The sequence below is a fragment of the Nuphar pumila genome, chromosome 15 (assembly GCF_984573655.1).
Source record: "Nuphar pumila chromosome 15, dmNupPumi1.hap1.1, whole genome shotgun sequence".
NCBI classification, from domain to species: Eukaryota; Viridiplantae; Streptophyta; class Magnoliopsida; order Nymphaeales; family Nymphaeaceae; genus Nuphar; species Nuphar pumila.
This window is the reverse complement of record NC_143263.1, coordinates 19,447,058-19,519,146: the sequence shown is the minus strand read 5'-3', so window position 1 is coordinate 19,519,146 and position 72,089 is coordinate 19,447,058. Positions and strand designations below refer to the sequence as shown.

Here is a 72,089-nt window from a genome sequence, read left to right as displayed (position 1 = left end):
CAAGCATCCGACTTACCCGCCTAATTCTTGGGATGGTGTCCACCAGCTTGTTAAGGACACAATGTGTGACTATTTACATGAAGCAATTTTCGACGTTGTTCGTAATGAGTTGTGCAGCTTTTTTCGGGACAAAAGAACTTCATTTGCAGGTGCCTCTGAGGTATGAAAGTTTCATGTGATTTGTTTCATGTCGTTAGATTTCAAGCTAGTATATGCATGATTAGAACACATATTTACATGATTGAATCATTATGAATTTTTTATGTCAGCCTTAGAACACATCTAAATTCTGTTAATATCCTTCACTTTATTGCTAGCTAGATTATGTGTAATTCATTCATGTTACTTTGATTGTCTTAACTTAGGTGCATTGCATATAATTTATTTCATTATATTTTGTTTATCAATACTAACCTTTTTTTTTCTCTTGTAGGATGCTGGAGATAATCAGCGTAGAGGAGCTGAAGGGGCAAATCGAGATAATGAAGAAGACGACGCACAAAAATCTTGGCGATGATTAGATTTATGTGTTGAATTTGTTGTACCTTCTTATTGTTTCAAAAGAAAATCTTTGTAAATGTTCACTTGTAAATAATTAGAACTTGGCGAGGATTATAGTGGATCGATAAATTGTTTTAGTTGCTTTTTATATGTATTTTTTATGTGTACTTTATTTTTTATACACAAGAAATATAAATTATACAGGAAATATAATTTGTATCACAAGAATTTTTTCTCGATATTTATTTTTTAAACAAAATATTTTTATTGTTTGCGACGAATATTATCTGTCGCTATTTAGTATCAGCGTCTAATTTAACGATGAATTTCGTCATAAAAGTGAATCAGCCAATGTTTTTGCGATGAATTTTAATTCATCGCTAATGTCGTCCCTATAATAGCGACAAATTAAAATCTGTTGCCAAACCAAATCTCTACATATTAACGATGGCTTTACGACGAATCATGGCATTCACTAATTCATTGCAAATTAGCAATGGAACTTGCAACAAATAGTTTTCGTTGCTAATTAGCGACTAAAATTTTACGATGAAAGTTATTTGTCGCTAATCCATCGTTAAACTGTTCAGCGACGGATTGGCGACGGATTGAGGTTGTCGCTAATCCATAAATTTCTTGTAGTGCTTTCATATAATGTTACACAGTTCTTCAGGAACCTACAACCACAGTGAGGCACTCTATGTAAAGAGCATTTTCCTACAAATGTCTAGGTGATCAGCAAGAATTTAGGCCCTAATCTAGAACTTTTGGCTTGAGTCAACTACTAGCAACAATTAGTCTAAACACTGAGAATAGATGGACAAAGACCTAGTGGCTCAAATAAACCAGGCCCACAATGTGAATGCGGCTAGTTTTAAAAAAAGTTATACCCACATAAGAATTCTCTCTATGTCCATTATGACCAGCAAAAACTTGAGTCATAAGAGCGTGTTTGATAGCGTGATCTGTGCATCTATGGAACTGTGTTTCACCGTTACATCCTCCCCCTTAAACACTGAGAATAGGGATAGGGTTACACTAAAAAAAATTATCAGGCAGAGAGGTAATACCCCTAACGCCCTTCATTTTGTTTTCCCTTGTTGGGATTATGTCTAAAAACTACTTAAGTTTTCTACCCTAATTCCTTCATTTGCCTAAGTTATGGGTTTACGAGTTTTCAACAAAAAGTTTAGTCACATATTCAAAGTTATAGGAACTTTCATTGTTCTTATATAGAGGGGCGGTGCCTTAGAGGGCATGTTCTTTAAGAGCATTAGATTTTGGGTTTGAAAAAACCTTGGATCTTGGATCAGAAATAATATACATTTAGATTTAAGTTTGTATTTGGGTTTGCAAACCTAACTCGGCTCGACTCGGCAAGGTTTGGTCTTTAACTTTCTTTTTAATACTTTGGATGGTTTTAATTTTCAAGTATATTTTTGACCTTTGACCAGCCATTAAATTGGTTTTGACTTTGCATTAAAACCTCTTCGGATTTCTCTGAATGTGACCCAGATCTGTTTGGACCTTGCCCTAATACTTTTCATGGGTTTTAATAGTCTAAATGGTCCATAGCCATCTAGCCTCGTTGACCAATGACATTTGACTCTATCAAGGTCAATCTTGGATTTTTCAGGATCATTTCTGCCCAGTTTTGGTGTCCTTCTTAGGGTAGTTGTTTAGCCAGTTATGGCCCATAATGGCTAGACATTTTGGCGTCTTAAAGACTCATTATGGCCTTAATGGGTGGACTAGGACTGAGGTTTAGATAGGCCCCCACCCTCTCCCATTTTTCTTGTCCCTCACTACTTGCCTCTTCTATCTCACGTTTGCACGAATGCTCTATGCGCTCACCATGAGCTTTGCTTTCTCTATCTACTTCTGGTTCTCCCAGTTTGAAGTTCAGATCTAGGTCCAGTGGCTATCCTGATTTGGTTAACTCAGATCCAATTAGCACAAACTTCTTTGGCCCCAATTTGGTTAGATCAGATCCAGTTAGGATTTATATCCAAGTTGAGATCTAGATTTGTACTCATATCCATACCCAAAATCCATACCTTATTCAACTCTAGTCAAGAGGTTGTTCATGGAGGTTTGTATCATGGTTGTTGGGCTCACCCAGTGCAAGGTGTGATTCGATCATTTGCGAAAAGGCGAAAGCTCGGTTGTATCCTAAGAACATAATTGCACGAGTACCCATTGCACCGAGAACTTGATCCTAAGTGAGGCAACTATCGCTTGAAAGACAATGCATTTATGCACGCTTCCGAGCTCACTAGTTTAATATCATTTGTATGACCCACTAAGTAAGGTAAATTTTTCAATAATTTTCAAGTGATAATTCTGCAAAATGGTGACTATTATGGTTGAAAACCAAGAGCTTCCCAATTTGTCCCAATTTAATTGCACCAATTTCAAATAATGGCAACACAAGGTGTTCAACTTCCTCACAATTACAAAAGTTGTGTACGTGCTCACAGAGACTATCCAGAAGAACAGGAGGATAAAACCATTGCTGAAAACTGCAAGTGACTAAAGTGGAAGCAAGATGATTTTGTATGTCATGAACACATATTAAATGTACTCTTCAACACCTTGTTTGACCTCTACTCAGAAGTCAGTACTATAAAGAAGTTGTGGGAAGCCCTTGAGTAAGTACAAAATAGAGGATACAAAAAATCATAAGTTTTTATTTAACAAGTATATAGATTTCAAATTCTTCGATGATAAGCCACTACTACCTTAAGTTCATGAGATGCAGATATTGGCTAATCATATCAAGTCTGAAGATATGAACCTTAATGAATCATTCTAAGTGGTTGCAATCATTGGTAGATTGCTTACATCTTGGAAAGATTATAGAAATGAATTGAAACATAAGAATGAAAAGTTTACCTTAGAACTACTTCTTCAACATCTTAGAATCAAGGAGAAAGCTCGATCTAGAGATAAGAAAGATAAAGTAAAGGAAGTTTGTGGCAAACTTAAGAATAAGAACAAGGAATCCAAGTTAATTGCTAAGAAAAAAAATAATGTTTTTGCTATACTTGTGAAAAATTGGGTCACTACATTGAGAAAATATTGAAAAAATATAATAATTAACACTGGAAGAAGCATGTCCTAATTAGAGTATACAAGTATTATTGGCAGTCTCATATATACTATGAATAGAAATAGACTAGACATAGCTTTTAGCATGAACAAGTTGATCCAATATACTAGTAACCCAGAACAAGAGTCTTGAAGTACTTAAGAGGAACTCTAAAATATGAAATATTTTATGAAAAAGAACATGTTGCACTTGAAAAGTACAGTGATGCAAACTGAAATTCTAATTCCAATGAGTCATTATCTACAAGTGGTTGGATATTTATCCTTGGATCTGAAGCAATTGCTTAGGGATCGAAGAAGCAAACGGTGATAACCATTTTACAATAGAAGCAGGTTGATAGTACTAGCATCAACTAATATGAAAGCTAAGTAGCTAAAGAATCTCTTAATAGAGATGCCATTAAGAGACAAGTCAGTACCCTCGATAAATATGTGTTGTGATAATCAAGCAGTTATATACAAAGCGAGAAGTAATATTTATGGTCTGAAGCACAATTATGTGAATAGTTTACTCAAGAAAGGAGTAATCTTGGTTGAATATGTAAAATCTTGTCAAAACAATGGATCCATTGATAAAGAGACTTTCTCGAGATATCATCTTTAAGACATCAAGGGTAGTGGGGTTAAAGTATATAAAAGTAACCACCATTGATAGAAACCCAACCATATGATAAAGTGAAACCATGTCGAGTGGTTCAATGGGAAGAACAAGTCTCTGAGTGATTGGAGTGAGCACTTGATAATTTTTTCATTTATGATGTCGAGTGGTCAAAATTTGTGTACGGAGGTTGAGTTCGAATTGAACTTATAATAAGATCCATAGGCCTTAAGGCTAGGGTATTTCAAACTAGTTTATACCCTTAATGAACTTACCTATATGAGTGTGAAGGTGGGGGTTTGTCTTCTACGAGACTTGGACTTTGTTTCTAGAGCACTCATGAAACTGCAAAACAATACAAGACCCTTAATGTGTGACTTTTATATTTGGCAAACACACTATGACCACCTGAAGTAAAAGTATGTGTTACAGTGTCTGAAAGGTCAATTAGGATTCTCAATTCAAAGTTAACGCTATTAAGATTCCAGACTAAGTAACACTAATGTGGGGGTTCAAACTCAAAGGGTACCTTCACTTATGTACTGAATTTTCGTGAATAACCTCTTGAGACCTCTTCTTATAGTTTTGATCCATGTGGGGGATTGTAAGGATTATGTCTCAAAACTAAGTTTCCTACCCTAATTCCTTCATTTGCCTAAGTTATGGGTTTTTGAGTTTCGTATAAAAAGTTTAGTCTCATATTGAAAGTTGTAGGAACTTTCATTATCCTTATATAGAGGGGTGGTGCCTTAGAGGGCATGGCCCTCAAGGGCATTAGATTTTGAGCTTGAACAAACCTTGGATCACAAACAATTTAGATTTAGATTTGGATTTGAGTTTGCAGATTATGGACTACGGATTACGAACCCAGACCTGACCCTACTCAGCTTGGCTTGGTTCGATTTAGTTTGGTTTGGTTTGCTTTGGTTTGCTTTGGTTTGGGCTTTGACTTTCTTTTTAGTACTTAGGATGGTTTTAATCCTCAAGTATATTTTTGACCTTTGACCATCCATTAAATCATTTTTTGCATTGCATTAAAACATGTTCGAATCTTTCTAGATATGACCCAAATTTGTTTGGACCTTGCCCTAACATTTTGCATGGGGTTTTAATAGTCTAAACAATCCATAGCCATCCAACCTCATTGACCATTGATTTTTTACTCTGTCAAGGTTGATCTTGAACCTTTCAGGGTCATTTTTGTTTAGTTTTAGCACCCTTCTTCGGCTAGTCGTTTGAACATTCATGGCTAGCCATTTAGCCAGCCATGGCCCATAATGACTTGACATTTTGGCCTCTTAAAGACCCATTATGGCCTTAATGGGTGGCATGGAGCGGGGGGCTATATAAACCCCAACCCTCTCTTATTTCTTAAATCCCTCATTGCTCTCCTATCTCTCTCTCTCACGAGTGCTCTCTACTCTCTCCATGAGCTCTGTTTTCTGTCTCTTCTGGTTTTCCAAGTTTGAAGTCTGAATCCAGTTACTATTCGTATCCAGATCCCATTGTTATCCTGATTCAGTTAACCCAGATCTAGTTATCCCAAACTCATTTGGTCCTGATCCGGTTAACCCATATCCAGTTAGCCCAAACTCGTTTGGTATCGATTTGGTTAGCCTAGATCCCGTTAGGATCCATATCTAAGTTGAGATCCAAATTCATACTTGTATCCATACCTGATTCAATTCTAGTCAAGAGGCTATTCAAGGTGGTTCATGTCAAGGTTGTTGGGCTCACCCAGTGCAGGGTGTGGTCCAATTATTTGCGAGAAGGCAAAAACTCAGTTGTATCCTGGGAGCGTAGTTGCATGAGTACTCATTGCACCAATAACTTGATCTTAAGTGGAGCAACTATTACTTGAAAGACAATGGCGTTTATGTGTGCATCTGAGCTCACTGGTTCAATCTCAATTGCATGACCCACTAAGGTAAAATTTCTAACATCCCCCTCACTTCTCTGTGAGCCTCCACCCCCCCCCCCCAAACACCGACCCTCGTGTGACCTTCTCTCTCTCTCTAGCCCGATTTGGAAAGGCTAGGTTGTAGGATTCATTTTCCTTAAATATTAGTGTTAGGATTCGGGGCTCATGTGTCCAATAGAATCATCCAATAAACCAAATTGATTGCGCTTGTGTTTGGTTCAATTCTGTAAAAATATTACTCTCAAGTGAAGTTGTGAAATACTTCAAACATATCTAGTCCATCAGTTAATAGAGAAAAGAGAATAAGGGCTACATAGAGAAGTCAAGCTTCACACCGAGATAGTAATACGATCATTAATAGCATTCTACGAGATTCAATGCCCAGTTTTGGTGGCTTCAATTATGCATAGATTGAGTCTACTCTGTGAGTACAACAATAACATATCTTTTCAATTAGAACAAAGGCAACTTAGCTGATATTGCATGCCCCCCATAGAATCATGCTAGTGCTTATAGCCGCTGCTAACAAAGGTTTTAAATTAAAGTAGGTGATTAAGTAATTCAAATTTTAGAAATCAAAGATTTATTATTGTAGCTCGAGATTCATTTAGGTAAGTCAAAGTTGATCTTTTTTATTTTGTAAAAGATTGTTTCAATTGAAACTGGGCATGTTTAAATTGATTTTTGGTTTTTTAAATCTTATCTTGATCCAATAACAAGTTATGGTTTTCTACTTTTCATGCTTCTTCGTATTTAACCGTAAATGCATTGTTTTATGTGCCTAATAGGCTTAGAAAGAACTCTAAATTGATATAAACTCAGTTTATTACTTTCTTTGCTTTAGGTTTTATTCAAGTTTCATAGCTTTTGAAGATGAAAGCAGTCCATCACAATCAAATAGAACAAAGGCAGCTTCACCAATGACTAACACAGTACCTTGCACCAAGTCATCCTTTTCTAGTTGGTCAGTTAGTGACACCATAAATAGAGCATAACACCTTATTATGGTCGTTCTGTTGTCACTGTTGTTGCTATTGGGGTTGAACTCCCTCAGTTGTCTACTTTTGATCATCTATTGCCTTCGTGTGACACTCCTTAGCATAGTGGCCCATCTTTTTATGTAGTAACAAGCACCTGTATCACAAGGGCACCACTTTCCACTATGGACATGGTCGTACTTTGGGAACACCTAACTCGGTCTATGTTGTAGTTTGGTTTCTTCGAGTTGCTTTTACTTTTTAGCAGGCAGTGCAAACTTCATTGTTTGTTTCTCTTCAGTCGTGTATACGTTTAAACAATAGCATTTTAGACTACTAAACTTTACAATGTATTCAGTCAAGGTTAGTCCTCCTTGTTGCAGGTCTAGAAGCTCCTACATTTTTTTACTCCTCTCGTGCTATGGAGAGTAGGCCAGATAAAACACCTCGACAAACTGAGCCTAGGCCCTGGGTCAATTCTGGAACCTGACATTGTGGATGGTCTCCTATCATTTTTTAGTGTGCTCCTTCAGTCGATAGGTTTCAAAGTTGACCTTGCAGTCCTCTGAAACCCCAAGCACACAAAGGATTTGCTCGGTCTCCCATATCCAGTTCTTCGTTGCCTCAAGATTTGCCTTACCCATAAATGTAGGTGGATCCATATCCATGAACCTTTTGTAGGTGATCACACCACCTACGACCCGTCTATCCTGGGCAACTTGTTGTAAGTTGTTTTCCATTATCTGCATTTCAGCTACCTGCTGCATCACAACCCCGACTAGGTTGTTCAGCATGTTCATGATGTCAATGCACTTGTTTGTGCATGCCATCTATGCAAAAAAAATATGTATAAGTTTATAGACCATATGGTCAAGCCTGTTCTGTGATGTCCCTAACATTCATTTCTAGGTTCTCGATTTCACACAAAAATTTCATAAAACAATAACACAAAAATATAACAAAATAAAAAAACTAAGTTGAAACGTAATTACTTGGTGATGCCAGATTAGTAGATGGGACATGAACCAATTTCTTATCCTAAGCTCTGATAGCGTATATGTAATGCCCCAAAATTTATAACCCGAAAATACGAGAATTTGTTTTTATGCAATGCCTTATCTATCATATTTTTTCAACCGAACTAATCTCAAGGAAGTCAGCTTATGTGCAAGCGCTAGCGTTTAATAGCCTACTAGAACTTAGTTCAAGAAGAAGACAACCAAGGACAAGAACCCTTTTATCAAGAAAACAGAAAATATATGAAAAACATTTATTCTAATTTTTGGTTAAAAATCTTGAGCGGGTTACAAGTATTTAACCATGGCATGGGATAGGATCTAATTTCCATATTAGACTTAGGTCCAGGTCCAACTCATGATTCTGATCCAACTTAGGAATCTGATATCCAAAATAACACAAGACAATAGCATTTATAAATTTAATTGCATTATTTGAAAATAAAATTAAACAACAAGTCATAACCAATTCATAAAGTATTCTCAAAAGAAATCTTAGATCTAAGAATTGGTCACTGGCACCACCTGTAACATCCTGCCATCACTCCAGCTTCTTACTCATTACCTGAATATTGGTAATATAGAGTTTAGACTCATCAAGTCTCAGTAGGAACACAATAATAATGAATGCATATATAAAAATAAGCATATATAGAATCAAACATAATTTGAAACATATATATTGCAACATAATAAGCACAAGGCATCAATTGAACATGCATAGCCAATACTTTCATGCAATATGTCACAAAACAAGCACAATTTCATGAATATGCCTTTAATTTATTAGGGTTTGTTTTCACACAATTTTTTACAAAATAAATTTGATCAAGCAGTAACAGTCACTCGTGTATGTATGAGAAAGAACCCATAGACTATGGTAGATCACCCTTGGAAGATCAACTGCTTAAAGATGTCATTGTAAGTATTTTTTATGATGACAATCTTTTAGATGATTACTGCAAAAAGTTTTATACATTTGAATCATATCGAACTGCATATGGCACTTATTTTCATTAGATAGTCGATAATGTCCCATATGTCGCTCATCTGACCCTTATTCCTATCTTACTACCAACATTGATTAAGAAAGCAGAGTGACCTGAAGTGAAGAGATGGAGAATAGAACACAATGGGGTGGTGTTATACAAGTGTAGTGTATGTCATGAGCTTGTTCACAACATGCAGAAACACAATTAAGAAGTAATGTGTGAGTATTCAATGTATTTTGAAAGTAGTCTATGACATGCTTCTTTGTAGTTTACATATATTTTTTCAATATTGTGTTGCCTTTGTTCAAGTACTCATTTGGTTTAATGTTATGTTGCAAGTTAGTTTTTTTAGTATGGATTGGTCACAATATTTACATACAATTGTTGACCATTGTTGTGTTGAGCTTGCGACAATGAAAGTTGATAAAGAATCCAAGTTGGAGGATACACTTGTAGTTATGGATGAAAGTTAATAAAGGCCACTATATACTTGTAGTAATGGTTAACTTTAAGACGTTTTCCTCATTATGCAAAACTAATTCTTTGAAAAACATTCTCGATTGATTATGCTTAGATATTTGTGTTCATCTCTATTCGACTTTTATATAGAAAATAAATCTTGCATTTTATAATGTCAACTCATTTTTCTCTAAAAATGTATCATAGTCACACAAAATAGATTGCATTATGAATAATGTTTGGTACAATTTTATAGCTTTTATATAACTATGAGTTATTAGATTATTTTTATAATTGGTAGTAATTATGCTTACTTTTGGGATTGTAAAAAGTTCTTCTAAAAACTTTATATGTATTATTTTCTTAATATTACATGTTTTGTTTGTCTCATAGTAGACTTTTGTTTTTAAAAGACTTCTTTTTAAGACAATATATTATTATCTTCTCTTTAAAAATTATTAGATCTTTTGTATGTAACGTTCCCTAGTGCATCTATTCCTTGATTGATGAATTTATGACTTCATCTTTAAAAATTGATTATGTTAAGCATGATTCTTGTTTATTCAAAAGGTTGTCATGAGACATATCATTATGCATATGATTGCATTTTTTCTAAGATTGATCATCTACCGTTATTGGTTTTTTCGATTTAAAATTATCTTTTCATATCGGTTCCTTTTATGAACTCACCTATTTGAAAAATGATTTTCATGAGTATTTATTGTCTTCTTATGGCATTTGTGTTGTCCATCACAGACTTTTATATGATGCAACAATCTTCTTGACCTTATTATTGTTGAATCAGAGATGTTTGTTGGGGTGAGTTGTGTGAACCACGTTTTATGTCATTTTAGATTATCAACTTGTAGTTTGACTATAACTGATAGTTATATAATCTCTTATTGCGAGTGTATTGGATCACTCATTTATTTTTTGGCCATTGTTTTTATTATGGATGCTTTTAATTATGTGTATCCATGATGAATATCTAATTTTTTGAAACCATAATGTTTTAAAATATGGCCAAATTTGATATTTTTTAATTGCATTAGTGTTTCCATTACAAGCCTTCTTACCTCGGGTGTCTTCTTTTTTTTATGCCTCTTATCTAAGTGTCATCATATATAGACAAGAGATGTTTGTTCACACCTTCGTGTGTATTTTTTAACCTATTATTGACTTTGTGCTCTTGCTTCAGTCACTTATATATTTGATTCTTATTGTCATTATATGTAGACAAGAGTTGTTTATTTACACTTTCGTGTGTGATTTTTAGCCCTTTGTTGGCATTATGCTCTTGTTCTAGTTGTTGATACACTAGTTTTAAGTGTCATTATATGTATACAAGAGATGTTTATACACACCTTCGTGTGTGTCTTTGGCCCTTTAGTGGCATTATATCTATGCTCTTGTTCTAGTCGCTTATACACTTGATTTGTGGGTTTTTGAGGTCTAATAAGGTGATCGCTTGTAGTGGATGAACAATTGTTGAGATTTGCAAAATTCTATATTTATGAAAAATTTTAAATTTACCATCTTTCGCAAATTAGTTTTGATTTGCATATATCATTCTCTTTATCATGTGAGATTTTTTAATTTTGCAATGAATTTTTTAAATCTTTAGTACTTGTTTTTTCTTTGTATGAAAAAATATTTATTGATAAAAGTCCATGCATTTCATTGCTAATATATATATATATATATATATATATATATATATATATATATATATATATATATATATATATATATATTTGGACCTCTATAACTAAAATCACTCTAAGATGTGTGAGTTATGTTTCTAATTTATTATCGTGCCCAGATTGTGGTATGCATAAAATTAATTAACTCATCTTTTATTAATAAAATTAGTTGTCTCTTCATTATTGTTTCATGTATATTAAACATGCTTTAACTATATGATGCATATATGTGTATTAACATGAAGTTAATTAGCTTTTTTTAATCCATTTTATAAAAGTTCTCTGACTCATTCAATAAACTTGTTTTTTATTTTTCATGCCTTTGTGCATGTGTACTCCTTTAAGAGTGTTTATCTTGCCTTTGTGCACATTTTAGTCTATTGAGAATTTAGTGCCTTTGAGCACATAGCTTTAGTCTTGAAGACATTTTCACATGGTGCATGATCAATGCTTCTCAAGCATTTTTGTGATAAATACAGATTTATTTACTTTATTTGTGTTCTTCCATTTATACCCTTTTATGGGTTTTGTTTGAAGTGTCTTTAATATACACTCTTTTGAGATATTCGTATGCTTTTTGGAAGACCACCATTTCATTTAAGATATTTTTTATGCATAATTGTTTATCTCTTCTTAATGAATCATATGTCCTTTAAATAATCGAATCTTCTTATGATCAATGTTATGGTTTCTTGAAAAATAAGTTGATTATGATTTAATTTCATCTTTGAGGGATGCTCCTCTTGTCTTTCTTAATATCTAATGATTCAAAAAGTTATTATTATTTTGTTTAAACCATTTTATTCTTGCTTTACAATATATTGTTGTTAAAAATTTTGCAACTCTTGAGCTAGAATGTTTTTCTTGTGTACTTAGAGTCTTCTTTTGGTTTGTTCTTTCTATGCAGGATCTTTAAGATGTGATACCTCTGATACATCACGAAGATAACCAATGAAGGTGCTTCGGGATGATCACCAATAAAGGTGTTTTGAAGACTTATATTTGCAAGAATGTTTTGAGATGCCATAAAGATGAAGATTTCTCTTGAAGACTTGGACTTCTTCCCAATATTCTTTTTGTATTTCCAAACTTTCAGGATAACTTTTCCCATCAAGTTTGAGGGAGAGTGTTAAAAATATATATACATATGTATTTATATATATATATATATATATATATAAATTATGTAATTCATTTGTAATACCCAATAGGTGTAAAATAGTCTTTTCCCCATTTCTCGCATATTCATTTTTTTAATATGTTTTTATTTTTTAATTTTTTTTACTTTTCTTTTTCTTTTTATTTATTGTATCTTTTAGGCATTGAGGGGCCCATCATATAGACGTTGGGCCCGTCCAACAGTCATAAATATGACACGCATCATTGTTTAGTCACGCAATGATGCGTGAGTTTTAATAGATATGCACGCTCCAACAATAAAGATTTTATATTCAATGTAATTTGAGGCTGACACACAAACTCAAAATGAGATGCAGATCTACCTATTGATTCTGTACTGACCAGATTTGTCCAAAACAAAAAAATATAGTAGATCAGAACCACAGATTCTTAGATCGAATATGAAGAATCGTGTGTGAGCACGCTGCTTCAGATTTGATCTGTCGGCTCTAATGACAAAAGCACAAGTGAACAGATCAGTGTGTGCACTGGTTCAATTGCTTTATGTGGGATCAATACAACGAGTCCTCTAAATCCCCTTCAACTAAAGCTATCCTACAAGTATATGTCTATTCTAATCTAAATGCAGAAAATAAATGAAAATCAAACTACCCTACATGCACTAATTAAAAGATGGAACATTATGCATGCTAGACTCAAAACAAACATATTTAAAATGCCAAAAAGTAATGACATGGGGGAGAAGAGGTTTACCTCGATGGCTCGCCTCCGACGAACGGGTTGAGAAGAAGAGTTGTCTTTCGTAGCGATCGTGTGCCACCCTCTTCGATGATGGGGATACAAGAAACCAACAACGATGAGGGTAAGAATAAAAAGAAAGAAAAAGAAGAAAGGAAAAGAAAAGGGGAGGAAACCAGCTAGAGAAGAAAAAGAGAAAAGAGAAGAGGTAGAGGAGAGAGGGGTGGGGGGGAGGCTTGGATCTTAAGAGGGAAAAACAGCCCCCCTCTCTCTCAATGTTGTAATTTATAACTCATTATTAGGGTCAAACCTGTTTTTAGAAGAAATTTCTAAAAGAGTCCATAGAGTTTTCAAAAAAATTCAAAAGATTCCTTTTTCAAAAAGTATTTTCTAAGAACTTATTTATTTTTTCTAAAAGACTCAAAGATGACTCTAATTTGCTCAATTTATAATTCGATTGAAATCACTAAAACTTCTAGCAAGCAAGCATTTTTAAACATTTATCGCATATAATCATGCATGTAAACATATAAAAACTATGCATAAAATTATACATGATCAAATTTCTCCATGTTTATTGTTTTCTAGTCCTCGAACAAACTGACTCTGAACAAAAGCAAAAGACAAACTAAGCAAAAACCTAACTCACTTTCATAGGAATCACAGTTGCATTTAGCGTATGCAATAAGCCCTTTGAACTCCTGGGTTATCTCAGTGAACGAGTAAGGTCTCGTGAAGGTTTACATTGATGCTACCCACAAACATCTCTATCATGTATGCATAAAAATTCAACTTTAAAAAGCATTAGGCAGTTAAGGAGTTTATTTTCATAAATATTTCATGTCATAAAACATAATTAGGGTCTTTTACAGGCCACCACAGAATAAAAATCTTTGCGTTTACTTTTCTAAATATCATAATTATTTATGCTTTATTCTCAAAAAATCAAATATATATATGTTATTATTTACTTATCCTCACTCATATGTTTTCTGCACATGTTTTCTCAATACTTATTCCTAAACAGTGAACTTAATCTTTATGCTCTTGACTTTTCTTTCCTATTCTTTTTTCCAGATTTTTAATTTTTTTCACACTTTTTCTTTCTTTTGTTAAGCACTATTTCAAATTTCAAGTTTTCGTGACCCGTGTAACAAGCTTTGGGTTAGTGACTCCCAAGCCAGATGACCTTAGGGTACCAGATACAAAGTATCCCTCAGACTTACTTGCTCGAGTCATTAGACCTTCCATTTTCATAGCTTTATGTATAGCTTGCTTCTTATCATGTGCAATGTCAACATCTATTAGGTTCGCTATAAAGTTCGTGTAACGAGCTTTTGAGCCGGTGGCTCACAAACCATATGGCATTAGGACATCAGGTGTAAACACCCTTCAGGCTCTACTTGCTTGAACCAAATAGGCCACAGATATCAACTTAGATAAAGAAGTGATTTTCTTTGTTATCCTTTTCGATATGAAAATCAAACACTTCAACTTGTGTCTGAGCCCAGCTATTGGGGACTACAAAGAGATCAAACAACTAAACGTATGCTCATTTTTACTTTTTGAACTCTTATTTTCAATGTTGTTCATTTGCTTAGTTTTAAAAATAAATTATGTATATTTATACTTATGATTCAAAATAAACTCTAACATGCATCTATCACTATTTCTTTGAAATCCACATAAATAACTATATTTTTTTATATTAGTGTTAAAAAAATCATAGGGTTTAAAAATTCTCTAAAAATATTAGATTATTTAAAGCCTTCATATAAGGTCAAAGGCATTTCTTAAAAGCCCAATTTGTATGAGTTTTCATCAATATACAAATACATAGACAAAAAAAGATTTGGGTGTGCAAACTATACCCTCTTCCATGCTTAAATGACACTGTCCTCAGTGGCATTCCCTCATGCTTGCATGAAACTATATGAATGCACACGAGAAACAAAAGAACTAGGAGGAAAGTAGTAGAAGTTACATGATCTGCACTGTGGAATCTTACCTGATGTGGCATTGTATTGGCTCTATCGAGATTTCACCTATCTCAATATTTACAACTCATAAAAAAATCATAAAATGCAATGCATATATGATCTAACATTCATACTCATAAACAAAGAAAATGACAGAAAAATAACAAAACTACTAATATCACAACACTAATATGGGTTGCCGCCCATAGAGCACTAAATTTAACGTATTCAGCCAGACGAATCTCTGGTGACCCTTCATCATCCATGAGATCAATTGATGCAAAGTCATGCTCAATCGGGAGGTCTGAGGAAAATGGTTTCATCTATGACCCTGCCCACAATATTTCTTCCAACTCTACCCCTCTAGGCCCTGCAATGGTTCTCTAGCCTGCTAAGAACAAACTTAGTCTCCATGTGAAGACTATTCTCACATGATGGTGAGACATAAACCGAATTTCTATCCATACAATCATCCAATTGTGCATCAGATATACAGAGCTCACCTGCTCAATCAGGAAAATCTTCTTGAGCAACGATCTTGACTTTCTTTTCTACGTGCAAAGTTCCATAAGAAACTTTTCATAGGCGAGTACTTGTTGGATGTCATCTAGCAGGGGGAGGTTTATGTAAACATGCTTGAATATGTCAAGCATTTTGTGCATTCTAGCCCCTTGCTTGCCAAGATCATTGGATTTTTTCAAAGACTCGGGAAAAAAAGCTCTAGGAATATATAAAGGAGAAGGCGTAGGTCGTGGGCTCTACCCACTTATCTTGAGCCTAGTAAGATATATCGACTGGTCAATAGGTTTATCATTGGCCTCTCAAGTCTTCTCTTGAGCAGGGTGGAGTTTCTTCCCACTCTGAAGAGTCATAACAGAGTTGGCCTGCTCTTGATGAGACTTTGTAAGATGCAGGACGTGGTGCATGGGTTCTTTACCCCTCGGGTTGACAACAAACTGACTTGAGAGGCTTCCCTCACTTCGCCTGCTCAAGGCCCTAGCCAACTGTCTTATATGGGTTTCTAGCTTTGCTATCGACTGCGTATGGAAACTAAGGTTGGCCTTGATGTCAGAGAATGCCTCAAGAAGCTTCTCCTGAAAAGATTGACTCGATGTGGGCTCCTGAGAAGAAGGCAAGCTAAGCTAGGGAGAGGTCTGTGGGAATATGGATCGCGGGTAACCTTGTGGGGGGTTACTCGGTCTATGTTCTGTTTGGAAAGGTAGATGTGGTATGACTTGTGGATTGCTCTATGAAAAGTTGGAGTGATTTTGCCATCCCGAGTTATAAGTGGTTGCATATGGATCATGCACTAGTCTGGCAAAACCTTGGGCAACACTCACTTGCTTATGAATGAATTCATAATGGAGTGGCGCTGCCAGACAGTCTGAAATATAGTGTGCAGGGCTAGTGCATAGCTCACACACTTTTTCTACGTGATTCAATGAAGCTGGGTTGGCCAACAATTAATCAACTTTCCTGGTTAACTGGTCTACTTTGATTTACAATTCATGTTCGGACCCAACTTCATAAATTTCTCCTTTTTAAATCCACTAGGAACATATGTGGTCTTATCAAATCTAGAGGACAGGGCATGGTGCATAGCATTTTCACTCAATATTTTGAACAGAGCCCATGCCTCCTCCTCGCTCTTGAACATGAATGTGCCCCCACACGAAGAATGAACCATCTGCATGTCCTTCTCGATCAGGCCATCATAAAAGTATTGCACCAATTGCCAGCGAGGCACTTGGTGGTAAAAGCACTTCCGGAAAAGATCTTTCATCCTCTCACAAGTCTCGTGGAATTGTTTTTCCTCAACCTGAGAAAAGTTGGTGATGGCTTTTTTAAACTAGTTTGTTTTACCAATTGAGAAGTATTTCTTAAAAAAATTCTTGTTGCATGCATTCCCAAGTGGTAATTTGAACAACATCTAAGCCCTTCAGCCAGTGCTTAACTTTATCCTTGAGGAAGAACAGAAACAACGTCAACCTTAATGAGTCATCCCCAAAATTGTTAATCTACGTCATAGAGCAGATCTCAAGGAACTCATCGAGATGACGCTAGGGGTCTTCGTTGTTAAGGCCATAAAATGATGATAACATTTGGATTATACCAATCTTGATCTCGAACTGTAGTGCTCCTACAATAGGTCTAGTGATGCAGGAGGCTGGAGTATATTCATTGGGAATGAAATACTCCTTTAGAGGATGGGTCAACTGTTGATCCTCAACCATGGGACCGGATCAAAGGGGACTCGGGGTCCTAAACTGACTCAACAAGCTCGAGGTCAAGCGAGTGTCGTCGTTACATACACCTCAGGCTAGATCGGTGTAGCAACCATCCAAAAGCAGAGCTTTCTACCTACTTAACGTACAACATAATCAAACCACAACAAACCACGGCACGGGTAAAATAAAAAAAATATGAAATCAGTAAACAAACACCACACACGTGCACCCAAACAAATGTTTTACGAAAAGCAAACTATAAGCATGGTACCAATCATGCGCAGTCACCTCCTAGGGGTAACCTAATAGGTAGGCCATGCAGGAATAGTAAACTGGTCTCTACGACTCACAAGCACGTAGTTCTACTATCTTAAGTACTAAAATAACCTAACAATCCTAAGTAATAAACAAGAAAATAAACTAGCAATCCTAAATAAGTAACAAAAAGAAAACTAGCAATCCTAAGTAAAATGAGAACACACAATAGGTAATAAAGTGAATACTCGTATATTTCGCCGTTTCCTGACAACGGTGCCAAAAAATTGATGCAACTTTTTTATCAAGTATTTTTAAAAGATAATTTTCAATAAAAGTGTTTGTGTAAACCGTGAATCAAATTATAAAAATTGGCTCACACAAGTAGTGAAGTCCAGGTCAAACATAGGGAACGAGTTTAATCACTTTTGTACCCCACACAAAGACGAACTTTATTGTCTTTCAATAAAAATAAAATAAATAATTAACTAATTACAAGAGTTACCCTCTGCAGAGGGCTCAAAGAATAAAATGACCTTATTACAACCCAATTAATTAAAATGGCCCTCTGGCCCTAAAAACATGAAAAGAAAGAAAAGAAAATTTTTCAAAGCTCCTTTTCTAAGCGCTCTAGTCTTTTTCTCATAATGTGTGCTCGACCCTTTCGCTATCACGCTTTTATTTATCAATGAAAGTCCTCCTGCAAAACAAAGAAAAGAACACAAAACAAAGAACACAAGGGACAAATTTCCTATAGCAACATGGTTAGTTACGAAAGATCCCAATCAAACTCACTAAATAACATGCAACAAACTAATTACAGAATATGAATTTGACCTAATGACATAAGCAAATTCTAATTCACAACAAAAAGAATGGGATAAATTTGCCTAACTATGCTTCTTGAAGTACTTAAACAATGAAAAGGAAACACGAAAGCAACTACTATTGATTACCTAATCTGACTAACTATGACTACGAGCTAAAACTAACTTAACAAATTCATAAGCAACCTCCTATCAAGAAACTGATCAGAATCTTAAATGGTTACTAAAACGCACAACGAGGTGAACCTCGCTCTACACTGCAATACTCACATAAGTCTGAGATACAGCAGCTTCACTGCTGATCACGCTGCATTGCGTGATTGGCAGTGACAGCGCTAGACGCACAAAATATGTACGTGTGACCTGATCAAAATAATAAAAATCTAACTCCTACGTAATGAGATATTGCACTAACTCAAGAAAAGTAAAAATATGGAAAAGAGGATACACGTGTGTCAACACGCACAATAACGAGGCCTGGATCTTCAGATTCACGCGAATACTATTGAACTCCAAAAGGCAAAAACCATTGACATATACGCAGCCTGCGATCTGCAGCGCATGTATATTAAATTCTGTAGGCCTTGTCACACGCACCGTTGTTTGGTCACGCAGCGATTCGTGAGTTTTAGTAGATGAGCACGCTCCAGCAATAAAGATTCTACATTCAACGTAATTTGGGACTGACGCACAGTCTCAAAACGAGATGCAGATCTACCTATTGATTCTGGACTGACCAGATCAATCCAAAACAAAATAATATAGCAGATCAGAACCACGGATTCTCAGATCGAATCTGAAGAATCGTGCATGAGCATTTTTTTAAACCTCAAAAAGTATTTTCTAAGAACTTATTTAATTTTGCTAAAAAACCTCAAAGAGGACTCTAATTTGCTCAATTTACAATTCGATTGAAATCACTAAAACTTTTAGCAAACAAGCATTTTTAAACATTTATCGCACGTAATATAAATTCTGTTGCTTGATTGAGAATTGCATGATTGTCTGTTATTTTCATTTCCTGACACTGGTATTTTGTCATGTTCTACTAAACGACCGAACAGAAAGTTCTGAATCTTAACTTGTTGAAAAGGTAACATCCGAAATTCCAACTTTCATGTTTATCACTTGTCCTGAATCTGTTTTGTTGCTGGTCTAAAATATTTGTCAATCCTTGTTACTCAAGTGATAGTTTGGTTCTGAACATGTTACATTTCTGATAGTGTTTAGAGTTTGAAGCATATCTCTGTCATCTCTAACTGAATGATGTTCTGAAAAGATAACATCCTAAATAAGAACTTTCATGTTTTGAGTATTTGGTGAATCGATCATTTGTTATTTCAAAAAGTTACTTGTTTTCTGCATGCTTAAAATCTTGTCCATGAACTCGTATAGTTTAGAACAAAAAATACAGCAATGTAAATTGAACATAACTTTCAGGATATTAATCCAAAAATTATAAATATTGGTTTGTCAGAAAGATAACTTACCTGTTTGGAGTTTTCCCAAACTCTATCATTTGAGGTTGGAAAACCCCTCCCAAGTTGACTGACTGTATATCGACTAGACAACCAGCGATCAGTCTGTCCGGTTCAGAGAACTCATCATAAATTGGACAACACAGATCTGATTTCTATGTTCTTAGATCCGTTGAAAATGTGTGTTTGCTATGCATCTTTTTTTTGTTTACCCGAATTGCTAAAACAGAGTGCCTCTATCTCAAATCACATAACATTTAAGTCATGTTCAAACTCTCCTGTTAAAACTTTAAGCTTTCTCGCATGGAGATCCATTTGAATCTCGGATTGTGAATCAGCTTTGTCGCCGACTCAGCATCACTTAGTATTGTGTATGAGCATAAAGTCTGGTGCAGTTTGCAAATCCTCAACCCTAAATGCAAGGGCCTCAAGCCAGAGCAATCTTATGACACACCTATTCATCCTCTCAGGGATTTTCCCCATCAAATGCATCATTAACAACTAGTGGATGTACAAAAGTCATTCCTTGTCATATCCACTAGACTTCAGTTCCAAATTGAGACGTATCATGGAATTGAAGCTGCATAAACTACTTTACAATTTACACTTTTTTTATTATGCACAAGTGTGACATACCATTCTCTGATTATTTCAAAGTTGTCACCTGGGTACGGAGGGTATGACACGACAATTCATGGCTATATATATATATATATAATAATAAATTCAAAATAAACTGAATATAATCTAAATATGCATGCTCTATCTAAAATATATATTATATACAAAAAATATAATTATAAATTATAAATTAAATACAAACTTGTATGTACGGAAGATAAAATGGTGTGTCTGGTTGTCGACAGGGGTATGGAGGGCAAAATGGAGTGTCCGGGTACCATAGTTTTAAAGATGACAGATTGCATGACTTTATTCTGAAATGAATGATTATTTTCCTTTTTTTCTTTAGCCAAAGGAAAATCATAGAATAGTACTTCCAAACATATTTTTAGCAGTCTAAGATTGTTTTGAAATAAATGCTGTCAAATTGTATGGAAACATGACAAATCAAGATTCCACATGTAAAAGAAAGGAATAACATACAATAAACCATGGAAAACATACCATTACAAAAAGGCACTATTAAAGTTAGAATACCAAGCCATGCAGTTAAGCACTTTACAAGTAAAGGAAAATTACACGTTATAAACAATAAAAACAATAATGAACCAGAAAACTTGAGAAATCACTTATATTCACAAAAACCAAAAAAGATCAAGCTCCGCACAAAAGATCAGTGGACCAAATGACCTAAGTGCCTTCGGTCCTAGCATTCTTCATCAATAGGAAAGTACAGGGTGGCAATAATGAGTAAAACAAGCAAGCCAAACAACTAGGTGGAGAAAAGATGTTTGTGGGAGAACTGAACTACCAAAGGGAAAGACATTAACAGTCTCTAAAGTGACCAACATACATGCCAAATAGTGTCAAAAAGGAAAAATATCACAAACCTGAAGAACAGAAAGCACAAAGATGAAGATCCCCATGCCTCTATGTGCTGGAATATTGACCTTCAACTTCCCATACAGCAAGCCGCCAGCTACCACAGCTGCCAGGCCAATGCTAAATCCCAAAGATTGAATTACAGCATGAAGGTAATACCACATTGGGTCCCACTGTCTACAATATCGTACAGCTATGACTCCTATAGGAAGAAGCACACCCCACCCAAGTATAGCCAAAATTCCATGGCTCCTCTTTAGCTGGCTAGGGAAAGAAGATACAGATAAGGTACCTGTAGAACAATGATTTTGAGAATTAATGCATGTACAGAATAAAAGATTTCTAGGGTCAAGGACATATTGTGAGAGAGCAGAGAGAGGCTTTGATGGCTGCAGAGAAAACCCAATAAGGGTTTGCAGTTTTGCTTCTCATTAAATATCACACGTGAGGTGATTAGGGTACGAAAATACCCATTACATAATATACTAAAATCACAACACGTCATTAATGAGCATGTGTTTTAATAAACAAGATGAATTGGGTCTGGATTCAGTCGTGAATGATGTTTTTTCACCTTCCCTCAAGTTGTACATGGTTTTGAACCATAAACAACTTGCCTTTTAACATCCAAAATATGTTCTTGATATGTCCTATTGTAAACAAGTCAGCAACTTGATTAGCAGTCCGAACGTATTCTGGTTCAATTTTTTTTTCTTCGCCCTTCTGTCTTACAAAATGTTGATCAATTTCAATATGCTTGGCACGACTGTGGTAGATGGAATTGAATGACATATTGATAGCACTTTGATTGCCACGCAAGAGAACGCTTTAGAAATCGATTCTCCTACTTCCATCAATAGATATCTGATCCATGTTACTTCAATTGTACCCACTGTCATTGATTTATATTCAGCTTATGTGTTCGACCTGGCTATGGCCTTTTGTTTTCTACTGCTCCAGGAGACAAGATTTAGGCCAATAAAAATACAGTATCCTGAAACTAACCTACGTTCATCTGGATCTCCTGCTCAATCTGCATCTGTGTAAGTAAGAAGTTCATGCATGTGATGGTCATGCATACTCTTTCTGTACAGAAGACCATCTCTAATAGTTCCCTTCAAATATCGAAGAATGTGTTTAACAGCTTCCATATGCCCAATGTGTGGGTCATGCATGAACTGAGATACCTGATTGACAGAGTAAACAATATCAGACCCAGTGAAGATAAGATACTGAAGCATTCCTACTATCCTGCGATATCCTGTAGGGTCCTCATACAAATCTCCATCTTGGTAACTGAGTTTCTTATGAAGTACACTGGGTGTACTTAGAGGCTTGCAATCAGTCAAACCTGCCTTGCTGAGAACATCAATGGTATACTTATGTTGAGTAAGTGTCATGCCTTTAGCAGTCCTGTCAACTTCTACTCTAAAGTACCGCAGTTTACCAAGATCCTTCATCTTTAATCTGTGATTCAGAAGTTCTTTAACATGTTCAATATGTTAATTAGAGTTACCTGTAATGATAATGTCATCAACATATATCAATAACAGGGTAACTACATCTTTGCATTTGAATATGAAAAGAGAATGGTCAAGAAGAGACTGAATAAAGCCATATTTTTCTACTTCAAGAAAAAAATTGTCAAACCAAGATCGAGATGCTTGCTTTGGACCATATATAGCTCTCTTTAACCTGCACACGTATTCTTTAGAGTTTTCTTCTGCATACCCAGTGGGTTGCTCCATGTATACTTCGTCTTTTAGAGTTTCATGTAGCAACACATTTTTTACATCCAGTTGGCTAAGAGTCCACTGGTGCTTAACAATCAATGATAGTATGATACGAATAGTGTTCATTTTTACGATCGGACTAAAAGTCTCATCATAGTCTTGTCCTTGCTCCTGTGTGAAGCCTTTGGCAACCAGCCTAGCCTTGTATCGCTCGATAGTACCATATGGCTTATACTTTATCTTATACACCTACTTTGACCCAACCACATTTTGATCATGTGATCTAAGAACAATATCCCAAGTGTCATATTCATGAAGAGCCTTCATTTCCTCGTTCATAGCTTCAATCCATCTCTTAAAATTTATTGCTTGATAAAAAGTTGTGGGTTGGTCTTCCTTGCCCAAAGAGGCTAAGAAGGGTTGGAAATACATCATAAAATTCTCATAACCCACCTATCAATTGGATGTCGAGATTGGATAGACCTTTTGTGAACAGGTGATTGAAGAAAATAGGAGAATTATGCTCCTGATTAGAGCTAAGGGGTATCTCCTTCTCACGTCGAGAGTAAACAATGCTTGTATACCTTTCTGGGGTCAATAGTGACTCAGAAATCACACTTTCCTGAGTTCTTTGCTCAGCAGTAGATACGTTTCCCTCATCTCTTTGATGAAATTCAGATAAACAAACATCATCAATACTAGAAAAGAGATCTGAGTTCAACCAAGGGTGATAAACTTCAATTTCAGGAGGAGTGATAGCATTATGACCAAAATTTGATTAATCAAACGCAACATTTCTGGATATTTTGATGCTCTTGCTTATGGGATCATAACATCTGTAGCCTTTGCAATCATCAACGTACCCAACAAACCTGCACTTTAAAGCCTTATCCTAAAACTTATGTCGCATTGAACTCTCAACATGAACATAACATATACATCCGAATACACGCAAATCATGGTAATTTGGATGCCCACCATATAAAAAGAAATAAGGTGATTTGTTCTCCAAAATGTTCATGGGAAATCGATTTATGACATAGACTGTTGTATGAAAGGCTTCTGTCCAGAAGGTAACTGACAGATTACTATCATGCATCATGCTCATTGCACTCTCGATGGTATGATGATGCTTCCGTTCCGCAATCTCATTCTATTGAAGTGTATGAGGGAAACACACCTGCCTACTTATCTCATTTGTCTGGAGGAAACTAATAAAGTTATTTGAAGAGAATTCACCCCCTCCATCATATTGGAAACAAATGATATTCTCAGAGAATTGATTTTGAACAAAGGAATGAAAGTTTTGAAATAACTTAAAGGTTTCAGATTTACTTTTCATAAAGAAGATCCATGTATATCGAGAATAGCTATCAACAAAGATGAGATAATATCTAGTGCCGGATATGGAAGAAACTGGAGCCGGACCCCAAACATCAGAACATATAATCTCAAATGGTCTTGAAGCTCTTTTATTAATGGAATGAAAAAAGAACATGACTATTACACTGAAGACAGCTAGAACATTTTTTTTGTCTAAATTTAGACTGGACTTGGGAATAAGACTATTTGAAATAAGTTTATCAATAAAACAACTACTACAATGACCCAGACGACCATGCCAAAGTTTCGGCTAAATACATTCAAAAGATTAAAAACATTGTCAGGAGAAACTGAGGATGATGATGTGAGCTTCAATGTGGAATCAACAGACTGAACACAAGATGAATGATTCTCTTGGAACACATACATATTCCCTTGTCGTTTTCCTTCAGCGAACGTTTCTCTCATATGAAGGTCCTTAACACAAATAGAGAAAGGAGTAAACTCAAGTGAAGCATTAATGTCATCTACAAGCTTAGAGACAAAAACAATATTTTTCTTGATATTAGGAGCATGGATGACATTTGAAAGAGCAAGAGAAGAGTTGAACATAGGAATTACAGAATTTTCAATGTGCGAAATATGGTGGTGAGACCCATCTCCAGTGACTATACTATTTCTACCAACATAAGGAACAAGATTTAGGAGCTTACCAGCATCACTAGTGACATGAGTGGTTGCACCAGAATCAACATACCAAGTGTCTTGATCATTCTGTTTGATATTTAATTCAGCCAAAGCAGATAATAGCAGTTCTTTGACTTCTCCACTATTTTTCAATGTATTTGTTCTCTTTCTTGTCTCCAATTGCTTTCCTCTATTTTGCTGGTTAAACCAACAATTTGCTTTTATGTGTCCTCTATTGTTGCAGAGAAAGCAGGTAGGTATTGTCCTTTGCCTTTGCAGATTAGGAAGCATACTGAGAGTAGGTAATATTTCATGAGCTCCTTGTCCATTCCTCTCTTGATCTCCTCTTTCTCGAGATTCATACCTGCCACGTCCTCAACCATAGGTGACTCCTGTGGCAAGAACGTCGTGGGCTCCAATGGGATTGTGATTACCTTCAGAGAATCCTTTTAAAGTCATCTCATACTGTAAGAGCTTAGCACGAAGATCTTGCAAACGCAGCAAGGAAGTAATCATCATATGATAATCGGGTCCCAACCCGCTCAAGGTTTGTTGCACCATATCTTTGTCATTGACCACGCAACCCACGATGGCCAACTGATCTGTGATGATTTTCATTTTGTTTAAGTACTCCATGACAGCCATGGAGTCCTTTCTCAGCATTTGAAATTCTTTCTTTAATAATAAAACTCTAGCCTGAGAAACTTGAGAATACATCTGAACAAGACGATGTCATAACTGCATAGTTGTGCAGTCATCTGGGATTGCCACAAGCACCTCCTATGACGGGGTGGAAGTGATGTAGGCAACCAAAGCCTGATCTCGCTTCATCCAAGATATATATTTTGGATTTCTGACAAAGGTAATGGAAGTGTCACCCTTCCCAATCTTGCCATCTTATAATATGAACTCTGGAGGAACAGAAACAGAGTCATCTAGATGTCCAGAGAGATCCTGACTTCTTATGAAATGGATGATTTGTCTTTTCCAGGTGAGAAAATTGGAGTTGTTCAGTTTTTAAGATACAAGTTGGCTAAGAAAGTTAGAAGAAAGGACAAATTGAGAAGAAGAAAAAGAATCTATAGGTGATTAAAGATGGAAGCAAGACAGAATTAGAAACAATACTGGAGTGGAACAAAAGAAGTCAAAACAAATACGTAATTTTAGAGAACTTGAAACTCGGCTGCCTTTTTTTTTACAGCAGACCTAAGACAAAAAAATGAAGTTATGCAGTACACTGATCTGAATAAGGGCAATCAATGAAATGCAAAACAGAAACACGTTATTTGAATGTAACATGTTTTTCTTTTCGAAAAATGCAAAGAGCTGAATCTGATTTTTGGATGTAACATTATTCTAGAATGTATAGAAAGGGAATATGATATTTTACTCATATCAGAATCTATCCTTACTTTTCTGAAGAAAATAAGGAATAATTTATGAAATCACACAAAGGATTTGCTCTTGCATGACCATATGGAATCACGTCAAACAGTGTGAGAAGAAAAAGAAAATGCAAATAGACGTGAGATGCATACTTTAGAAAGTGCAGATTTTAGATTAAGAAGGATGACGATTAATGGTGGGTGACGATTAAATAGAAAGAGAGAGATTAGATGCAGATTTTAGAAATAGGGAAAAATAGAATACGTTAACTAGAGAGAAATATTCTGCAGATTATGTTGGCTAAGAGATTCAATAGATTCGAGAAGAATAAGAAAAGAAATACCTTGGAAGAAGACGTTGTAGAGGGGAATCTCAGCTCTGATACCATGTGAGAAAGCGACGAGAGAGGCTCTGATGGCTGCAGAGAAAACCCAATAAGGGTTTGCGGTTTTGCTTCTCATTAAATATCACACGTACAATGATTAGGGTACAAAAATACCCATTACATAATATACTAAAATTACAACATGCCATTAATGAGCATGTGTTTTAATAAACAAGATGAATTGGGTTTGGATTCTGAGATCCAGACCCAGTCGTGAATGATGTCTTTTCACATATAAATGAGACTAAGCACATAGAGTATAACATAACAAATGCAATTCAACATTTAGTCATTATAATTCATCTTTAATTATTGTTTATTTGGTATTATAGGGGACATCCTACATATATCAGAACCTTGTGTGTGTGTGTGTGTGTGATATGAGAGAGAGAGAGAGAAGCTACAGGTTCTGCTGATCAACTTGATTGCCAAATAGTCATAAAAGTTAATGATATTAGGTTATACCATTTAATTAATTTGTTACTGTTTAGTTATTACAATACCAATTCATCATACACCAATTAAAGAATAAATTTAGTGAAGAAAAGTCGAGGAAACAAGAGATAAGTGATGCTGACTATGTGTCACTGGTTACTTAGTATGATAATAGAATCCCCCCCCCCTCTCTCTCGCTCTCTCTCTCTCCACCTGTCCTAACCAGTTTGAATATGGAGCTGCATGGACTTCTTTTTCTTGCATGGACCATTTCAAAAAGTCGTAGCTGGAGGTGTTTTTTTCTTAATCCAATTCTATAGGCATGGTTGTTTTTTTCTTGTTTACTATCCAATTCTATAGGCAATTACTATTGTGTGTGTGTACACGTGTGTGTGCCTCATGAAGTTTTAGGACATTTACTGATACAATTTCTAAAGTCTAAGGGCATGTAGACATTTTCCTAATGGTAAGAAACCATTCCAAGGCATAGCTAACTTTTTTTTTATTAACTATAAGAGTTTTGTCATTTCACATAATATAATGGGCAGAGTTTTTGCCAGCAGTTTGTACTTTACACATAGACACATACATAACATCACTGAGCCTTAATTGTAGCCAATATGTACGTGAATACAAAGAATGCAAAGTGGACTTTTCAAAAAATAAGTGTGACAGAGCATTACAAGGAAGCATAAAAACAAAGATCATCATCCCAAGATTCGACACTTGGTAATGCATTAATAGAGTTCCATATACAATATCTCCATGCCTAGATGCATTTTATCAACTCATCAAGAAAAATAACTAACCTGCAGAGAAGTCCAATGCGATGGAAATTTTATCAGAATGTTGAGTTAATTGGTTTTGAATAGGAGTATCACTCCCCACAGCGAATAAGAGGTTTTTTCTTGCAACAGGAGTGGAAAAATTCAATTGAAATGTTAAATATATATGTGTTCCTTGAAAAACAGCGGCTGGTGCAATAGCAGTGAATTTTAGTTCTCCCTGACCAGCAACAACTTGTGAACTACTTTGGCCACCAAGTTAAAATTTCTGGATGTTTGCTTTACATTGTGAATCCATCCAACCGACCATTGCACTAGAACCAACCATCCTTTGATAATCCCATGCCTACCCATCCAGTTGTATATTGAGCTGATAGTACAATGCTCAAAATATTTCCTTCAACCAAAGAATACTACAACACCCACAGAAAATAGTTGGATGAGTTCTGGACTATCAACTCATACTAGAAAGATTTACCGATAACAGCACAGAAAGATTTATTGTTCATGAATGCATAAGAGCTAATTTGAAGTTTGAATCTGACAAAAGAATTAAATTATCAAGGATTCTGACAAACACATAAGCTACAACCAAATCAGTTACTTCATAGAAAGAGAAAGAGAACTAGAACAAGGTGACAAGCCCTACTGGATTCATACAGATCAAAAAGAAAAGGTATAATGTAGTGTTTAAGAAGTGGGTAAGTACTCTAGATGGACAATAAAGAATACAAATGCAGAGCAATTATATGGTTACCCAAATAAGACTAGAATGACAGGTCTCCATCATTTCATGCTGCCAGTTTACAAAATATTAACAGTAAAGATGAAGGTATTTTGGGAGAATCACGTGGGGACTTAGTTTTTGCAAACCAACAGCTGGGTCAAGAAATCATTAACCATAAATTATATGTATTGAGAAAAACTGCCATTATGAGTAATAACATTGAAGACTTCCTTGTCAAAGAAGGCAAAGACATCAAAAAAAGGTAAATTAATTGAAATGTAATAATGTTAGACTTGTGTGAAGAAGAGGGAAGAAGACGGTCAATATATGTAGAAATCAAGTCAGTTGAGGCAACAATAGAAAACCTACAAAAAAGAAACACTGATTTTGATAGCATAAACAATTCAAAGCAACCATTATGGCAATTAATGACACATACAACAACCTCAGGGCAAGTCTAAGACATCGAAAGACCTGAATCTCAAATTTGATGTCCATTTAGCATCAATTTTTAGTTAAAATTAGTTATCTTTTTCTTGGCTACGCTATAATTTTAGTTATTTCTCTCAAAGAAACAAGACAAATCATAAAAAAAGCTGTATGTATGATTAGCCTATGACCACAAAGGGATCACACTCAATCTTCAATCTGCATGTCGCATAAACCATATAGATCATAAGAAAGATAATGACCAGCCAGAGACACAAAGGCACATAAGAAAATAACAGATAAAAGGAGGCCCCAGAAGGCTGGAAGTGCCATATGCGGTTGATGCCATATTAAGTATACATGAAAACCTCGTAGCATTCTCTCAAGATGAACATCCATATATTTGACTAGGGTATGCTATTATACAGAAAAATATATAACATTGTGCTTGGCTTCACCATTGTCTCCATTTCAGAATGGATGGTGGTCATCAAAAGGGGAGTCCGTCAAAAACTAACAAGCCCATGGAAGATTGTAGAGTATCCCAGAATGTGTGCAGGTAAGGCATCAACATAAACTGTAAATGTTATATAGAAATCTAAAAAAGGATACATACGGAGGATGAGTTTGGATGTTTGATTCACCAAAGAGGAGAGTCCTGATACAAAGAAACGCATCTACCTTGAGGAAGGAGAGGAAAAGAAAAAGAAAGATACTATCTTGCTTAGATCATCCATATCTCATTCTTCTCCTCAATCATGTACAACTGCATGTATATATTACATGTGAAACATATAAAAATTACTTCAAAAAATGTGATATGTCTAATATAAATTCAGGTAGGCAAAATCGAACAGATCCTACACATATCTGCAGATGACAACCCAATCTAATGAGTCACTCAAATTCTAAAATGTGAATTTCACGCTTCATATTCCTTTTCATGCTTGCTGAATATTACAAGTAAAAATGGTTATACGATCACTTACTCCAACATCTTGATCAATGGTTTTTTGTTTTTCCTCTATTATCTCACTATTTTAACCAAACTATATCCATCTGATAAAACAGAAAGACCCTCAACCCCAAAACAGTAGAATGTGTGTGTGTGTGTGTGTGTGTGTGTGTGTGTGTGTGTGTGTGTGTGTGTGTGTGTGTGTGTGTGTGTGTGTGTGTGTGTGTGTGTGTGTGAATTTCAATACATTCATAGTTCACGTTTTCGGGTTTAGAACTTGTTAACAGATATAAAAGTAGCGGTTGAAAAAGAAAAGGCTCAATTAACAGGATAACACAAATGAAAGATTACAGTAACATAAATCCGTCAACCAATCTCGCCATCCAATAGACCAGAGAAACAAATAAATCCTTAGAAATTAGGTTTCTCCCTTGCCTATGACCATCAATTCTATCACATGATGCTGATCCTTTCTTTTTCTTTTCTTTGAGTGAAAGAAAAAATTTATTGACCAAAAGGCCTTAGCTTGTGAGAGTAGCAAAGCAAAAGGCTAACAATTAATCTTAAGCAAGGAAACTTGATGGGCAAAGCCTTCAGTTTCAAATCAAGATCTACAAAGACGCAACTGAATGAGTCACTTAGTATCGATGTTTAACATCTCTACTTCGCTTCTCCTTGGCTAACGTGCTTTCCTCGAACTCTCAGGCACAAGCTTAACAGGAGGAAGAGATGAACGTCATGAGGCTGATTCACTACAAAGGTAAAGTATTACTCACACCAAGATTGAAGGAATTCCAAACGGATCGGCAAGTCCACCCAGAGGAATTGAGCGATGGAACAATCACGTTGATATCCCAACCACAATTATTCGTCTGTGCCTCGACCACCGCCGCCGAAAACAGAACAAAACCAATAAACCCAGCATAAAAAGCAAGAGAAACACCTCCAAATCTCCTCATTTCCCCTCTGCCGGAACCCAATTTCACCTTGAACCAACCAACCAAGGGCTCCCGTCACCTAACAGCCCCCCGGAAAACCAACAATTCCAGCGCCGGAAAACCAGAAATTCTGGGTTTTGGGAGACTGCAAGAAAATTGAAAGCACAAGAACCAGAAAATCGGGGTGAAATTAGCAATTTCTCCTCATTGGGAGGGAGAAAGAGAGCAGATTACAAATTGGGATGTCCAGAAAAGTTGGGTTTCTGGCTCCGGTTGGTGGCTCTATCGATCTCTTCAATATGAAGCGTTTCCGAGATGATGGTGATGACGATGACGAAATCTTCAACTACCACCATCCTCATCACCACCACCAACCCACAACTCTCTCTCACGGAAGCCCCAGACTAGCGAAAACGGCGAGTTGACATCTCCCCCATTTCTATATTCTTTCATATTTGGTGGGAGAGACAAGGAAGCAGTCGTCCACACTCACTTTCTCTCTCTCTCTCTCCGTTATTTTCAATTTCTGGTATGATTAAGTGCAGTTTTGGTGGGAAGAGGCAGTTGCTGATGCAGCAACAGAGATAAAATTACTATTAAAACCTCCCAAGCTTTATTTCTCAAGAAGTTTGGTTCCCGATGCGGGATTTCGCGAGCTTTATGAGAAACTTGGCTCGCTTATAAAAAAAATGGCAACTTTCCCACGTTGAGTATGAAAATGAACTTCTTTGTTAATAAAAAGAGATGTAGGTATTTTTTTAATGAAAAATTATGTATATAAAGAACGTTTTGTGAGAAACCTCTTAAATTCATTTTTTTTGAGAAAAATAAAAGAATATTATTATCAAGAAATCAGCAAAGACTAATCTTAGGTACAGAGATTTTACATAGGATTAACAGCCATTAAGACTACGAGGGGTCTCCCATGTGGTAAGCGGGTCCCGCGCCAAGCTGAATGCCCAGGTTCCAATCCTTCTGCCACATGGGTCTTAATAAATATCTGATAAGGGCCTGCCTAACCTCAGCTTGTCTTTCAAAAAAAAACATTACTAGGGCCGGCTGGCCTATTTGAGATTTAAAGCCACCTCTTGGGGCCTATTAGTATGGAGGGGCCTTCAAATGGGCGGTAAAGCATTAAGACTTTTTCGTTCGTCTATGTTGAAGTAAAAAAAATAAACATCAGGGTTTTCGTCTCCTCAATGTCCTCATTTTCACTCAGTAGTAGCAACTGAAAGGCTTTCAAAGAAAAAGTGTTGTGTTTGAGTTTCGTCGATCGACACGATACGATACGATACGATACGTGGGTTGTATTTCTTTGGCAAGAGTGGCGACATCGGTGGTGTATGTTAAGGATCATAGCAAAAATACCGGTCAAACTGAGAGATTATTATCTCTCAGTTCCGTAGACTCTCTCAGGAATATGGACTCTTCGTGTACAGGATCTACGAACACTCTTGGCTGTGTGGACTACTCCAGATAAGCCTCAATGATAAGAGTTATCCTTGAATTAGATAACTCAATATATTGTAACTGTTGTATTCCTATCTATTGTAAAAACCGTGTCCAGCCAAACTATAAATACTCATATCAACGACTCGAACAGTGAGATCGTCTTATTCAAGTGTTATCGTTTTTCTATTGTGTTCGTAGTTCTTTCAGTGTATTCCTCTCCTCCTCTAATGCCTCCGCCGCTGCTATTGCTGCTAACGGCGAAGCCTTCCACTATCGATTGCTCTGAGCGAGGGTTCCTTTCTCCTTCTGCAATATTTATCCTCTTTCTCTCAATCTTTCTGCTATCAGATTCTTCCTTCATTACCAGTTCGTCGAAGAGGTAAATACCTTTCTTTCTTTTCGGTTTTCTTTCTTTGGTACGTAAGGTTGAAGAGAAATAATAAGCAAAAATCATGTGGGATGCTAGAGATACGTTTAGATGAAGCATTCCTATGTATAGTGTGATTAAATCCACAAGTCTTTTATCTAAAACCCTTTTGCTTTTCTTTCAACGTTATCAAAAGAAAATAAAAAATTTTAAAATCCAATTAAACGAATAATCTATAATCTCGTTGAAGAGAACTGCTTTTTGCAGGTATGCCTTTAGGGTGTGATTCAGTACTTTGTGGGTGACTTCTCACTAGTGGAGAATTTTCTCTCTCCAAATAATTCTATTGCAAAAGAGTTCGTTGTTCAGTCTGGACTATTTGGGAATCCATGCTGATTTGTTTGGGTTTCTGAGATGGAACTGGTGAGAGAAATCAAGGAAATTTCTGGGTAATCAATTATTTATACTAGGAAAATAAATTGAATGGTGCATGACAGATGAATTGATGGAGGATATTAAGAATTTAAGAAAAAAAAGGTGCAACCCCTTTAATAACTTCTCTTGAGCCGCCCCTGAAGACTACCTTAGCAAAAGGGGGGGTATGCTCCTCCTTGCAGGTAGCCTGCGCAGGAACAGAGAAAATACACAGCAAAAACTGTGTTAAACAAAAAATAAACAGGGGAGACTTTGAACCTGATGCAGCCATTGATGGACTGCAGTTGTTGCCGATGGTGGAGGTTGACTAGGGCAAAGGAGAGCCAGTGAGCAGTGGTTGATCAAGCAAGGAATGGTTTCTCCTCAACCGGGCTGCAGCCTCCACGAGCGTAGGCTCTCTTTATGCAATCGGTGAGCAGGATCTATTCTTTGTTGATGGAAATCGACTGTATGGAGAGGTAAGAACTTAGAAGAAAACCCGCTCTCTTGATTTTCCTGTATTTCTCATGTATTCGGGTCGCTCATGGTGCCCATATATATAGAGCACAGAGTGGGAATGATTTGCGTAACCGTTCCCTCTTGATCATGTACTGATTTATCAGAAGGATCACCTCGGATGAAGGGTGTATCCACATCGTGGATAACCACCACTACTTTAGTGGTGGTTAATCCAACATTCTCCCACTTGATCCGACGATAAACCCTTAACCAGAAAACTTTATGGGAATGACTTGATGAATAGATTGGCCTTTATGATCTATTCTATAGATCCTTGGTTGAATCTCTAATCCTTATGAGATTAACAACAAAAAATAATGAGAATCAAGAACTGAAAGTGATTATTTTATTTATATGCATATATCAAAAACAGTTTAACAAGCTCATCCTCATTACATGTTCAGAATATAATCTCAGTGCTAACTCTTTAGTAAGAGGATCAACGATCATCTCTTTGGTACCAATATTAACAATATGCACTAAATGATTCTTCGTCCTTTCTTTAACAACAAAATACTCCAATTCCATATGCTTACATGACGTAGTACTTTTATTATTGTTCGAAAAGGACATCGCAGCTTCATTATCATAATTGACCTTCAGTGATTTTTTAATGGAATCAATCACCTTTAACTATGATATGAAGTTCTTTAACCATATAGCCTGCAAGGTAGTCTCGTATAATGCTATGAATTATGCCTACATGGTGTAGGCAACAATGGTCGTCTACTTCTCACTCCTCCAAGAGATCGCGCCCCCAACAAGTAAGAAAATGTACTCAATAGTAGACTTTCTACCTTCAAGACATCCTTCTAAGTTCACATCTGAGTAGCCAATGACCTTGAGGTGATTAACTTTATGATACGTCAACATATAGTCTTTTGTCCCTTGCAAGTACAACAAGACTTTCTTGGCAGCCTTCCAATGGGACAAACCTGGGTTAGACTAAAATCTGCCAAGCACCCCTACTGCAAAAAAAATATTTGGTCGAGAATATGTTTACGCGTACTGCAAGCTGCCAACAACTGATGCATATGGATAAGCACTCATCTGTGCTTTGTCAATATCGTCCTGTGGACAATCCTTTAGGCTCAGCTTGTCACCTTTTGATATGGGTGTTGAACTAGGAGAACAATTCTCCATCCCATATCGCTTTAACACCTTATCTATATAGGATCTTTGGGAGAGGCCTAAAAAATCTTTTGCTCTGTCTCGACGGATTTCAATGTCAAGAACATAAGCAGCCTCACATATATCTTTTATATCAAAATGTGATGCAAGAAACTGTTTTGTCTCTGAAAGTAACTTTATATCATTGGTTGCAAGTAAAATGTCATTCACATACAACATCAATATAATGAACTTACTCCCCCTTTCCTTAAGGTATATACATTGATCAATAATGTTTTTTGTAAACCCGAAAGTCGTAATGACTTGGGAAAATTTATATACCATTGTCGGGAGGCTTGTTTAAGTCTATATATTGATTTGTTGAGCTTACAAACAAGATGATCATTTTTAGAGAAACCAAGAAATTGATCCATATATACCTCTTCATTCAGATCCCCATTGAGAAATGTTGTTTTCACATCCATCTGGTATAGCTCCAAGTCATAATGAGCTACAAGGGCCAAAATTATTCTCATTGACTCTTGAGTTGAGATAGGAGAAAATGTCTCATTGTAGTCAATGCCTTCCATCTAGGTGAATCTTTTAGCAATCAATCTTGCTTTATGTCTCTCTATGTTACCTTTGGAGTCTTTATTGGTCTTAAAGACTCATTTACACCCTACGGGTTTTACTCCCTTAGGTAACTCGACAAGATTCCACACTTGATTTTTAGTCATAGAGTCTAACTCTTTTTTCATGACTTTTATCCTGTGTATAGATTGTTTGTTTTTCACAGCTTTCATAAAAGTCAATGGGTCATCATCCATATCTATGAAATCACCAGGCTTCTGAAGGTACACCACATAATCAGTCTGTATGACAGATCTCCTAATTCTTGTGGATCTCCAAACAGATCATTCTTCAGGTTCAGATTGAACATGATCATCTTGTTCATGCTCTTTTGCATTGTCCACAATAGGTTCACTTTGGATTTGTGCATCAACAACCGAATGATCAACCACATCATCATTAGGAATAATAATGCGGTATCTTTCGGTGTTTTCCTTAGCAGGTGACAAAACTGGATCATGTACTTCTTCAAAACCAAGATTTTAAAGTGCACTTAATCCTACTGAACCATCTTCTAGGAATTTCACCTTATCCGTTTCAACAATCTGTGGTGAGTGAGATGTGCAATAAAACTTGTACCCTTTTGATCTTTCTGGATAACTAATGAAATATTCACTGGTTGTTCTTAGATCAAAGGCTTTAATGTGGAGGTTATGCAACTTATCCTCTGCAAGACATTCTCATATGTGCATATAAGACAAAGATGGTTCCCTACCTGTCTACAACTCATAAGGAGTTTTAGGCACAGATTTTATAGGCACCTTATTTAAAATATGCACAGTTATCTTTAAGGCTTCACCCCACAACTTAATGAAAAGTGTTGAATAATTCAACATAGCTCTGACCATTTTCTTAAGCGTTTGATTTCTCCTTTCAGCTACACCATTCTGATAGGCACTACCAAGCATGGTATATTGAGGCACAATGTATTTCTCTTTGAGAAATCGTGCTAATGGTTCTTCCATTTGTCTCATCTCAGTAAACCTACCATAATATTCGCCACCTCTATCAGACTTGGCTATTTTAATAACTTTATTGGTTTATTTCTCTACTTCTTTTTTAAATTCTTTAAACATCTGGAAAATATCAAATTTTTCAAAGATCAAGTAGAGATACATATACCAAGAATAGTCATCAATAAAAGTGACAATATTTTTTGCTTGTGTAACAGGGGAAAAAAGGTCCATATATATCTGTGTGAACTATCTCTAATATCTCACTACTGCGTTTGACACCCTCTTTATATGTGTTTATATGCTTAACTTTTATGCAATCAACACATGGGTCATTGTCGGTAAAATCTAAAGATTTTAAGAACCCTTCATTTACGAGTCTCTTTATTCTCTTTTTAGAGATATGACCTAACCTTCGATGCCAAAGCATGTAAGATTTATCATTTATCAAGCTACGTTTATTTTCAACCAATGCGTATTCATAAGTCAAGGACTTCTGAGTTTGGATCTTCATGCTCAATCTATATAAACCATCATAAACTGATGCAAAACCAAATTTCATTGAATTTCTATGATTGAACAATTTAAAATTTTCAAACTTAAAACAATATCCAAATTTATCCAATTTCAAAATTGAAATTAAGTTTCTACTATATGATGAAATATAAAAGACATCATGAAGATCCAAAACTACGCCCGTATCTAGAGTAATCCTGCAGGTTTCAACACCCTTCACATGTGAAAGCATCTTGTTTCCCGAATAGATGCTCTTTTCAACATTAACAAAAAATGAGGGAAATCAACAAATTGTTGAGCCCATGAAAACAACAGATAAATAAGAAGTAAATAAAGAAAAGGAAAAAAAACTGGGGCCGATGGAGCAAAATTGATGTCGAACTCAAGCCACCAGGACATAGGGCACCAGAAAGGATTGTTCGTCGCACCAGAGAGTGGGAAGATCAGAAAGATGGATACGCAAGATTGAATAAACATCATCCAAAATGCAATGTGCGAGCTTGGGGATGACCACCGGGACCTAACAAAAAATAGTATCATTACGCGCCATCCAAATAGACCACCAGGTAGTAAGCAACCACGTCCTCCAGATCATCCTCCAATGCTTGCTACGCCTGATAAGAATGGGGCCCATGAGCAGATCTAACGTGAATGATTCCTCTTTGATGATAACTTCTGGATGGCGCCACATCCTTTTAAATAGCTCCCCAAATAATGGGCAAGACCAGAATAAGTGAGAAGTAGATTCTTCGGCCGCATGACAAAGAATACACCAACTGGCGAGGTGGAAACCCAACCTCTTAAGATAACTACGAGTTTGGACTCTATCCAGCAAGATTAACAGGCCAGGATGCGAGAACGGGGGTAGGGCCCTTAGCCCAAAGCACACCCGCAGGGAACCAATCAGCCCCCAGAGGCAACAATGATCAGTATAGCTTGTTAGTGCAGAACCTACCATTTTGGTAAAGCGCCCATTGCGACCACTAAGAATTAGAACAACGTCCCCAATATGGTCTCTTAGAATTGATATTGTGGTCAGCCACATGCAACGCAAGTGAGAGATCATTGACTCTTGTTGACCAGATCTAAGCAGAAGTAAGTCTGAATCACCATATTAAGAGTTGAGCAACCGAGCACAAGGAGATTTCGGGCGGTTAGCGGAACAACAAACCTTGGCGATGAGAGCAATACTCCTTGGTCTGGGCGCAAAAACCCCTAAGCCAGTCATATACTTGGGGAGCACCACCATGCGCCAAACCAAATGGTGCTTGCCCTGAAGGTGGCACCCAGACTAAAGAAAGTCCGTCAGAAGACTAGAGATCCGTTTTTCCACACCTACAAGCATCACAAACATGGACATGAAAAATTTAGGGATGGTTGAAAAAACATGTTTAAGGAGAGTAAGGTGCCCAACAATAGAGAGGTAAGAGGCTTTCCATGAGAGTAGCTTGTTCTGCATTTTGTAGATCGTGGGGCCCAGACGGTGGAGGATAGAGGTTTCACTTGGAGAGGGAGGCCTAAGTATGTCATGGGCAACTCAGAGATGGAGCAATTAAAGATCCGCTGGCCCGCATCAAGAATATTGGAGCCAACATTGAACATAGAAAGATAGCATTTGCTGTCATTAAGGGAGAGCCCAGACAGAGAAAGAAATAGTTGCAGGATAAGCTTAAATCTAAGCATCTGCTACACGATAGCATGACAAAAAATAATCATATATCGTCGTCATAAGTGAGAATGTGGGCATTGAAGTGAGGAACATGAACGGGGTCGATCAGAAACTTATCTGTGGCCCGCTTAAGCAACTCCACGAAACCCTCAGCAACGACGTTGAACAACAACAGCGATAAAGGACAACCTTGACGTAAGTCGCACCAGAGATTGAACTGATCACTTGTACGACCGTTAATCTTAATCATGGCATGAGCATTAGTAACCAGTTCCTTGACCCAGTTGGAGAAACGACGACCAATACCAAAGTTGGATAACATGTGGAATAAGAACGACTATTGCACATAGTCAAAAGCTTTATGAAAATCCAGCTTAAGAGAGAAATAAGGCTGACCACTAGAGTGAATAATTTTAGTTGCCAGAATAAAGGAGTGTTGAAGTCGTTTATTAGGAATAAAAGCAAAATGTGAGTCTGGGAAAATATTGGCAGCGACGGCTCTCAGCCGATTAGCCAACACCTTGGCAACGATACAATATAGAGCACACATAACCGAAATCGGGCGAAACCTGTTGATATCCGTGCAAGCATCTTGCTTCGAAATTAAGGAAATAATAGCCACGTGAGTTTGAATGGCAATCTGGAGTTGCGGTAGAACTCGTCGAACAAATTACAAATATCAGATTTGACGCAAGACCAGAAAAGCCAAAAGAAATCCACGTTAAACCCATCATAGCCTAGGGCTTTCCACCCAAACAGACCTTTGATAGGCTAAAAATCTCATCTTCAAAAAACTTGATTTGCATCGTTCTAGAAAGACCAGGATTAATGGACCCAACAAAAGCAGTGCCGATGATGCCCCTGCGGCAGATGAAACCGAATAGAGGTCTTTAAAATAATGGGTAACGACAGATTGAGCATGAGGAGAATGATAGATAATCCCTCCAATGAAAATAGATGGAATGGCGTTTCGCCTACGCCGATGGGAGGCGTAAGAGTGGAAGAATTTCGTGTTATCATCATCGGCTGCAAGCTATTTGACCCTAGCTCTTTGCTTCCAACGAATTTCTTCCTTTACTCTCTAGTTTTTCAGAATAGAAGTTAACTCAGTGTGTCTGGCCTGCAAGTGTTGAAGGCTTAAACCGATGGAGAGGAGGCAACCCCATGGAATGTGGTATGTTGTGGGTGAACTGTTGCCTTGATGTAAAAAGAATTTTTGATACGGAAAATTTTCTTCTGTGCTTGCATTTTTTTCTTCCATTTTCTTGTTTCCAAATGTATTGCGCACTTTCGGTTTGCAGAGCCTGTTTTAAGAGTTTGAGCCAGTTCTTTACAAGCAGAACACAAGCCGAGTAACGAGTGGTTTAGTTTGTTGCCCGTCTTCCAAACAAGAAGACTTAGTGTAAACAAATCGGCAAGAAAACTTGTTACGACTCACGAGCATGCAAGCAACTGTTGGTGCGAAATTTGAATGTAGCCAATTTTAGACCGAGATTTAAACATCCTTAGCACATGGCCAGGCAATCTCAGAAGCCCTCCGGATTTTGAAAGTTGATAGGACAACATTACCCTTTGACTCAAGTTTTTTTTCCCTCCTCTCAACACGGCTTGAAAGCCCACCAATCAACTTCCGATCAGCTCGTCCTCCGATGCACGCCCGCTCGTTATTGTGAAATTATTGCGAAAAAGAACGTTTTGGAATGAAAACGCCAAGAAACACCCGTTTATCTTACGTCACGTCCGTGAAGATCTGTGCCTTAGAACTGCATATCATCTTCAAGGTCCAAAACAGGACGGTGGAAAGCCTCTTGACGGTCTTCTTACCATATAATTCATGAGACTAAGGGCCCGTTTGCATGTCACGGAAAGTGAGCCCTGGCCCCAGATTTTCCGCGGAAAGTGTGGGGTCCGATTCTCTTTCCGCAGAAGAGGTGCCACAACTTCCTCTCCCGAGACATGAAAAGTGGATCATAAAGCTTCGTTTGGGAGGCAAATGCAGCTATGGATTTTGCATATAAAGCCAAAAACATGAATTTTGGCACTTCCTATGACGGTTGTTTGGGACGGTTCAGTCGCTCCTTTGCCATTTCCGCTGAAAGGTGTTTGGGAAGGAAGACTGACACTTACAAAACTTAGCTAGCTACCAATGGGGGCTCCGCTTGTCTGGCAGGAGCCGTTAGTACACCTCACCTTGTGTTGGGACGTGCAAGTTCGAATCCCAATGGTATATGGTTGTATAACCGGTAAGCTTTCTCTGTCGAAAACAAACAAACTTAGCTAGGTGGTGTGAAAAGGGAGGGCAGATCCAGTAAGCACTCAGTGCACTCAGTTCCACACAGTTTCTCACAAAACACAGAAAATCGCTGCGGACAATGAGGGCTCGTTTATTGTGGACCGAGTACTATATATGCTGAGCGTCCATGGTGGTAGTTGATTTGAAGAATTAGAGTAAGCACTTCCTATATGCTGACACCAATACTAAACAAATTTTGATGCTATATGGATTCAGGCGCTCCACTCCGGCTACCTCCGCCGGCGATCGGTGACCAAGAAAAGGCTACGTTGAACCAAGAGCAGAGCAATTGTTGTCTGACCCAGAGTTGGAAACCGACCGGCGGGCCCAGCTCCGATTACGGCCGGAAGGGATCTTCCAAAGCCGGCAGCGTCTTCCTTAGGGGACCGGTGGCTCACCGGTCGTCACACGGCAAATTTCGTCAAACGCCAATCTCGTCATATGGCGGCGGAAAGAGGGATGGTTCCGTAAATTTCTTTTTCGGGGAAAAAATTAAGAGTCCCTCTCGAGCGGGAGGATTGGAGCCAAAAAGAAAAGGAGAAAAAAAAAGTAATTATTAATTCTTTTATAAAATCTCCACAACAGAGGCAGTTGGAGGAAAAGTCTATCGGATCGCCAACTCTTTCTCTCTCCAAACGCCGGAATTCCCAATCCGAACGCGCCGGAATCCGCTCCTCCGGGAGGGTTTCCGGGAGAATTCAGGCCGTTCTCTTGGACTTTTAACTTCCCGGAAACTTCTGGTCTTGGCGTTCTCCGGCGGGGTTTTCCGGGGAATTGTGGATCCCGATTGGTTTTCATGCCAACCGAATGCTGCTTGCGTGTCGGATTCCTCTGAGGGTTAGTTTTCCGGTAGCCGGACGGTTTCCCGGCGAGGGATTTCCTATAGCGAGGAACGAGCAGTGGAAGGTAAGGAAAGACGAGGGGATCCGGAGGAGGATGAGATCAAGATACGCGTCCGCCGTTAGTGTTTCGGAGGATTCGGTTTCGGTTGAGGAGTTTTAGGGTTAGGGCTTTTTGGTTTTGTGTTTGCTTCTTGTTGCCGGTGATTAGCTGTTGATGCAGGGGGGGATCAGCCCTAGAATGGGCGGGCTGAAGCGTTGCAGCAGCGACGAGGATTTCTACCGTGAATTCTCTGCAAGCACGAAGAAACGGAAGGGGAATTTCCCTCGCCTCGATCTCCTGGGCGACGTCGCTGCTGCTGGCTTGATTTTGGAGAATGGCAATGCCTATTCGCCTGCCCACGCTGGGACTCAGCGGGGCGAGGATCAGGAGGATATCTCTTCTCTTTGCACCGAGGTCTCGTGTTGTTCTGGCGAGCCAGATTCCGCGAGGAATCCACGGGGGATGAGTAATGGGGATCTCTCTCGAGAGGTAGGGCAGGTTCCGGTGACAAGGAGGTCGAGCATCCGGGTTCCAGTCTTACCGTCTCGGTTTAGGGATTCGATACTCGACCCTTGGAAGAAAACCACTCTCAAAGACGCAAAATTTAACGTTCAGAGTGCGAAGAAGGAGAAGAAAAACGGTTATAGTTTCCAGGAATCGTTTGACTTGACAGAAGAACGCGTTCCCGAAGTTCCGAAACTCACGTATGAGAAGAACTCTTGCTCTGTTAGCTCTTTTACATCTGAAAAGGATGGGACAGCTTCGAAGCGGAAGAAGAGCAGCAGCAAGAACCAAATTGAAAAGCTTAGTACGATATGCGAGCCCCTATCACAAAGCGGGATGGACTTCTTCAATAGATTGGCGGAGGAGAGGTCAATGGAGATGGCCGAGGTCGGGAACTTCTCCCTTGGTAAGGTAAAGAACGGGCAGTGTGTTTACAGGTTGGAGGATTTTGCTCTCGGGGATGTTGTTTGGGCGAAATCGTCAAAGAAGTATCCGGCTTGGCCTGCAATCGTAATCGACCCGATGCTACAGGCCCCGCAGAGTGTCCTGAATTCGTGCGTCCCCGGAGCTCTGTGTGTAATGTTCTTTGGGTACTCGGGGAAAGACAGAGAACGGGTACAAACCAACTGTCTGGTTTAGTTCAGTACCTCAGTTTTGTTATTTATTTGAGTATTTATGGACGCGTTTTATATAGATTTTAAGTTTTCCTAGTTTTCTTATTGTCAGGATTATGCATGGGTTAAACAAGGGATGGTTTTTCCTTTTACGGACTGTTTATACAGGTAATCTTATTTTAATTTCTATGGTTAAAATTCTGTGGGCGCTAATTCATTTTTTCCATTAAAAGTGTTGGTGGTGAGCCATCTATTCCGACTATCATGTATAGATCTATTATGGGTTCCGAGGGATGTTTAATTCTACTTATTTTTCTTGTAGATTTCAAGGCCAGACGCAATTATTCAAGAGCAAGCCTTGTGATTTTAGGTTGGCCATAGAGGAGGCATCCTTGGCAGAGTATGGGTTTTTCGACCCACAGAGTGACGGCGTGAGCGAGGACGGGCAGCAGGCACATTCTGTACCTAGAGGAATCCAGGAAGCTACCGACTCAAACCAAGATCAGGAAAGCAACTCGCATGATCAGGCAAGTTCTTTACGCTATTCCTCCTTTTTTTTTTGTTTATTTGGTCTGATTGATGAACCAGGCTGGGTTTAGGTGACAATGAATTGATGATAAAATTGTTTTTATTTTAAGAATATATATACCATCTGAAAGAACTTTGACTGTTGATGAGATGAAATATTTTGAAATTCATACCTCAACCTCGAAAGATGTGAACAAACATCACAAATACCGTTGAGTCACGGCAAAATGATGGTTTGAGAACCCGAACACTTTTGGATGACTACCAAACCCAAGAATTAAATCAACATTAATGCGTACCAAGTCCAAAAAAAGTAAAATTTAAATCAACCCCAAATAAAACACAAATTAAAGGAAAAAAAAGATTTCAAAAACCAAAAACAATTGAGATCATTCAAAAATCCATAAGAAAATGAATACCTTTTCACACACATGGCATGAACGTAGCCGGTTTTGGGGTGTTTAATGCATTAGTGGTGTACGGAAGCTTGATGGGCAGATCCATTTTGGTATCTGATCTCATGTTTATGTACTTAGATGCATGTTTGAAGATGCTAGTCTTCACTGATTCCTCCTCACAGATGTGAAGCTTTTTTGGTCGTCTTTTGTGCATTGTGTGTTATTTCTCCAAAGACCAACCTACACCCATGTACCGGTATGTTGGTCTCCTCATTTCTGTTAGTCAAGTTTGTTTTCCCAACCTTTTGCCACCCAAGCTGTTTTCTTCTCTCGATGTCAGCACCACTTTTCACTTGTTCCATGCTTCTTTCTCAGGGTTCACCAAACTTTTTCCACAGATCCATTCTAGTACTTGCTTCTGCAATGCTTTATGCAGTGGAGATGCAACATCCCCTTTCTGATTACTATTGCTGCCTTTCATCGATTGTTCAGTATTTTACTTTGTTGCTAAACTCATACTTGCTATGGATTGGCGGCCACCCATGAAGACTGCTTCACAAGCTGCTTAATACTTTTTCTCATTTTTGTGATCTTTCCTTTCCCTTCTAATATTAATATTGTCTCTTTCATATAGCGCATCATTGTTTCCCTTTGTACTATCACCCTTTGGCAAGTGTTCTTCCTTGGAAATTGACTGGTCATCTTCTTTCAGCAGCAATTCATTGAACCTTCTGCACAGAAAATAAACTGTCAACTCATCATCGTTGGCTATAGTTTCATGCACCATCAATTACAAGTTGCAACTTGCAACATGTTCTTGCTTTCCAGCTACTCTGTCTCTCTCTCTCTCTGGTGCACACAGGTGTGTGTATATTCTCGAAAACCATGTTATGATATGCCTTGGTTTTTTTGGTTGCACATCCCTCTTAATCTGAGACTACTTTTTTAATGTACCCAAGTTTTAGGATTGCAAGTTTTGCTTCCCATGCAGGATTTGCTGCCAGTTGAAAAACCAGGATCATGCTGTAATAGCTGTGGCATGAGCCTTCCATATAAGAACCCAAAGAAGAAGAAAAGCAACTCTTCTGGCCAGCTGTTATGTAAACATTGTGACAAGGTAGCAATTTCAAGCATTGAGGATTTCTCTTGGGAATGCATTGGCTGCTTATAAACTGTATGCATGTGACTGGTTAATGGCTAATTTCTATTTGTCATTGTTGTACAGTTGCTGAAGTCTAAACAATACTGTGGCATCTGCAAAAAGATTTGGCATCATTCAGATGGTGGGAGTTGGGTAAGATAAAAAGTTAGCGTTTTAATTGGACTTCAGACATAAATTCATTATTCTTGATTTTATGTAAGAGCTCTTACGTGGCTGCTGATATCCCTTCTGTTGATAGGTACAATGTGACCGGTGTAAGGTTTGGGTACATGCTGAGTGTGAAAAACTTAGCAGCAATTGTTTCAAGGTCCGATCTTTGATTGCTTTATTCTGTTTATTCTTGTCAATGCATTTCCTATACTCCTAGCTGTTTCAGAAGTTAGAAGCTCTTGTTGATGATGGTATCCTTTTTTTTTCTGTTGAAGGACTTAAGGAATGCTGATTATTTCTGCCCAGAGTGCAAGGAAAAGTTAAATCCTATTCCCAAAATATCAAAACAATGGAAGCAAGAATTGAGGTATTTTTTTTCTTTTAACTATTGAAGTTCATCACTGACTGTATTGTTGGCAGGAAACATTTTTTCAAATAATCTTATTATGATCATCGTATCAATCTTGGGACAGATCACATAATACGTCGCAGCATTATTTGGATCCTGATAATACATCGCAGCATTATTTGGTTCCTGATCAGCTCAATGTTGTGTGCTCAGGGGTGGAAGGGATATACTTTACGAGGCTTCATCTGTATGTTTTCTTTTCTGAAAAATCACTAGATTCATCTGGTTCTCTGGTGTTTCTATGGTTTCTCATTTGTTTGGATTTCTTTCTAGTTTTTGTATTCAGTGTTGCTACAATTATTATGATATCATTGCCATGTCTGCAATTTTAATTGCTTCTGAAGAAGGTTGCATCAAATTGCATTCAATCTCTCGTCTTCTAGTTTGGATGCTTTTTATTACTATTGCATCCTGTCTGAAGAAGATATGAATTGAGACATCCAACCTTTTTAGTGGTATCAGTGCAAATATATTACATGCTTTGCAGTAGCAAAAAAAAAAAAAACTTTGATGGACCTGTTATAGTAGTGTAATAGCTTAAAAAATCTGAGTAGAGGCAAGAACTCATATTATCTGCCTGTTATCCCATTTTATGTATAAACTAGTAAACTTTACTCATTGTCATTACTGAAGCCCTAAAGTATGAGCAGACAAATAGTAGATAATCCAAACAAGGTAAATCTCAATGTGGTTGTGGAGGATACCTTTGCTTCTTGGTGAATACTATGCACATGATCAACATGTATAGCAGACAACGAGGATCAGGGTATGTTTCAAAGTTCTTTTATTCCAATTCACAGAATTGTCCAAGATATGCATAAAGCCAATACTTGAGTTGTGGTTGGAATTGAAGAAACAGTTGCAAGAATTGATGGATCAAGGATTTATTATACTTAGCATGTCATCGTGGGGAGCGCCAATTTTGTTTGTAAAGAAGGACAACTCGATGAGGCTACATATTGATTACCATATGTTGAATCAGGCGATAATAAAAAATAAGTATTCACTACCTAGAATTGAGGATTTATTTGACCCGCTAAGGTCAGCCAGAGTATTTTCGAAGATTGATATGAAGACTAGCTACCATCAATTGCGTATCAAGACTAAAGATGTGCAAAAGACAACTTTTAGGACTAAATGACCATTATGAAATTTTAGTGATATTTTTTGGACTAACAAATGCCTTAGCTGCTTTTATGGACTTGATGAACCATGTATTCAAGAGCTACTTGGATCAATTCGTGATCGTATTCATCAATGATATATTGTTATGCTTGGAGAACGAAGAGCAACACAAGGTTCATCTTCAAATCGTGTTGGAGACACTAAGAGAACATAAGCTATATGCTAAGTTCTGGAGGTGTGAATTTTGGTTAGATCATATTATATTCTTGGGGCACATGATTTCTGACAATGGAGTTGAAGTGGATTCAGTCAAGGTTGTGGCAATGTTAATATGGGACAACCTAAGAATGTTATAGAGATTCGAAATGTCTTGGGACTCGTTGGATACTATCGGATGTTCATCTTAGATTTTGCAAGGATCGTGGCTCCATTGAGTAAGTTTTTGAGGAAAAGAGCTAAGTATGTATGGACTTCGCAGTGCGAGGAGAGTTTTCACGAGCTAAAGAAGAAGCTTACCACAACTCCAATATTGTTAAAAATGTAAATGTATGTGTACATATACGTATTTGTGTATATATATATATATGTTAGGTTAGTACCTAGCTAGTAAATAGTAACTAGGTTAGAGTCTAACTAGGTTAGTTTCTTTTTGCTTTTTTTCTTTTTACTTTTTTCAACCATCTTTTTGCTAGAGAGGCATTAGAGAGAGACCTCTCTCAAGGTCTCTCTTAGGAGACTCTTATGCATGTATAAATAGGGGTGAAACCCCCTCTCAAATATAATCCTTCTTGCATAGATTGATTAATAAAATATTATTTTATTCCTTGTGTTTTGCCCTTTTGGTGAGTGTTTGTGTGTAAGCCCATTTTGTGGCTTGTATATTCCTTTGGTGCTTTGGTGGAACTCTTTGAGTGTCCACTCTTGTTGTTTCAGTGAATATATTTTGGAGGACCTTGTTTTCTTATATGGTATCAGAGCTTGGAGATCAAGATGTTTTTTTGGTGCATTGGGAAGCATGCCACTCAAGATTTTGAAGAGATAAAGTCTCTTTTGAAAAATGTATTCAAGTGCTTGTGAGATGGAGTGCTCGTGCTCTTCATTGGAGGTGCTCTCTTGGTGGTGGAGTGCTAGTATGTTCGTGTTTCTCATTAGAGGTGCTCTCTTGGTGGTGGAATGCTAGTGTGTTTGTGTTTCTCATTAGAGGTGCTCTCTTGGTGGTGGAGTGCTCGTGATACTTTTTCTTCCTCCTCTCTACCTTCTATTATTTCTCTTAGTCCTTGTAAACATGGATGGCAATGATAATGTTACCCTAAAACCCATCAAACTTAACGACAAACTTTGTAACATGGGTTTCAATCATGAAGCATTAAATATAGGGGAAATGGTTGGGATTAGTGGATGGGCCGGATTTGGAATCTAAACTAATCCTTACTAAGATAGAAGAAAAAAAAAGGTACCTCTTACTAAGGCGGAAAAGACAAAGGCTATGACTACGTATGAGAAAAAATAAAAAGAATGGAGAATGGGGCATGCCAAGATTATGTTTTGGCTCATTAGTAGTGTTGATATCAAGAAATGCGTAAGTCTAGTTATGTTTGAACATTCAAATAAAGCATAAGAATATCTCAAGAGAATGTATTCTTATCGCTCACATTTGCAACTTATAAGACAAAATACACACTATGACTCAAGGAGGAAAAAGTATTTGAGAATACTTTATTGAGTTATTCAACTTTTGGAATGAGTTGGCTCTTCTTGAACCACAATGGCATTGTCCCGAAGACAGAATTTTGTCAAAGACAAATTGATGTGGAGCATTTCGATCAATTCATCAATGGTCGAAGATCGGTGATTGAGTCTACCAAATCGGCTTCTTTCTATTGAAGATACTATTGAAGAGCCAAGTATGGAGAAAAATAGACTAAAAAAGAAGACATCTAGAGAAGATGTTGATTCGATCCTAGCCGTGTCTAGGCTGGGAAACCATTTCCATGCTTACAAACCACCACATTATGGGAGACCAAACAATGATAACTATGAAAAATAAGTCAATGAGATTGAGAAGAAAAAAATTATTTGTTATTATTATCGTGAACCGGGACATGTCAAGACATATTGTCCTAAACTAAAGATGCCCTGTAAGAAGAAGGTAGCATCAGTTGCACAGGAATCAAGTAAGCTCAAAGCTACACAAAAATAAAACATTGGGAGCATGTCTTTGACTCAACTTGTAGAAGCTCTCCAACTTCTACTCAAAGGAGCTTCATTAATCGGAGTCACAGTTTTTTCTGGTGGCATCTCTTACCCTGGTAAGACTTTTTGGCTTCTTGACTCAGGTGTCTCATTTCATACGACACCAAATAGTGATATCTTATCTGAATGTCGTAACTCAAGCGAGTAAAATATTTTTACTACTGATGGGACATGCCTTGAGATAAAGGGAATAAGAAATTTTGAAAATATTTTAAAAGGTTTTTCTATTTAAAAAATTAGATATATTTTCAAGTTAAACTTAAATATTGTGTCTGTCTCTCAATTATGTGATCAAGGGTACATTGTTTTTTTCTCTTGTATTGGTTGTCTGAGTACAAGATCGCCAATCAGGGAAGCTGATTGGGGAAGGACATAAGGAAAGAGGCTTATATTACATAATTTTTTTTAAATACCCAAAAATACCTTTTGTTATAATGTTTAAAAGCTGGATTTGGGTTTATGTAATAAAAGATTTGGCTATCCTAATGTATCCAAAATCCATCACTTTTTAAATATGATTTTTTTTGTAATTTTAAAAATTTTACATGTGAAGATTGTATTCTTGGCAAGATGAAAAGATTGCCATTTCAAAAAAGAACTTTTGTCTCTACACAATTGCTTGAGTTAGTGTATTCAGATGAGGGTGAGTTTGGATATTATGTAATCTTTGTTGATGACACAATTTACTAGACACACGATTTTTATCTTTTTGATTCATAAAGATAATTTTTATCAAAATATTTTAAAGATTACCTAGAATTAAATGGTATTACACATAAAAAATCTTGTCCCTACACTCCACAACAAAATGGCTTGGCCGTAAGAAAACATAGACACATCATAGAAACCGCTTATCTCAAATCAAGTACCTAAAGAATTGTGGGCCGAAGCCACTTTGATTGTAGTTTATCTTATTAACATAATGCCATCTGTTATCTTGAAAAGTATATCACCAGTAGAATTTTTTTTTAAACTTACTCTTGAATATTCTTGACTTGGTTTTTGGATGCAAATGTTTTGTATTCACTAATAAAACTGATAAACTTTCGCTTTGTGTTATTCCTTGTGCTTTTTGGAAATAATAAAAAAGGTTATAAATGTTTTGATTTTAAAAATATGAAATTATATATTTCAAGAAATGTGTATTTCTTAGGAAAAAGATTTTTTTTTGGATTTGAAAATCCTAAGGGCATAACTGAGTATTCTTTTTTGTTGGATCTAATTCCAAAGATTGGTGATTGTGATGTTGATCTTGACGTATCTGAAATGATAGGGTGAGTGAAGAAGAATCTCGTGTCAATGAAATAAGTGAAGAACAATCTCAAAATCAGACTGTATTCAATATTTCAGGCGTAGAGGTTTTTGAACATCCATGTGCCATTGAATGAGAAATTTGTGTCACCTAAGTAAGCTTATATTGCATTGATACGTTCCTACATAGAACCCTCAAACTATGTTGAAGCAAAGAAACATTCAGAATGGGTAGAAGTTATGAGGGTAAAATTAGATGCTTTAGAAAAGACAAATACTTGGACTATCCCAGATATTCCTCTAGGAAAGAAGCCCATAGGTTGTCGATGGGTCTATAAGATAAAAACCAAGAGTGATGAAACCCTTGAAAGTTACAATGTAAGGTTAGTTGTCAAGGGATATTCCCAAGAGTATGGAATAGATTATGGAGTAACCTTTGCATATGTTCCTAGAATTATCACAGTTAGAGTCGTAGTAGCCCTTGGCTCTGTGAAGAAATGACTTATATATCAAATGAATGTTAAGAATGCATTTCTTAATGGTAAATTGGTTGAAGAAGTCTACATAGACTCACTACCTGGTATAGTTATTCCTAAGGGATAGACTCTTCGTTTAAATAAGACTCTGTATGGCCTTAAAAAAGCTTTAAAGACTTAGTATAACATGTTTAGTCAAGTTATATTTGATGTTGGATTTCAATCTCGTTTAACTAACACAACCTTATTTGTGGGATTTTGAAAGTATTTTCTTGGTATAAAAGTTGCTTACTCTTTTAGACGCTATTTGCTTACTCAATCTAAATTTGAGTTAGATATTATTGCCAGGTCTGATATTTCATATGATAAGAAGGTTATCTCTCTCAAAATTGTAAATGTCAAAATGAAGATTGATGATGGGGAATGATTTGAAAATTCAACATCATACAGGCAACTTGTCGGGACTCTGTTATATCTCTCAATTACGTGACCTGACATTGCGCATACAGTTCACACAAATGAGCCAGTTTCAGCATGCTCCCACCATTGTTAATATGAGAGCAGTTTTGCGTATTATTAGATACATCAAAACTTTTATTTTTTGAGGACTTTTTTTGTTTGCTTGTTTCTCTTTAGATTTACTTGCTTATACTGGTGCTGATTGATGAGGTGATCCAAATAACCGACACTCAACTACTGATTTTTTATGTGTTTTAGGTGACTTGATATCATAGAGGTGCAAGAAGCAACAAAAAGTTTCTCTCTCTTCAACCGAAACAGAATATCAAGCCATGAATACAACCATTATGGAAGTGGTATGACTAAGGAGATTGCTGACTGACATGGGCATTCCAAGCACAGGAGCATCACGACTGTGTTGTGACAACAAAAGTTTCATCTACATTGTTAGCAACTGGACCTTCCAGGAACGAACCAAACACATTGAGATGGATGGTCATTATGTACGAGAGGAATACTTACATAACATTATTGATCTTTCTTATGTTACTTTAAAATATCAATTGGCGAATTTCTTTACCAAACCTCTCATTGTTCCTAGATTCTACTTTCTTTTGGACAAATTTTCAGTTATTCAATCGTAAGTTTGAGGGGAGTGTTAAAAATGTGTATATATATATATTAGGTTAGTCTCTAAGTTTCCTTTTTTTTTGTTTTTTTTGTTTTTACTTTTTCAGCCACTTTTTTGCTAGAGAGGCATTGGAGAGAGCCCTCCGGCTCTATTGGAGCCGTTGAGACCTCTCCCTTCGTCTCTCTTAGAAGACTCTTATGTGTGTATAAATAGGGGTGAAACCCCCTCTCAAATGTAAGCCTTCTTGCATAGATTGATCAATAAAATATTATTTTGTTCCTTGTGTTTTACTCCTTTAGTGGGTGTTTGTGTGTAAGCTCATTTTGTGGCTTGTATATTCCTTTGGTGCTTTGGTAGAACTCTTTGAGTGTCTACTCTTGTTTCGGTGAATATATTTTGGAGGGCCTTGTTTCCTTGCACGGATTAAGTTTGAGAACCACTTATGGTAAATGAAATTATTGATGTAATTGGATATGGAAGGAGGTTACCATATCCATACCACCTAAAAATTCTTTGGAAGTAATAGAAATGTTTCCTTCATGGTTCTTGCATCTAGTAGTACTCTAATTTGCACATTTTCCTGTTTGCTTCTTGATACAGCAGGGCTAAAAATTATAGAAAGCTTGTTTACCATCTTAAAATTTGGCAAGATTTATTGCTACCTTTTATTCAACAGATCCCAATAACAATGGCTGCATGGCATATCATGATCCATAAACTTACCATTGTGTTGGATAATTAGCATAAAGCATGTGTTTCACTTGTCTCTTCCATATGGCCACTTCTTGAATCCAGTATTTATGGGTGGATGAAGCCTGAAAATTAACTTGTTCCATCCATTTTATGGATATCTAGACTGTCCATGTTTGTGCTAAAGTTTCATAGCTCAGTCTCAAAGTGCCGAAAGTCAAACTAAAAGATCCAAAAGATTGAAGGAACAGTAAAAAAAAGAATAGTTAATACCCAATTACTTTAAGTAGGGAATCCCGAATCCCCAAAAGTAACCTGCTGTGAGATTCAAGACGTCATTAGCCATAAGTAGATCTTATAAATATTTTTGCCTCTCAAAAAGGTCATATAAACATTTTTGGAATTAATGCCATGAATAAGAGGGTTTAATACTTCCTAAGCTCATGGAATTCCGTTCAAGCTTGTTCATGCCGCATCTTCATTAAAAATAGCACAGAATCAAGTGTATAGTAGTCTTTATATGCTTAAATGCTTAGGGAGTCAAAACAATGGAAACGGGTTTTAATGAAAATTTTATATCTGCCAGGGTTGCCTGAGAAGTCCAAAAAACTCAGCCTTAAATTGCTCACCTAAGTTGGGTAACTAAAAAGAAAGTATTGAATTATTATTTTTTTGCTTATAATGTTTAAAAAATATAACCATTATTTAGGATGCTTCTAAAAATTTCAGATTTTTCATAATTTTAGGTTTTTGTTTATAAATTCATAAATTTATTTAGGTTTTTAGGTGATGCCTAGGTGCTGCCTAATCTTTTTATTTCGTATCCCTTCTCCTATCCATAGGACTGATAGTGTGATACTATATGGACTTATGTTCATTGTTGTGAAGATGAGAATCTATTCTAGTTTATACCACAAACAGACATATCACCTTCATAGAGATGTTTGGAACTTTATGAAAAAATAAGATTAAAATAACTCCAAATAATAAACAAGAATGACTAGGAGGTCCTAATCTAAAAACTGCAGAGCAACATAAGAATGCCGATTGTAATGAAAGAAGGCAAAAGAAGGTATACTGCACACTTTTTAGATAGTGATAACCATAAAGCAACTATTCTTGCATACTTTATAGTGGGTGGCCACTTACAAATTCATCCGACCTGAAAATGAGATGTGTAGGTTTGCATAATAACATTTATGCAGATATAGATCAAAGTTTTGGTTCAATGGTGGCACTGGCTTCAGTGCTAGTTGCATCATTGTTAGTTGCTTTCCTGGTTACATCCTTGTGCAAATTGCAAACGTTTGTTGGTCAAATCTATAATACATCTATTAATTTTTTTGGTGAAGTTTCACTGATTTGATTAAAAAAATGACATCCCATCTGAAGTGTAGGGGCTAAGATCGGTTGTGGGAGAGAGAATGTCAATCGATTGAACTTAAAATGTCTGCATGCACAAAAATAGCAGAAACATACACCTGTGTTTACTACAAAACTCTCATCCCACTGTATACCGGCACAACTATTCCACATGGTCAATGGGTTGCATGATTGGCTTTGAATAAAGTATGTGAACGTTTGATAGTAGCAAGCATATAAACATATGGATAAAGTTCTTGATAGATTATAGTAGTACTTGTGCTGATGCTGAAACTTGAAACATTTGCAGTAGGTATTTCTTTATAAACTTTGTCTAATTGCTCATTTGAACTTTCTGGAAGATTTTATTCTGCATTTTTTTAATTTTGGTTTCTGTGACAGAGTTATGTGTGGATGTGGTTTGTGTGGGAACAAGAAGCGGACATTGAGTGATTGGGAACGACATGCAGGTTCAAAAAATAAAAATTGGAAGGCTAGTGTCAAAGTCAAAAGTTCAATGTTGCCGCTCTGCTTCTGGGTAAAAGTAGCTATTTCTAATTTGTATTATTTATGCACTTATTATGTAAATATTCTTTTGCAGTGATTGCTTGAAAAGATTTAACTTGAAATGTCTTATTTGTATATAAGCATTGTTTCATTGCTTGGCAGATGCTTAATGAAAAATGGTTATTGTATGCTCTCAGCACTTTATGGCATGCTAGTTGGAATCTCATCATTCTGGTGTTTTATCATCACCGTTTACAGTAAATACATGATATGTTTTTCATGCTAGTTGTTTCTACTGTCCTCTTTTGTCCTACCTAGAATTGCTATTGTCAAAATCACTACTGATTTCTTTAAGCAGTTTGGCTGAATAAATAGGAAAACCAATATGTGTGAATGGATGCTATTATTTGTTTGGAATATTAACTTCTGTGGTGTATCAAGGCCTAAATTAACTCTGTCTAGGTCTCTTATGTTCTGAGTCCAATCATACTTGAATTTTTATTTGTGGATAATTGATTCATACACCATTGAATCGTTTTGGATGGGCCTTTCAAAAAATCCTTTTGGATGGGAACAATTTAACCTTGAGGACAATGTGGGCATTGTTTCTTTCAAGCATTACCTGTTAGTCTAGGTGAGTAACATGTCTTTAGAAACCAACCATTACTCTAAGGTGAGTTGCTAGGCATTGACAGTGTTTAAAAATACAACAGCTTCCTTCACTACTCAAAAAACTTAGGTTGTGAAAGCATAATGCTTGGACTGGCTAATGGAACTTATGCATAGTGCATTCTTGAGTGCTTTGCCTCAGGTTGAGTCTAGGTGCCTATGATTTCTAGCCTATTTGAGCTCTTATCTTGAGCCTTTGTCCCTAGACACAAAGAATTGTGGTTCGGTACTAAGGATGAGGATCCCAGATCTTAGCATTTATGTGCATTGTTCATGCTGTTTTTATTTATGGTTAGAGGAAATGGTTTAAAAATTATGGAGATAATTAATAACATAGTATTTACATTTTTTTTAGTGGAAAAAATGTTTTTACTGTAGTAAACTGTCAAATTTCATTGCAAAGTGTCTCTTTTGGAGTTTCTCTTTAATGTTATTTGCCATTATTTAAGCTTCTTTAGTGTGGCATTTTTGGAGATTGTTGGTCCGATTACTTTGCTGTTAGTAACCCTCCTTCTGCTGCTGGTATAGTTTGCTAATGATGCCAAGTGGCTGGAGAAGTCAATGCCACTGTTACCAAGTTTTTGTTCATGCACGACCAACCTCTTGTTCATGGACTCCACTGCATTTACAATTTTGCCTGAGATGTCAAGTGCTTACCCAACCTTATTGTTTTCCGACTAGAAATAATCCACTTACCTTTCCATTAACCATGATCCACAACACTTCATACAGCAATTTAAAGCTTCTCTAGACACTGCTTGCTCAAATTTTGTTAATTTGCAAATAAGAAATTCTTATTGTTTATTCTCGGCTAGCTATTCTCTTCTTTGTGTTCTTTTCTTTCTTTGTTCCTTTGCCAATATCAGTTGGAATGGGAGATCTAGAGTTTGTATCCTGGAAGATTAAGATTTTCTTCTTTTTCTCATGTTTGTATAATGCAGAGCTTGTCCACACCTTAAAATTAGCAGCATTGTATGATATGTCAATGAAACTTTTGCAAATTGATCTGAATATACTCCTCATGTTTTAGAAATGGAAATTTGTCTGTATCTTACAATTAGGATATGTTTGTCAAACTTTTGCAGATTGATCAGATTTCAGCTTATGATCCCCGTGGTCTTTTTTATTTAAATCCAGAAAGTGGCAGTTCTATACGTCTACGGAAGAAAGATCTGCTGACGTACCTGGAAGGTGATTTATATGATGCCTTCTTCAAACTGTTCAATTCAATACAATGTCTCAATTAGTGCATCTCCTTATAGACGTCGTTTATGTAGACTTTATGAATTGCTTGATATTATGTTTTTGTTATCACAGACAAATATGATCCAGTTTACGTTAATTGGACAACTGAACGGTGTGCAATATGTCGGTGGATTGAAGATTGGGATTACAATAAAATTATTATTTGCATCAGGTACTTATTTGTTTTTTTGGGATCCGTTGATTGCACAGATAGAATGTTGCTGTCTTTTTCATCTTGTCAAATAAGTTTATGTTAAAAATTCTGCAATTTCTTTCATTTCAGATGCCAAATAGCTGTTCATCAAGAATGTTATGGAGCAAGAAATGTACAGGATTTTACTGCTTGGGTTTGTAGGGCATGTGAAACTCCTGATATCAAGCGGGAGTGTTGCCTCTGTCCTGTCAAAGGCATGGTTTTATCTTTATGTGATGTTCATTTGTTAATTTTGTCACTTGCAAGATTTGAAAGCTTCTTTGCAGCTTTGTTTCAATAAAAAGATAACTACTACATAATACAGATTACCCCAAAATTATGTGCAATTCAAATATGTTATTTCTGAATCTAGTACAGACTTGTCTGTTGAAAAAAATCTTCAGAAGGCAGCTAACCGATGGATGCTGATCTAGTTCTCCTGTCTGTGTAGGTGGTGCCCTGAAACCTTCAGATATCAAGCCACTGTGGGTCCATGTTACATGTGCTTGGTTTACTCCTGAAGTTTCCTTCTCGAGTGATGAGGCGATGGAGCCTGCCGTTGGAATATTGAAAATCCCGAAGAAGTCCTTTCTTCAGGTTGGATATTTGTATCTGCTTGGAGGCCCTTATTAATTAACCACTTCACTGTTGAAGCTTCACTGAGAAAGTGAAGGATGCACAGTCAATCTTTTTTGAGTAAAATAATGAATTTCTTTTGTTTGTTTTGCTAGGTTTGTGTGATCTGTAAGCAGATGCATGGTTCTTGCACACACTGTTGTAAGTGCTTAACACCATATCATGCAATGTGTGCATCAAGAGCAGGGTACCGGATGGAGGTTGGTTTATCTTAAAAATATCTTCTATCTGTAAAATGGAATGCTGTTAAACACACATGGTGAAGCTTTATTAAACAGCTTTCTGCCTTCCTTTGATGAATACTATTGGTTAGAATGTATGCTAATCCTTGCTTAATTTCCTTTATGAGGACATCCTGCCTATCAATTCTGTATATTTGAAAAACAAGTGAATACTGTCTTATGTATTTCATGTTTGTTTGGTGTCTATTTCTTCCAAGACCATCCTAGTGGTAAATGTGTGCTTTTATGACATTTTAATTAACTATATTTATTTATTGAAAATATCACAATATTGTCGTAAAATATTGACCAATGATTGTAGGATAGAATATAGCGATGTTTAAAATACTGCTATTCTGAAGAAAACATATAGTGTTGTACAAGGTTAATATTTTTTTTCTTGACTAGATAAATAATCTATTTAAGGAGATTTCAAATTGCTCATCTAACCATTGTTCAATATTTTTCTCTCATAAATATCTAACCCCAGTTAGAGTAGTTTACCTATATACACAGATTGCAAGGACAAGGAGTTAATTGGTTTTTGATATACTAAGAGGCCTTTGAATCTAGGTGTTGCTCTTTCATGACTCATTTTTGGCATTGTTATCAGAAGCTCACTGACTGATAGTTGATCATGCCTTTGGAACTGCAGTTACATTGCTTGGTGAGGAATGGCAGGCAGATTACAAAAATGATTTCATACTGTGCTTCACATAGGTAATATTTATTTGACAGTTAGCGTATTATTTGCATTTTCCGAAGAATCTTCTCTTATGATCACGTATGCAGGGATCCAAACCCAGATACTTCTTTGGTAATAAAGACACCCCAAGGATTGTTCACAATGAAAGGGACCCAGGGGAAGGAGAAACGTACTCTTTCAAGGGCAGCATCCTTAGATGTGGAAGTTCCTCCAATACCAGATTCACAAACTCAACAATCTGTTTCATCATCTGCTGCAAAATGCCAGGAATTTGAAAAACCTATAAATTGGGTATGTTTATAACAATATTTCTGTTAAACATTTAATTTCATGAGCACTTATTCGAGGGGCTGTTTAATGTGACAACTTACACTAAATCACTCTTAAACATTAACTTTTAATTGATGTCTGATAGCTGCATTTTTATCTTTGGCTTCTAAATGATTGAGCTGGTATTCTTGTCAAGTTTTAGAGATGATTTAGTTGTCTGAAGAGTTCTCTAAGTGTTGATGAAATGATAATCCATTTAAATTATGTGAACCAAGGTACTTATGTTAATGATGAGTCATATTGTTGAAAAATGGCAAGCCCTTTACTGAATTTAATAGTAGGTACATAGAAAATTCCCAGAATTAGCACTTTTCTTATAATCCACGGTATCTTTATTATGGGAAGGAATTTTATCTCATTTTGCTTTCAAGGTTACTTCCTAACTCCCACTGCTCTTTAATCATTTATATGTTGTGAAGGGACTAGTTGGACATCCTATAGCTCACCGGCTAATGGGTTCTTGTCGTCACTCAATTGATGTAATTCAAGGCCTCAATGCATTGACGGTATTTTTTTGTTGTTTTAGTTATTGCTATTTGTGCTAAAATTTTCTTTTAAAATTTTTTGCTTTTTATTCCAACCACACCATAAAGATATTATGTCAACCTTATTGGACAGGAAGAAAAGGACCCTATATATTTTGCAACTTTCGAAGAGCGCCTTTCCTATTTACAGGTGAATCACTGCCTCCCTAGTTGATTGATTTTCTGTTTTGTCCTATTCTAAACCTTTTTGTTTGCTTTTTATGTCTAGTTAACTGAGAAAAAGAGGGTATGCTTTGGAAGGTCTGGAATACATGCTTGGGGCTTGTTTGCACGAAGAAATATTAAAGAAGGAGAGATGGTACTTTGTTATTATTTTTCAGAGTTTATTTTGTTATTAACTCCTTGTACTAATATTGAAGATCCTTTCCTGCAATACTTTCTTTTGCCACTTGCTTGGCATTGGGAAGTTTGTATCTTTTCTACTTTCGGTATTTGCTAAAGAAAATAAGATGTGCCATATTTTCTTATTTTCCTGGAAGTGTGCGATAGATATCTTCTGGAGTACTAAATTATTTCTTTTGGTTGTGATGATTAAGATGACCATGATTTCTTGATAATGAGTTACATGGTATCACCAGGTCCTAGAATATCGAGGTGAGCAGGTTAGGCGCAGTGTTGCTGACTTGCGTGAGGCACGTTATCAAGCAGAAGGAAAGGGCTGCTATGTAAGTAGTTCTTATCTGCCATTGCTTTGCTCAAGTTTTAGATTTTCAATTGCCATCTCTCTCTTCCATATTTGACCCATTGCTTTCTAGAAACTTCCTTCAGTTGTCTTATTTTTCTTATTTAGGGAGAAATACTTGGTCCCTCATGAAATACAAGTGCTGCTACGGCAAGAGACATGTGGTAGATTTTTCTGAAGAAATGCTAATTTTTTAAACAATGTAAATAATTTGAACGTATCCAATAGAAATCTGGATGTGTAGTTGATGCAGCTTTTATTCTGATGTAGCTCGAAATGTTACGACCTTGTGTGTCTTGGCCTAAGACATGTTTGGAAGTGAGAAAATGGTAGGAAAAATGCAAGTGGGAAAGAAAAAGTGGCAACTTTTTCCATTCGTTCCAAACATTGGAAATTTTTTCTATTTTGCCCTGCTTTCGATAGTAAAATTTTCTCCATCCCAGGAGATGGAGAAAATTCTCCTATAAAAAAAAATCAGTTTTGATGGCAGGCCCTCACCCTAATCTAAAACAGTCTTTAACATTTTTCCAACGTAATTTTCTCATGTCACACGAGCAAGAGAATGTTTTTCATAAAGAAAAATTCTGGTATGAGAGCTTCTCATAGGCAAAATGTTCTTTTCCTATGAGATTTCTTCTCACTTCCAAACCTTCCCTTAGTGTCATTCAGATAGAAAAACTTGAAAAGAATGGGTTAATCCTGGTCATGATGGTTCTTTGTTTATTAGTTGGGTCCTCGAAGTCTATCATCAATTTATTAAATGATGGGAAAAATAAATGGAGACTGTAGATCACCAAGATAGTCTGCTTTCTGTAGATACAAGCAAAAAGGGATCCTTTCTGTCATCATATCCTAGGCAGCAAGATATATTTTCCTGAGATAAACAAGGAAATTAGAAGATCTCTGAGAGTTTTTTTCTGTAGGCAAAGGGAGAAAACTATCCTTTTGTTAGATCAGAACCTTTGTCTTTTAACGAAAATAACTCGTGTCCAAAAGTTACATCATTATCATCATAATTTTAACAGAAGGATGGGTATACGTGGAATTGCCTTTATCTTTTGAGTCATTCATGTACTAATCTTCACTGAAATGATCCATTTTGCTCTTTTCTGTTCTCTTCTTTATTATTCTATTTTTACACTTTATTGTACAGCTGTTTAAAATTAGCGAGGAGGTAGTGATTGATGCTACAGAGAAAGGGAACATAGCTCGGCTAATCAATCATTCTGTAAGTAACAAGTCTTTTTTGTTATTTCTTTTCATTTGTAGCGTTAGTACTTTGCATTGCTCACACAATTTTGTGTGTTTTCTTACTGGCTGCAATCTTTACTGAACATGAATTCATGATTCCAAGATTAACACTGCAAATCTGGGTGTTCCTTATTATTGTGTGTGCTTCATCTCCTTCAAATGACTAATGGATGTGGAGACTTATGGACATTCCTTTGCCTCCTTTGACAGTGCATGCCAAACTGTTATGCAAGAATCATGACTGTTCGTGGTGTGGAGTGCCGAATCGTTCTTATTGCTAAGACTGATGTTCCTGCTGGAGATGAATTAACGTACTCTCTCTCTCTGTGTGTGTGTGTGTGTGTGTGTGTGTGTGTGTGTGTTGATTCAAACTTCAAAGAGTTGCAACCTGAAACCAAACTAATGCCATTTTCAATTTTGTGATGAACTCTGCAAAAGAATTGGTCCATATCTGTACCAGTCTCATTTTCTACATGGAATGGATCACTTCTGGTGCAAGTCTTGGTTGGACCTGGGGATGTCATCAGATATCCAACCAAATCTGAATCCGATTAGTCAAATTCTGTAAAGCAAACAGGATCCGTTTGATAATAGGATTTAGATTAACTATGCATATTTGCATCTGAATCTGATTTTAGAGTCCGGACTGAATTCAAATCAGACAGATTATCTGACCTGATTGCATATAAGATATATCCAATTAACTAATTGGACTTGGAGTTGGTAATCTTTCCTCATCTGACTCTGAATTCAAATCCGATCAGGCTAGATCTGATAAGGTTGGATTCAGTAATGTCTAGATTCAACCCAGTTGGACCTGTTTACATCCCTAGTTGGTCCTGGTTGGATGTCTTTCTTAACTGAACACACACACACACACACACACACACACACACACACACACACACACACACACACACACACACACGTGCACCTGCAAGAATGACATGCAGCAGAGGTGCAGATAGGCGATGTTTGGTAGACCTAGAGCTTACGAGCATTTTTGATACACTGTTGATTTATCCATTCAAATCAGAATTGTAATATTCAATGGTTGCTGCGCGTGGTTCACACTAAAAATGGACACCTTCACAGATGTGTATCCCATGTTGACACATGACACTGAGACACACCAAGAGACTTCATGGATATGTGAAACTAAAATTTCACCAGTCATCATTTGTGTCGTTAAGTTTATCTATTTCTTTTTATGATCTTGATTACTGTTTTTCTTTTAACTAGTGTTCTTTTTATTTTAAAGTTTGTTGGCAATTACATTACATCTCAATTTCAAGTTAGTTTTATTATTTGATATTTTTAATTATAATGATTTGAAATCGTTCAAGAGTTTGCACTTTAAATGCTATTCATGTTTTATTATTTTAGGTTAAGAAATTGATTTTATACACACATACACACAAATCTGTGTGACCGTGTCTCTTACATCAATAGATCTACATTTTTAGCAATATACTAAAAGGAAAGTTAAGAATGGTGGTGTGGGTGTACGAAAATAGGGTGTGGCGGGGGATAATTGAGATGAGAAAGGAGATAGAATGGTGGCAAGCATGAAAGTGTATTAGGGCTTCTTTTTTATACACTTCTTATTGGGTCTCCCATGACCTTATAAGGATACAGTTGCCCATGACAAAAATACCCCTAACTAGCAATAGTTATTTACAATCTTATACAAGGGGTAAAAGACAAAATGCCCATGTACATATTAAAAAAATTAATATATCTTCTCTAATAGGTCTCTTTAACAGTGTCCCCGTGTGTAATTTTGAGAACTGCCATGTTGTAAACAACCATATCTGGATTGTGTCCCATTCTTGCATGTGTCCATGTGTCATAGGATTGATATCATTACTAGGATTTTGCAATATATTTTGATGCAGACATACTGCTTCTGTAGCTAAAAGGTATATTTTATCATTTTTACTAGGACTTGATGATGGCTTTAGAGGCTACTAGACTCTGTAATCTTAATTTGGGAACCACTTGCAGTGCAGATCTCTGTGCATACGTGCATCTACATGTCTGTGTTATTGAAAGGAGAAAATGTCTCTTCTGCTTTTATTTACTTTCTTGACTAGGCCCTTTGAAAGAATAATAATGCATACCTAATGAAGGAAGCCGGTTTATTATTGTGACCTTGGGGATATTGAATGCGATAAAAAACTTGGGTGACTGAACTTGGAAAAATTGGTTTTTTTCTCTAGTGTTTTTTAACGTATCTCCTGCTTTTAGTTACTTTCTTGACCAGGCCCTTCAAAATAATAATAATAATACATAGCTAATGAAGGAAGCTGGTTTTGCTACCTTGGGGATGTTGGCTCTTGAGTTGAATGTGGTAAAAAACTTGGGTAACTGAACTTTGAAAATTAGTTGTTTTTTTTGGGGGGAACCGATAATAGTTGAGCCAATTGATGGTCAGGGATACACAAATGAACATGCACGTGCAGCACACATGAAAACACATAATTCATTGTTTTTCCTTTTCCCATGGATGCTCAAAACCTCAAACTCTAATTGGCAAGTGTCTTTCCTAAGTGACCTCCACTCCCCTTTGCAACATCTCATTTGTTGATTATTTCAGTTTACAATTTCCCTTTTATTGAGCCTTCTTAACTTATTTGTATGAAATTGGATTTTGTTGTACTAGCAGTGATTGTCATTTATGTGATGTTTGACAGATTTAGTCTCATTGATCTCATTCTTGTTTCTATGTTTGCTCTGATGAACAGGTATGATTACCAATTTGATATAGATGGTGACGAGTGTAAAGTCCCTTGTCTCTGTAGATCGCCTAACTGCCGGAAGTTTATGAATTAGATATCTGCTAATTGTCATGTATATGCCTCCCTGCACGTTTGGTAAGCGTCAAACTGCTGGAAATTGGGCAATTAGATAGACACTAATCACCACTGATTTATTATTAAGCACATTTTGAGCTGATCCTTCTGCTCCCTTTTGAAAGTATTCTGATCCCTTGATCCATTTGTTTTTTATAATTCTTTTAAATTGTAATAAGCTGCTGATGTCATTGTAAATTTGTAAATGTTGGTACACAAGTACCACCGACAGTCATACGCATTACACAGCTCAATATTCAAAGATTTAATTCATTGTAACCTCTCTCTCTCTCTCTCTCTCTCTCTCTCTCTCTCCTGTGTGACAAAATGGAAATGCTTTTACTCTTGAATATTCCTATTTCGCCGTAGTGCCTAATGATTTATCAAACTGTGCAACCAAAATACTTTTAGGGATGTTGAGACTATCAATTGGTAGGATAAGTAAATGTCAACTGGGAATCAAAGGCGTCCTCCAAAAACTACTTTTTTGGTTCATATCGCCGACCCCAATTGTTTTGGGATGAAGGCGTAGTTGTAGTTGTAGTTGTATTGTTTTCTAGAGGTTCAATGTGTAACCAAAATATTATTAGATCAGTAAACGAAATAAAACAAATAAAAGAACATCAAGTACGTTCACTTTTGTAAAATGGATTTTTTTTTAAAATTTTTTCCGGTAGACAAGGGGATGCAACGTTAGGTGTCAAGCTGAACTTGGGGAAACACATGATCGAGTCATTGCTTGCCTAAAACAGTGGGTTAACCCGCAATGGGTTAACTATTGTCTAAGCTTGTTTTGGAACTGCATTTGAAAGTGGGTTTGGACTTTGAAGGTTAGAGCTGGTAAACATGCCAAACAAACTAACTAGAGGGAGTTCAAGCCTGGCTTGTTTCTTGTGTTGAGTAGAGCCGAGCTTGAGCTAAAGGAGCCAATCTCGAGCAAGCTCATTTACCAATTTTTTTTTTGAGTTAAAATAATATAATTTGGACACTAAATCCGCTGAGTCAAGCTCGAACAGGCTCATTTATGCACACAAACATTAAAAAGAAAAAGGAATCACCGACAAGTTTCAAAGTTGTAATCAACTGGGATGCGGCGGACACGTGGCAACTGCGTGATTTGTGGCCCCGCCATCCCAAATCGCGCAGCGGACAGGCCACCAAACAAGTCCCATTTGACTTAGATCAGAGCAGCAGTTTGGTCCCTTGGGAAGCTAAAAGCACTTATTTTCTTCAATGGTTTTGGTCCTCCACGCACACAGGCCTCACAAATGTCATCCGCAGTATATTTTTGCTCAAGTCCAACAAATTTGAGGTGGCCCTAGTACCCAGGCTTGAAGGAGTGGACAACATTGAAGACTTCTGCCTTGTATCCATTCTTGTGGTGGTTCAAGCCATCATTGGTTCCATATTGAGGTATTGATACCTAATTTTTTTTGGGTTTTCAACTAACACATGTTGACCCCGACACATTAGAGTCACTTCGATGGCTTGTCGAAAATGAGATAGTTTGTGCACATGCCAAAGAGTTCTGAACTTGAAGTATTTTTCACACATTAGAGTCACTTAGATAACTTGTCAAACATCGGATAGTTTGTGCACATGCCAAAGAGTTTTGAACTTAAAGTATTTTTGTCACAAGGAAAGAAGGAATTCATTGTAGTAGGGGTCGGGTTGGCGGGTCAGCATACCTCAACCCAAACCCGACCCGTTTATTAAACGGGTCGGCTGTGGCAAACACGAACCCGACCCGTTTAATAAACGGGTAACCCGACACGACCCGCCAACCCATTTAATAAATGGGTTGGGTCGGGTAAACGGGTTTTCAGGTTGGCGGGTTGACGGATCGGGTTGGCAGGTAGGCAGGTTGGCGTGTCGGGTTGACGGGTTGACGGGTCGGGCAGACGGGTTGGCGGGTTGACCCACCCGCCTAACCCGTTTATTAAACGGGTCAGCCGGGTTGGCGGGTTGGCATACCCCCAACCCGAACCCGACCTGTTTGATAAACGGGTTACGCGGGTCGACCCGTTTATTAAACGAGTTGGCTTAAGCCCAACCCGAACCCGCCTAAGAGGAGGGTTGGCGGGTCATGTCAGAAATTGCCACCCCTACATTGTAGCAGGTTGATGAACAATTTTAGGCACAAAAACCACCAAAAAGATGATTTCAAAAGTCCAGAGACTTTACTGAAAATCCCACAAAAAGCTCAAAATTTCAAACAATCATGCTTTTCAAAGGTGTTTTGACTTATTTTAACAAAAAAAAACAAATTTTTCGCTGTATTTGGCCTAGAAAACAATATCCTCAAAAGATTTCAAACTTTTTAACCAAATAAAAATTATCCGACATCAGAGTGGAATGTTTACAAGCAAAACAACTCTAAGTTCATAAAAAAACCTATTTTTAAAAAAATAGGCCCGAATTTGAGTGCATTTTGACTAACCAAACGTCTGATTTTGGTTTGACACCCAAAAAGAGATTTTGAAGACAAGGATGTTACATTTCTAACGCATCAAATTGTGCATCGATCTGATACACTGTTTGGGAGATACGCCTAAAACACCGTGCTCACTGCAGGACCGACTGCAGCCAGCCTAACTGGTGACAAGACTGGGTCTTGCTGCTCGCTGTTTGCGGCCAGCTTCCCTTTAGAGGATGGTGGCAACTCCTTTGTGATCACCTTTTCAACGTTTTAAAGAGTTTGGGGGGGGGGGGGGGGGGGGGGGGGAGATTTCATCTTTTAGGTTCTCAAAACCTTCCTTTCCCTCTCCCATTTTTTCCCACTTTTTCATCTTTTTGCCCCAAAGTGCTGCTCAAAAGCTCAGATTAAGTCAACCTACACATCCAGGGAGGGGCATGAGGTAAAACTCTATACCTTCGTTAATTTTTTATCAAGATTCTCATCTTTCTTGTTTTTTTTCTTTTCAATATTTTGGTTTTTTAATCCTTTTCCAAAGAAACCTTCTTTCTTGGAATCTTTATTCCAAGATTTCACTTTTCTTGCAATCTTTATTCCAAGATTCTTTTTTTTTTAGGAAAACCCCTTTCTCTACAAGAAAATCTACTACTAGAGCCTGAAAACCTTGTCGAGATTATATTAGATCATGCTTGGGATGTAGTTATGCTAGCAGATTCGAGTCTAGAAGGGACTAGGGTTGTAGCGCCCCAGAATTTTCAATTTAAAATAAGTGAAAATTTGCAATCATTTTTTTTTAAATATAATTCAACTCGAATGAAAGGATGGATACACAATGGAAATAGTTTTTGGTTTTCTAATCAGACAACCTTGGGCGGGTTACAGAAACTAATAACTCTGAACTGAACTGGGTCCAACTCTGATTTGGACTTGGATCCAGGTCCGCACATTAAAAGATTCCATCAGGAATCCTACTCTATTGAAATAAAATGCCATGCAACATAGATTAAAATGTATAAAAAATTATTAGACCATGTCCATACATATGAATCATAAAATATCTCAGTCTAACTAAGATACAAAAATCCTAAGATTGATAAAAAGATAAAACATGATCCCTGGTCTCACCACCACATTGCGCCATCACACCATCATTCATTCATCACTTTTATCTTCATGAAATAAGATAAGACTCTTACGAGCAAGTAAGTTTATACCAATAACAATAATATTGAACATGTTAGAACAATCATCATGGTCATGATATCACAATCTAACAATTTAACATACCATGTTATAACTGAAATAAAGAGTAAACATGTGTCACAATATTAATGTAATTAGCAATATGTATCACAACATCAATGCAGATGACAAATATTATATCAAGACTAAAGCATAAATAACATTTTCAAGGTCAATGCATATCTTGTTTCTCTTAATTAACATCCTCGGGTACTCAAGTATAATCATCGTATTTAAAGAGGTCACGATGGGTGTTTATTATGCTACATAAATTCTTTTCCCAATGTGCCTAAGAGACAAGATATCCAAAGCGGGCAATCCATTGTAATACTTGCAAATTTTTTGACAATTATTTAAATAAATAAAGATAATTTATTATCTTAAATATGACATTTATTTATTTAAATATGCATGTGAATTAGAATTGGTGTGGTACATTTATTAGAAATATAATTTCAAGAGAATTAGAATTTTATCCAAAGTAAAAATGAAATTCGAATTTAACTTTGGGTTAGATTTGTATAAATTAAAATTTAACTAGAATTCAAATTTAATTTGATTTTAGAATTAATTTCACTTAAATTTTGATTTAGTACGTGGGTTTGGGTCAGAATTAGGTTTGAAAATATATTGGATTTGGATATGGTATGAAATCCAAGACTTAATATATATCCAAGATCTAATTTAAAAATATTTGGTTTTAACATAATTAAATAAATATAATTAATTATTTAATTAAGCAAGTTAGCCTAAGAGGGTGGGATGTCTTCCTAGGTGGGCCCACTCCTCTTGGCTGAATTTTGGATTTCTTAGAATTAAACCTCATTTGAAAAAAAAATCAAGTAAATAATCATAGATAGAAAAGTCAAAACTTGCCATATTGGAATCGAGGCTTGGTTTGAAAAGCCTTGAAACCAATGTGGATGTCAAGAGACAACCAAGGCAAGAAGGGATTCACATGGGACGTCCTTACTTGCTGAAAAAAAAAATTAAGAAAAAAAAGAAAGAAAGAAAGAAGAAGGAAGAAAAAAAATTAGCAAAAAGGCAAGTTTTGGAAATAGGGTTTGTGAGAGTTTTTTTGGAAATAGGAAAGAGGCAAGAAAGGGAGGGTAAACCAGCCCTCTTCCCATTGCCATTTAGGAAGCTAAGGCAAGCCCAATGACTTGCCTTAGAAAGTCCCCAAAATTCATAAAAGGGGGGCATCCCACCATATCCTTCTCTTTTTCTATTCTTCACTCTCCCTTTCTTGCTTCTTCTTCACCCTCTCTCTTCTCCTTCAAGGTTGTGGAGCAAGTTTCAACATCCATTGAAGTTGCTTACCGAGGTTTCATCAAGAGGACGAGGCATTCAAACCGTTGGAATTCACATTCAAAGTAGGTACCTCTATTGTATAGGCTTGAAAATGGATTTTAAGTACATAGAGAATGCAAAATCAAGATCCATGGTGGATCAGTCATAAATCTTATATTAGAGAGGTTTTAAATGTCTTTATTTGACATACCTCATACTAATATGTTTTAAAAATATCGATTTCTTTCAAAACAAGATCAGATTCAGGGTTTTACCAAAATTGTTTTTTGAAAAAAACGTATAGTATTGTAGATTAGATGCAAATCAATTTTAGTTGTGCATACTACTGATTTGTATGAATGATTAAATGATATATGATATTGAATTTGATGTTTATAAAGATTTAATAGATCTGAAATAAAATTGGTTTTAGTAAATTCTATGATGGTTTATGAAAAAAGTGTTTTTTCAAAGAAGAGATTTAGATCTTGGCAAAAACATGATTTTAATTATGTAATTATTTCTAGTAATTACTATCTTTTGTTGTTTATTTCTCTCTTTTTTTCCTTGTTTGTCTTTGCGACTTGGTCCTTCTCTAAAAGTCGACTTTGACATTGGGCCCACATATGGATCCAAATCTGGTTGAGTCCAAATACAACCTAGATCCAAACTCTGAAAAGAATATTAAAATCCTTTTAATATTTAATAAATTCTACTTAACTTAAATTCTAGCACTTAATATTAATTAAGCATAGTTTACAATTAACTGGTTGTTAATTACCAAATAAGCACTAATTAATTATAATTAATAAATAAACACTTAATATTAAATCCAACAAATGCTAATTAATCCTAATTAGCCAAAATAAATAAGTCACCCAACTAACCACTATTTTCAGTTAAACATAAATTGAATTTGCCACATAGAAATTTTCTTTATTTTGATTAAAAATTCACAAAATTTATGGATCTTACATGGCGTGACATCCAAATCCAAAGCAATCTTGCTCAAGAAGAAACCTGATATGACTTGGGTCTTCTTCTTAGTTCTCTATGATTTGGAAATTGCATCCTTTCCTTATGAATGCCTATTGAAAAAGATCAGAGCAGGGTGGTGCAGGAGTGGAGATCATGCCTCCCTATGATACAGAGTGCCCTATGGCGCCCAGACACAGGAGACAGTGGGCAAGGGAACAAAGCCAGTCGAAGACCGTCGGCTTGTTGCTCGATCACCACCGAGAAGGAGGTGGCTCGACTGCCAAAACAGGCTTCTGATCTCTATCTATGATCTTCACCATCATAGAGTTACTGTGCCATTGTGCCATCAACGGAGGTCGATCACCACCACGCTCGAGTTCACTGCCATATCCATCATCGATGTTGGGCAGAGGAGCGGTATTTACCGAAAATTGTGGCAGTGACCACAGAGGTAACAAATGAAAGAAGGAAAAAAATGAGAAGATGAAGAGGGTAGTGTTGGACCTCTGTTGAAGGAGGAATCTCACAGCAGCAGCCTGGAAGAACAACAAAAAGGACAGTGAAAGAAGAAGGTGAAATGCCTTTTGGGAGTTTGCTTCAGGAGAGTTTCAAATTCTTTTTCTGTTTCTCTATGCCGAGCATGCCTCTTTATAGGCTGCTTTCTCTCTTGGATTCCCTCAGACTCGACGAGCAGTTGCGCCAGCTGGGAGAGGATTTCGGAGAACTAGGATTTTGATAAACATGCTTTTGAAAAACAATTTAGAAAAATGGTCCACAGTTCATCCACGAATAGGCCCTTGTTCGTGGATGAAACTGGTCTATACGGTTTATGGCCATATAGACTATCAACTCCCACTTGGCCATAAATCTGTTGGGCTTGCTCCCACTTTTGTGGGTTTTCTCTTGGAGATTATGGTTTTTCCTTTTTAAGGATTTTCATCATAATCATAAATATCTTAAACCCATATGAGCAACATGTTTTGAAAATAGATCCTCAGGGATTCCTTTTGTTAGAGGATCTGCTATCATGTTTGATGTTGGTAGATAATCAACAATTATTTCATTTCGCTCAATCATGTCATGTATGTAATGGTATTTTACCATTATATGCTTGCTTTTTGAGCTATTAGCTCCACTTTTCATTAAGAAAATGACAGCCTGATTGTCACAAAATAGTTGCACAGGTTCAACTTCTAGATTTAGTTTTAAATCATTTATGAACCTACTAATCCAGACTGCAAATATAGTGGTTGCATTACACGCGATATACTCAACCTCTTGAGTATCCTGAGCCATACAACCTTGTTTCTTACAAGACCATACAACAACAACTCCTCCAAAGAGGAAGATGTAGCCGGAGGTAGATTTGTTGTCATCTTTGCATCCTGCAAAGTCAGCATCAGAATATCCAATTAAATCAAGGTTGTCGGCTTGAAGGCTTAGTTGTAGGCCTTTAGAGCCTTTTAAGTATCGAAATATTCTTTTCACTGATTTTTAGTGAGACCAACCAGGATTACTTTGATATATGCTTACAAGACCAACAACAAAGCTTATATCCGGTCATGTACACAACATAAAATACATTAGGCTTCAAACAACTTGAGCATATGGAACATCCAGTTGGCCTTCTGATGGACAATCACTTTTACTCAAATTTACTCCTTTGGCAACAGGAGTACTGATGGGTTTTGAGTCATGCATTCTATATTTCTTTAAGATATAGTCAATGTATCTTTCTTGATTTAAGCTGAGAATTTTTTATTTTGTCTCGGGTAATTTTAATGCCTAGAATATATGAGGCTTGACCCATATCTTTCATTTCAAAGTTGGTATACAACCGGCTTTTCGAGTTGGCTATCATTTCATTATTATTCTTGATTAATAATATGTCATCTACGTATAACGATAGAATGCAAAAGTGACCCCCACTTTTCCAAACATACACACAGTGATCTAACTAATTGGCTACATACTCAATCTTGGTTATTGCATTATGAAAAGTCAAATACCACTGTCTTGGTGACTGTTTAACTCCGTACAAGAATTTTTTAACTTGTATACTTTGTCACTATCTATGACATACCCCTCTGGCTGAACCATATAAATGGTTTCTTTTAAGTCACCATTCAAGAAGGCAATTTTTACATTCATCTATCATACATCAAGATCGAAGAAAGCCGCTATGGACAAAATTATTTTTATGGATGTAAACTTGGCCACTGGTGAATAGGTTTCAGTGTAATCAATTCCCTCTTTTTGGGAAAAACCTTTAGCAACCAATCTAGCCTTAAATTTTT

At 36.7% G+C, this 72,089-nt stretch overlaps 1 protein-coding gene and 1 long non-coding RNA gene across 4 annotated transcripts; one reads left to right on the top strand and one right to left on the bottom strand.

The window, feature by feature from the left end:
* Window positions 1-21,352: 21,352 nt before the first annotated feature.
* Window positions 21,353-31,696, bottom strand: LOC149814718 (uncharacterized). Its single transcript, XR_016427947.1, has 2 exons — window positions 31,048-31,696; window positions 21,353-21,718 (listed from the first exon to the last, which is right to left on the bottom strand). It is a non-coding gene; the product is annotated as an uncharacterized LOC149814718 (long non-coding RNA).
* Window positions 31,697-41,719: 10,023 nt separating this feature from the next.
* LOC149814717 (histone-lysine N-methyltransferase ATX4-like) lies at window positions 41,720-64,145 on the top strand. 3 transcript variants are annotated; one of them, XM_089989028.1, is made up of 23 exons: window positions 41,720-43,133; window positions 43,245-43,300; window positions 43,455-43,659; window positions 45,050-45,175; window positions 45,284-45,352; window positions 45,459-45,527; window positions 45,646-45,737; window positions 45,844-45,966; window positions 54,429-54,564; window positions 56,288-56,393; window positions 56,520-56,619; window positions 56,731-56,855; window positions 57,092-57,237; window positions 57,372-57,476; window positions 58,153-58,217; window positions 58,290-58,494; window positions 58,953-59,039; window positions 59,152-59,208; window positions 59,287-59,376; window positions 59,657-59,743; window positions 60,914-60,988; window positions 61,222-61,322; window positions 63,759-64,145. In XM_089989028.1, the coding sequence occupies exons 1-23, from the start codon at window positions 42,189-42,191 to the stop codon at window positions 63,844-63,846; spliced, it is 3,258 nt and encodes a 1,085-aa protein (XP_089845154.1). In that variant the 5' UTR covers window positions 41,720-42,188; the 3' UTR covers window positions 63,847-64,145. The 3 variants fall into 3 exon arrangements, with proteins under 3 accessions (XP_089845154.1, XP_089845153.1, XP_089845155.1); XM_089989027.1 differs by having other exon boundaries at window positions 41,723-43,133; window positions 54,429-54,570; XM_089989029.1 differs by lacking the exon at window positions 45,050-45,175 and having other exon boundaries at window positions 41,729-43,133; window positions 54,429-54,570.
* The last annotated feature ends 7,944 nt before the right edge of the window (window positions 64,146-72,089 follow it).

Excerpts from the sequence above, each read along its gene's own strand:
- LOC149814717 (XM_089989027.1), top strand. The coding sequence starts at position 42,189 with ATGCAGGGGGGGATCAGCCCTAGAATGGGCGGGCTGAAGCGTTGCAGC. Across the intron at positions 56,856-57,091 it reads TTGCCTCTGTCCTGTCAAAG|GTGGTGCCCTGAAACCTTCA; the intron begins GCATGGTTTTAT and ends CTGTCTGTGTAG. Across the intron at positions 61,323-63,758 it reads CCTGCTGGAGATGAATTAAC|GTATGATTACCAATTTGATA; the intron begins GTACTCTCTCTC and ends TCTGATGAACAG.